General features: G+C 45.6%; 4 protein-coding genes across 4 annotated transcripts; 1 reads left to right on the top strand and 3 right to left on the bottom strand.

The window, feature by feature from the left end:
• Positions 1 to 6,844: 6,844 nt before the first annotated feature.
• Positions 6,845 to 7,830, bottom strand: LOC123450772 (protein RADIALIS-like 3). Its single transcript, XM_045127873.1, has 2 exons — positions 7,476 to 7,830; positions 6,845 to 7,217 (listed from the first exon to the last, which is right to left on the bottom strand). Exon 1 carries the CDS (start codon positions 7,743 to 7,745, stop codon positions 7,479 to 7,481), a length of 267 nt encoding a protein of 88 aa, XP_044983808.1. The 5' UTR covers positions 7,746 to 7,830; the 3' UTR covers positions 6,845 to 7,217; positions 7,476 to 7,478.
• Positions 7,831 to 30,599: 22,769 nt separating this feature from the next.
• LOC123450761 (pre-rRNA 2'-O-ribose RNA methyltransferase) lies at positions 30,600 to 35,365 on the bottom strand. Its single transcript, XM_045127865.1, has 11 exons — positions 34,831 to 35,365; positions 34,659 to 34,706; positions 34,405 to 34,560; positions 34,262 to 34,308; positions 33,362 to 33,524; positions 33,205 to 33,266; positions 32,880 to 33,066; positions 32,701 to 32,790; positions 32,324 to 32,457; positions 32,019 to 32,151; positions 30,600 to 31,902 (listed from the first exon to the last, which is right to left on the bottom strand). Exons 1-11 carry the CDS (start codon positions 35,302 to 35,304, stop codon positions 30,838 to 30,840), a joined length of 2,559 nt encoding a protein of 852 aa, XP_044983800.1. The 5' UTR covers positions 35,305 to 35,365; the 3' UTR covers positions 30,600 to 30,837.
• A 193-nt stretch (positions 35,366 to 35,558) lies between these two features.
• LOC123450750 (GTPase ERA-like, chloroplastic) lies at positions 35,559 to 38,743 on the top strand. Its single transcript, XM_045127857.1, has 9 exons — positions 35,559 to 35,911; positions 36,194 to 36,339; positions 36,467 to 36,607; positions 36,689 to 36,802; positions 36,892 to 37,017; positions 37,645 to 37,743; positions 37,833 to 37,934; positions 38,226 to 38,306; positions 38,400 to 38,743. The coding sequence occupies exons 1-9, from the start codon at positions 35,605 to 35,607 to the stop codon at positions 38,484 to 38,486; spliced, it is 1,203 nt and encodes a 400-aa protein (XP_044983792.1). The 5' UTR covers positions 35,559 to 35,604; the 3' UTR covers positions 38,487 to 38,743.
• A 532-nt stretch (positions 38,744 to 39,275) lies between these two features.
• LOC123402354 (probable WRKY transcription factor 31) lies at positions 39,276 to 41,690 on the bottom strand. Its single transcript, XM_045096273.1, has 4 exons — positions 41,406 to 41,690; positions 41,163 to 41,270; positions 40,149 to 40,754; positions 39,276 to 40,055 (listed from the first exon to the last, which is right to left on the bottom strand). The coding sequence occupies exons 1-4, from the start codon at positions 41,688 to 41,690 to the stop codon at positions 39,276 to 39,278; spliced, it is 1,779 nt and encodes a 592-aa protein (XP_044952208.1).
• Between the last annotated feature and the right edge of the window lie 29,470 nt (positions 41,691 to 71,160).

Genomic DNA, 71,160 nt, shown 5'->3' with positions numbered 1-71,160 from the left:
TGAAATTATTACTGGGCCTTAGGCCCATAAGAGAATTTCAGAAAATCTTCAAGGGCTCATGTAGGTGGTGGCATGACAAGGTGGTGGTGGGAAGTTTAGTCCCATCCCGCTAGTGGAGAAGAAGTTGGACCCCTTTATAAGGGCCTCTCTTCTACATGCTATTGGAGAGTGAGAAGAGAAGGAGCCCTCGCGCACTCCTCCTCCGCCGCCCGCCTCGCCACCTTGCTGCGTCTACGTACACGGTAGACGGGAGAGTAGGCCTCCGAAACCCCGCCTCTCTGGTTCCTGTAGGGGCGATTAGGTTTTTGGGGAGCGATCACGCGACTGCTCGCCTCTGTCCGTCTACTTCCTCTACGTTCGCGTCGTCTCCGTCATCACCATGTCCACCGACGCCGACTGTGCTGCCGACAAGAAGGACGCCGCTGCCGCCGCCACCGGCGCGGGAGCTTCTGCATGGCCTACTGGAGGGTATAACGCGTTTATCCCTCTCCTGATTACTTCCGTCTTAGCAGTACTAGCATCATGTGTAGATTTGTCTACTGTTTGCGTAGTACGTGCTTGTTTAGATCAATATCAGTATGTGCTTAATTCTGTCAATGCCATGCTAGTCATCTATTTATGGATTAAATTATTCGAAAAATTTCCTATTTACTCAGCAATCCAAAAACCTAATATGTGTAGGAATTTTTTGGCAAGTGGCTTTGCTGCCGCACTGAAACCGGATAAGTTTACCGGTACGTACTTTAAGCGTTGGCAGACAAAGATCACTTTATGGCTCACGGCTATGAACGGTTCTGGGTCACCGGTGTTTCCACGGGAACGATTGCTCCTGAACAGGAGAAGGCGTTCAGAGATGCCACCTTTGTGTTTCTCGGAGCAGTGCTTAGCGTGATCGGTGATAAACTGGTCGACACATATTTACATGTGCGTGTCGCCAAGGACTTGTGGGAGGCGCTCGAATCTAAGTTTGGGGCCACCGATGCTGGGAGCGAGATGTATGTTATGGAGCAGTTTCATGATTATAAAATGGTCGAGAACCGTTCTGTATTGGAACAAGCTCATAAGATAATATGCATTGCTAAAGGACTTGAGGTTCTGAAGTGCGATTTACCGGGAAAGTTTGTCGCGGTGTGTATAATCGCTAAGCTCCCTAATTCCTGGAGAAACTTTGCTACTACTCTGAAACATCAGAGGAGTGAATTCTCAGTGGAGGACATCATTGGTCATCTGAGTGTTGAACAGAACTCGAGAGCAAAGGACTCGCATGGAAAAACGGTGGAAGGTTCTTCTGTTGCCAATATGGTACATCAGAGGAATTTCAATTCCCACAAGCCTAAGGGGAAGAAGCCCTTCAAGAAGAACAAGAAGGGAGATGGCTGCTTCAATTGTGATTCTGAGGAACATCGGGCCAACAAGTGCCCAAACAAGAAGAAGGGTAAGAAGCCCTTCAAGAAGAACAAGAAGGGAGATGGCTGCTTCAATTGTGATTCTGAGGAACATCGGGCCAACAAGTGCCCAAACAAGTACAAGAAGCCAGGACAGGACTCCAAGTCTGCCAATATGATTGTGAGCAACAATGAAAGTGGTGCATCTGGGTACGATAATTTGTTTACTGTATTTTCGGTTTGTCAATCTACCGATTGGTGGGTGGACACAGGTGCAAATATTCATGTGTGTGCTGACATCTTATTGTTCTCTTCTTACCAGGTCACCGGTCGAGGTCTGTATTGATGGGGAATGGAGCGAGTGCTTCTGTTCTTGGTGTTGACACGGTCGATCTGAAGTTTACTTTGGGAAGGATCGTGCAGCTGAAGAACGTGCAGCATGTCCCCGCCATCAAGAAGAATCTCATTAGTGGCTCCCTTCTGTGTAGAGAAGGGTTTAAGTTGGTCTTTAAGTCTAATAAAGTAGTTGTTACGAAATATGGACTTTTTGTTGGAAAAGGTTATGAATGCGGAGGTCTGTTCCGCTTTTCCCTTGCAGATTTTTGTAATAAAGTCGTGAACAATATTCATTCGAGTGTTAATGAATCTGAAGTTTGACATTCACGTCTTTCTCACATAAGTTTCGGTGTTATGTCGCGGCTAGCAAAACTGAATTTAATCCCGACTTTCACTTTAGCCAAAGGTTCTAAGTGCCATTCGTGTGTGCAAGCAAAGCAACCTCGCAAGCCTCACAAGGCTGCAGAGGAGAGACACTTGGCACCATTAGAACTCATACATTCTGATCTTTGTGAGATGAATGGTGTGTTGACTAATGGTGGAAAGAAATATTTCATGACATTGATGGATGATTCCACTAGATATTGCTATATATGTGTATCTGTTAAATACTATAGATGAGGCTCTACACTACTTTAAAATCTATAAGGGAGAAGTTGAGAATCAACTTGAAAAGAAAATTAAATGAGTCCGGTCTGATCGTGGTGGAGAGTACTTCTCAAACGAATTTGATTCATTTTGTGCGAAACACGACATTATTCATGAGAGGACGCCTCCCTATTCACCCCAGTCAAACGGGGTTGCTGAGCGGGAAAACCGTACTCTAACTGATTTGGTTAACGTCATGTTAGATACATCGGGTTTATCCAAGGCATGGTGGGGGAGGCTATATTGACCGCGTGTCATGTCCTGAATAAGGTTCCTACAAAAGATAATGAGGTCACTCCCTACGAGGAGTGGTCGAAGAGAAGGACGACGCTCTCATACTTACGTACTTGGGGCTGCTTGACGAAAGTCAATGTACCGATCCCCAAGAAGCGTAAACTTGGACCAAAGACTGTGGACTGCGTTAATTTGGGATACGCTAAGAATAGCGTAGGCTATAGATTTCTAGTAGTGAAATCTGAGATACCTGACGTGAAGGTCGGTACAATAATGGAGTCGAGGGATGCTACATTCTTTGAGGATATATTTCCCATGAGAGATATGCAAAGCACTTCTAGACAGGAATTTGAGATAACTCCCGAGCCTACCATTCCTATGAAATATTATGAACAAACACATGATGATAATCCTGAGGAGGATGACGAGGAAACCCTTGGTAGGGGCAAGAGACAAAGGACTGCAAAGACCTTTGGTGATGATTTCTTCGTATACCTCGTGGATGATAATCCCACTTCCATTTCAGAAGTGTATGCTTCTCCAGATGCTGATTACTGGAAAGTTGCGGTCCGTAGCGAGATGAATTCCATCATGGCTAATGGGACATGGGAAATTACTGATCGTCCATATGGTTGCAAACCATTGGGATGCAAGTGGGTGTTCAAAAAGAAGCTTAGGCCCGATGGTACGATTGAAAAGTACAAGGCTAGGCTTGTGGCCAAGGGCTATGCCCAGAAAGAAGAAGAAGATTTCTTCGATACTTATTCACCTGTGGCTAGACTGACCACCATTCGAGTACTACTCTCATTGGGGTCTCTCATGGTCTTCTCTTTCATCAAATGGACGTTAAGACGGCTTTCCTGAATGGAGAGCTAAATGAGGAAATCTATATGCAACAGCCAGATGGCTTTGTGATAGAAGGTGAGGAAGGAAAGGTGTGTAAGTTGCTGAAATCTTTATATGGTCTGAGACAAGCACCTAAGCAATGGCATGAGAAGTTTAATACAACTCTGACATCTGTTGGCTTCGTTGTTAATGAAGCTGACAAATGTGTATACTATCGCCATGGTGGGGGCGAAGGAGTTATATTGTGCTTGTATGTTGATGACATACTAATATTTGGAACCAACCTCAAAGTAATTGAGGAGGTTAAGTCTTTTCTGTCTCAAAACTTTGAGATAAAGGACCTTGGGGTGGTTGATGTTATCTTGAACATCAAGCTTTTGAGAGATGATGAGGGTGGGATTACACTTCTGCAATCCCACTATGTTGAGAAGATTTTGAGTCGCTTTGGATATTCAGACTGCAAAATTTCTCAAACACCATATGATCCTAATGTGCTTATTCGAAAGTTTAAAGGCACAACTATAGATCAATTGAGATTCTCTCAAATTATCGGTTCGCTTATATACCTAGCTAGCGCAACGAGGCCTGACATCGCGTTTGCTGTGAGCAAACTTAGCCGGTTTGTTGCAAACCCGGGCGATGTTCATTGGCGTGCTGTTGAAAGAATTATCCGCTACTTGAAAGGTATTGTCAAACACAGACTTCACTATATGGGATACCGATCGGTACTTGAAGGGTATAGTGATGCGAATTGGATCTCTGATGAGATGAAGGCCACTACTGGGTATATATTTACTCTTGGGGGTGGTGTTGTTTCCTGGAAGTCTTGCAAGCAAACGATCTTAACGAGATCAACAATGGAAGCAGAATTAACAGCATTAGACACATCTGGTGTCGAAGCAGAATTTATTCGAGATCTCTTGATGGACTTACCTATGGTTGAGAAGCCGGTTCCGGCTATCCTTATGAACTGCGATAATCAAACAGTTATTGTTAAAGTGAAGAGTTCAAAGGATACTATGAAGTCCAACAAACATATAAGAATGAGACTGAAGTCTGTGAGACATTTGAGAAACTCAGGAGTGATAGCGTTGGCTTACATCCAAACGGCTAAGAATCTGGCAGATCCCTTTACTAAAGGGTTGTCACGTGTTGTGATAGATAGTGCATCGAGGGAGATGGGTATGAGACCCACATGAGTTGCCATGGCAGTAACCCAACCTATATGATCGGAGATCCCGTAAAGTAGGACCTGGAAAAACAAGCCAGTGGTGAACTGAGGAAAGTAACTTTACTAACCCACTCCGTTGGAGATGCAATACTCTCGGATACTGTATGGTAGGATGACTAGTGTCTTAATGTGTTCTAAAGCTTATGTGTAAGCAAGATGCTGTCCTACAGAGCGATCTTTGGAGGAACACACCTATATGAGTCTGACTGCTGGTCACAGTCTATGAGATTAGGGTGCTCTCTAGTAAACTCATGAATAGGCCAGGAGTATGACCTATATGCTCCACCCGAGGGGTCAGTCTTCGGTAGCCTAGTACTAGTAAGACTTGTGGTGAAGCTTCTTTACGCCAAACTAACAATTCAAGGCATAGTCCATTGTTCAGTTGTAAAGGGGTGTAGCTACTTGCTCTAGGTGAAGCTCAACCTTAACAGGTCTTCATTGAAATGCTGGTATATTAAAACAGTGATTGGAACGAGGGAACACGGTGTGCCCTTGAGATCTGGTGGGGGATTGTTGAAATTAGTAGTGGGCCTTAGGCCCATAAGAGAATTTCAGAAAATCTCCAAGGGCCCATGTAGGTGGTGGCATGACAAGGTGGTGGTTGGAAATTTAGTCGCACCCCGCTAGTGGAGAAGAAGTTGGACACCTTTATAAGGGTCTCTCTTCTACATTCTATTAGAGAGTGAGAAGAGAAGGAGACCTCGCGCACTCCTCCGCCGCCGCCCGCTTCGTCACAACGCGCCGCGGGAATGAGCCGAAATCATACCTACGCGCTTATTTTTGTCGGTCAGGAAGAGAGAATACGTAACGGACACGGCACGATCCGAGACGTCGGATCGTGGGTTGTTACCGACTCGGACGTGGGTTCGGCTCACGTCTCTCCGCCCAGCCGCCTATATAAGCAGGCTAACGCCTACCCTAGCCGTCACGAGAATCAGATCACATCTGCCTCACGCGCTCGTTCCATTGCTGCTGCTACCGCCGGCGACTCCATCTCGTCCACTACGTACACGGTCGACGGGAGAGCAGGCCTCCGAAATCCCGCCTCTCCGGTTCCTGTACGGGGAAGAAGGGCGATTAGGTTTTTGGGAAGCGATCACGCGACTGCTCACCTCCGTCCATCTACTTCCTCTTCGTCCGCGTCGTCTCCGTCATCACCATGTCCACCGACGCCGACCGTGCTGCCGCCGAGAAGGCCGAGGCCGACAAGAAGGCCGCCGAGGACGCCGCTGCTGCCACCACCGTCGCGGGGGCTTCTGCATGGCCTACTGGAGGGTATAACGTGCTTATCCCTCTCCTGATTACTTCCGTCTTAGCAGTACTAGCATCATGTGTAGATTTGTCTACTGTTTGGGTAGTACGTGTCTGTTTAGATCAATATCAGTATGTGTTTAATTCTGTCAATGTCATGCTAGTCATCTATTTATGGATTAAATTAGTCAAAAAAATTACCTATTTACTCAGCAAGAACTTCACCCGAGAGGGATCCACGGAGCTCCAGAGAAACTGGGTGTTGCCGATGTCTCCCCACCCGGGCGATAGAGGGCGTATACCGAGTGAGAAGAGTACGCGTCGTGGGAGAGCAGAGTGTGACATGTCGTTGATCCTCACGCGCAGCTTGCGCGGCCGTCGAGCTCAGCCCACAGCCAAGTTGCCCAACACGACGGCGAAGCAGAATGCAGCTGATGGAGCATCTTGAGAAGGAGTCAGTCATTTTGCATGCTGAGGTCCTGCGCGCCGCAACAACTAGCTACCTGACTCAGTGACTTGTTGGCTAAGGAAGACAGCTAAAAATTTCAGCAGCAAAGAAATTCATTGGGCCAAAAATTTCAGCAGGCGACATGCCCCGGCTGCTCCACTCATTAAACGACTCCACGAGGTGTAACTTTTTTTTTTTTTTTTTTGAAGAAGAACCTCATCGCGAGCCGCGAGGGCAGGGGGGTTGTACATTTCATTAAGCGGAAGAGAGATGGTTTAGTTTATAAATAAAACCAGAGCCAAAAACCTCACATGTTCAGTTAATTCCGAAAATCAGGTAAAAAATGAAAAACAAAAAGACACTACAGCTTGGGGGGAGGGGGGGGGGGGTACTTGAGCCTCCTGGGCGAGAATAGTATTGAACGCTCCTGGAGCAGCATATATACATGTGGGGGGGGGGGGGGGTACTGAGTCTCCTGGGCGAGTATAGTATTGAGCGCTCCTGGAGCAGTATATATACATGTAGAGGACATCGAGGAAAAGAAGCCTCCCAGGGATAAGTTATTAGGAGATGAATTACAAATCTTGTTCTACAAAATATAGAGATATGCCAATATAATCTAACAGACAACTTGTACTTCATGAATGTAGACGAGAATCTACAACAACATAGCGACAGACTTAACCTTGTACATAACCTAATAATACTACTTTGTACATACAATAGACAATATTCCATTTCCTCCTGTTATTCTAACCAATGCTGGATTGCTTGCTTCCTAAGAGATCTAATTTGTACAACTGTGTTCACTGTCCACCAGAGCTTACACTGCTTCATCCTGAATACACATGAGAAAAACAGTTGCACTGTAAGCTTATCTGAACTCTGAAGTTTGAACAGAAGTACAGGTACTCAAATAGTGTGGATGATTATTCTTTCTTTCTTTTGCTTTGTTCTTTGTAGGCATGAGATTGGGTTAATGTGTGTGAAAATAGTGTACAAATACAGCACTAACTGGTGTGCTTATGCTCAACTGAAAACTTGTCATATTAGGAGTAGACCATCCTATCTGTGCTAGGTTGAGGAATATACATACCTTTTAGGTCCAGAAGCCCTGGGTCTTGTACTTGGGGAAGGGGATGCGGCCATACTCGATGTTGTTGACGTCGTCGATGAGGATCTGGAAGTGGCGGCGCACCTCCTCGGCGGACTTGGTGCCCCCCATGGCGCTGGCCACCTTCTCCCAGAGGTTGGGGGCGCCCTCGCCGTAGTAGGCCAGCGCCTCCTCAAACATCTTGTTCTCCTTCTTGCTCCACCCCGAGTCTGAGCTCGGCGAGGTGCTCCGCGACGATGACCCTGAAGACATCCTTTAGACGAGGTAAAGCTTTCCCTGGTGAGATTCTAATGGTTTGAGAGAGCTCTGGAGGTTTGGTCTGGTGTCTTTCTTTGCTACGGGGCCTGCTATTTATAGGCCGTGGGGGTGTGTCATGTCTCTCTCTGTGGGTTAAAAGGTGGCCAAGCAGAGGAAAACAAGCTTACTTCTCGCAGGAATTCCCAACGCATGGCGTAGTCTATCCAGCATTATACGCATCATCTTGTCTAGATATTATATCTGTAGAACTCAACGTCTGGAGTTGTATATATCCAACATTATTATACGGGAATGCTTATTATACACATCATATAGCCTAGATATTTTATAGCCGTACGTAAATATGAAATCTCGCATTCGTTATATCTGAATTCGAATATATATGTTATTCAGTTCGATGCAAAGTTTTTTTTTTAAAAAGAAGGAAGATCCCCGGCCTTTGCATCGGACGATGCCTGCGGTTGTTGGCGTAAATAAGCCATGCCGTGCAGTGGTGACCGGTGTCGTCGCGCCATGTTTGCTCCATGGAGTGGGCGTGTGGGCGCGTCTAGGTTGAGTCCTATCGTGCTTGGCCGTGTCCGGGTCTGCGTCCATGGTCGTTGGCGAGGGTGCCGGCCAAGTTAGTTAGCTATATGTGTGTTGAGTCGGTTGGATCCTGGAGTGAGTTAGGAAAAGATCAAGTCAGGCCTGCGTTAGCTTGGCTACTTCCTACATGCAACCCGCTATCATCGTCTTCCACCGATCCATCTTCAGAGTTGTACTAACACATCGACCTTGCCAGGCCTAGATGCCGTAGACGACAGACAACGCTATCATCTTGCGCTTGTCCATCATCGCATGCCCACCGTCGAGACCCCGATGCTTCATGCCACCGAGACCTTCCGTTGTCGACGTGCCAGATGTCACGCCACTCGTCGCTCGACCTTCGCTAACACCACCTGTTGTCATTGGTCTCATCCCCTCCGTCCATAGTTCCTTTAACCGAACACCAGAACGGCTCAGGCGGCGCCTCCAAGGAAGGGCACGACACACGCAGATAGAGGAAATAGTTCGTTGCTTGGATGTGAAACTAACTCATTTTTGCGTGTAAGTGCATATATATTTTGGTCCTAGTTAGCTTTGCCTGCCAGATGGAGGTGGCCTGGGGTGGGCGGCACCCCATGTCAGCATGGCCATCGAGGCCATTGGCCAATTACAATTGTGATGTGATGGCATATCCTTTGTTCGGAGCCCCAAAGGAAGTAAACTTCTCGATGGATGAATCCTGAACAGATGACATTCTCCAGGTCTCTAAAGAAAACAATCTTCTAACAGCATCATACTCCGAGGAGGAAGTTAGAAAGACGGTTTTCCTAATGAAGCACAACAAAGCCCCGGGTCCAGATGGTTTTCCCGTAGAGTTCTCTCACAACTTCTCGAAAGTCATCAAACCGGATCTCATCCTCTTGTTTAGCGAGTTACATGCTGGCCACCTAGATTTGTTTCACTTAAACTTTGATGAGATTATTTTATTACCTAACGTTAACGGGGCTAAAAGGATACAACAATATACACCTATTTTCCACCTTAGTGTTAGTTTTAAGACATTCACGAAGGTTGCGACTATTAGGCTTAATTCAGTTATTGAACATGTTCTTCGTCCTTCACAGACTGCTTTTATGCAAGGTAGACACATTTTAGATGGAGTTGTTATCCTTCATGAAACAGTCCATGAATTACATCAGAAAAAGTTGGATGAGGTGGTACTTAAAATAGACTTTAAAAAAGCCCATGTTAAAATCAAATGACCATTTCTTCAACAGACTATCTCAGAATGAAAGAATTTTCTGTAGAGTGACGTGCTATGATCCATAGCTTTGTTTCAGGAGGCAGTGTTGCCACTAAGGTAAATGATGATGTTGGATAGTTTTTTCAAATGAAGAAGGGATTGCGACAAGCTGATTCGATATTGCCCATGCTATTCAATATAGTGGTGGATATGCTTGTAGTCATGATTGAGCGTGCCAAGGCTGATGGAGAAATTGATGGGGTACTAAATAATCTAGTTGATGGTGGTCTCTCTATACTTGAGTATACGCAGATAATACGATTCTCTTCATGGATCACTACCTTGAGAAAGCCAGAAATCTGAAATTAATTTTATCAGCATTCGAGCAGCTCTCAGGTCTTAAGATTAATTTTCATAAAAATGTTTTTTTTTGCTTTGGCGAGGCTGAAGACGAAGCTCACATGTACACCGACCTGTTCGGGTGCGGGTTGGGTCTGTTTCCGATCACATATTTGGGGATATCAATACATTATCGGAGACTCACAAATGCTAATGGAAACACGTCGAGGAGAGGCTATAAAAGAGACTTAGCAGTTGGAAAGGTAAACTATTGTCTCTCGATGGAAGATTGGTCCTCATAAATTCATTACTAAGTAATATGGTGCTATATATGATTTCCTTCTTTCAGTTGTCGAAAGGAGCTTTACATAGATTAGATTACTTCTGATCAAGATTCTTTTGCACTATTATAAAGTAAAGTAGCTTATAGGTGGAATATTATATATCAGTAGTGTCTGTTAGGTACCAGGCGCTACTTTTAAGTACTAGTAGCACGGGCTTAACCAGCGCTATGGTTAGTTGCCATCGCAGTAGCTCGGGTGAACTAGGCAGTGCTACTACTAAGTGGGCCACACTATGCCCCCATGTCAGGAAATACTAACAACGCTTGTCCCATACCCCGCGCTACAACTAATACCACAGTTGTAGCGCGTGATGCGGAAAACGTGCTACCTCTATTCTTCTACGTCTAAGTTGGTGGGCCCATGTTAGCAGCAACAACGCTTGTTATGGGTCGGCGTTGTAGCTAATGTAACTAGCAGTAGCACGGACCCTAGATCGACCCACGTTGCTGCTAAATCCTACCTTATTCACTCTTCCCCGCATTGGACCCCTTCTTCTCCTCACTCTCCCCCTTCTCTCTCTCTGTCCCTCTCCACTCCATCTCTCCCCCACGCGAGTCATCACCCACCCTAGTCGGCCCTCCCTCACGCGGCTGCCCTCCCCATTCGGTCCCGCGCCCGCCGCCCTCCTCCACACGGCCGCCCTTCTTGTCTCGCGCCCGCTGCCTATCGCTAGCTGCCGCTGCCTAGCCCCGAGGTAGCTCCTCCCTCCACTTCACTCCCTCCCTCCTCCCTCTGCTTTTAATACAATAGCCTATTTAGGTATATAGAAATGTATTGGCATCTTTAGGTACAAATTTTTTTAGTATAGAAATTTGTAGTATAGTAGATTTAGGTATAGAAATTTTTGGTGCTTATTTTTTTCAATATAGAAATGTATTGGAAAATTTAATTATTTTTATGTCATTATCACTTTGTCAACAAAGAATGCTATATGTCATTATTGGACTTGTGTATGATTTTGCAGGGAACACCTCCGAGTGGCCTATGTTTTACCGGAATGTTGATTTATTTCCGTTCCAGCAAATTTCAGGCGCTCGATATGTCCTGTTTTTAACAAAGGTCATGTCGATTTTTTTTTTCATGACTTTTGCTATGAAGTAGAAAATATCGAGTGCCCGTGATATGCCGGAACAGGAATTGAACAATATTCTAGAAAAACATAGGCCATTTTTTATGTCATTACTCCATAAACGTAATGTTAATTGACTGACGCATCTAGGGTACACTTTCAGTCTATCGGAGCTCCTTGTGTGACTTTCAGTATGTTGTTGATGGAGGAATCCCTACCATTGGAGTCAGGTTCGCTTCCTCTTCCTCTTCTCGCAATACATACCTTGGTATAATGCATGAGAGAAAGAAAGGAAGCGACCATCATCGTTGGTCGAAAATCAAAGATGAAGAATCTCGACTGTTGTCGTGGGGGTCGCTTCTTACTTCTTCCCTGTGTGCTAGACATTTTGGTAATGCACGCGGGGACGAAGGGAGGAGCAACCACCACCGACGGTAAATATTAGTGTGAGGGAGTGTCCACCACATACACCACCATATCAGTGTGAGGGCTTGCGCACCATATACACCATGATATATGAGAGTTTTTCAAGGAAGCCTCAAAAGACCGAAAGTCAACCAATGTTGATTGTCGTCGATTTTTAATCTTTGAATCATGAACACAGGAAATGTCTCACAACGAGAGGATCTCTGAGTGTTGTTGATGCACCAACGGTAGGGGTATATGCAAATGTTATCATCACCTAGACAGCGGTACGTCCTTCACCGTCAAGCTAAAGGAGGACTTCGAAATTATTACGGTATGTAAAAACGACATGTATTTTTTTTGTAATGAAGCATGACGTGTTTTTTTTGCTTTAATGAACCTGTAATTTTTTTAAAGAATTCGACTAGTGCATTCTTTGCCATGCAAAACTCCATATCTTGGACAAGTTTCATTTCCAAGATAGGGAGAGTACCGAGACTAAGAGAGCTCACCTAAATACGAACCTTTTCACTTTTAATGTTAAGCTAGAAAATGCAGTATATCACACATATTTTTGTTGTTCCGTTTGGAGAGCATTATGCAAGGGGTGAGAGTTTCAGGAGGACATGCAAATAACCTTCAATCTTGGTCATGGCGATGATCGTGATAATAACATCAAAATTTAGGTGCATGTGGATCACTTGATTCCATTTCTACCTTCATGTGAGTTTGTCAACAAATTTGTTAGGTAATTTATATTGTTTATTGAAAAATATTTGGTACTCATACCGACTAAACTTGTTTATTTTTAATTGTCATCTTATTTCCCTTCTCCAAAAAATACACGACAGATAGTAGACCGGACCTACTACAGTTATGGACCTGCTACCTCTTGAGCTTGCGTTGGTTTTTTCCCTTGAAGAGGAAAGGGTGATGCAGCATAGTAGCAGTAAGTATTTCCCTCAGTTTGAGAACCAAGGTATCAATCCAGTAGGAGTATCAAGATGAGGCACCAATGTACCTGCGCAAAAACAGTAAACTTGCACCCAACGCTACAAAGAGGTTGTCAATCCCTTCATGATTGATTGCAAGGTGAGATCTGAAGGCGGAAAGTGCAACAAAGTAAAAGTGTAGGGCTGAAAATATGATGTGAAGTAGACCCAGGGGCATAGTGTTCACTAGAGGCTTCTCTCAAAATAGCAAATATTACGGTGGGTGAACGAATTATTGTCGAGCAATTGATAGAACCGCGCAAAGTCATGACGATATCTAAGGCAATTATCATACATATAGGCATCACGTCTGAGACAAGTAGACCGATACTTTCTGCATCTACTACTATTACTCCACACATCGACCGCTATCCAGCATGCATCTAGTGTATTGAGTTCATGACAAACAGAGTAACGCCTTAAGCAAGATGACATGATGTAGAGGGATAAATTCATGCAATAGATATAAACCCCATCTTTTTACCCTTGATGGCAACAACACGATGCGTGCCTCGCTACCCCTTCTATCACTGGGTGAGGTCACCGCACGGTATGAACCCAAAACCAAGCACTTCTCCCATTGCAAGAATCATAGCTCAAGTTGCCAAACAAAACCCACAACTCGAAGAGAATTACAAGGATATGAAATCATGCATATAAGAGATCAGAAGAAACTCAAATAAGATTCATAGATAATCTGATCATAAATCCACAATTCATCAGATCTCGACAAACACACCGCAAAAGAAGATTACATTGGATAGATCTCCATGAAGATCATGGAGAACTTTGTATTGAAGATCCAAGAGAGAAGAAGCCATCTAGCTACTAGCTATGGACCTGAAGGTCTATGGTGAACTACTCACGCATCATTGGAGAGGCAATTGTGTTGATGAAGAAGCCCTCTGTATCCGAATCCCCCCTCCGGCAGGGCACCAGAACGTGCCCCCTGGTCGCGCCTAGGGGGCTTGTGACCTCCCCTGGTGCCCTCTGCCTTGGTTCTCAAGCTCCCTGCGTATCTTTTGTTCCGGAAAAAATCTTTTCGGAGATTTTATTCCGTTTGGACTCCGTTTAATATTCTCCTCTGAAAAGGGTAAAAAACACAAAAAAAACAGGAACTGACACTTGGCATTGAGTTAATAAGTTAGTCCCAAAAAAGATATAAAAGGCATACAAAACATTCAAAGTTTGACAAGATAATAGCATGGAACCATCAAAAATTATAGATATGTTGAAGACGTATCAGAGCCTGATCTTACTTGGTTGGAGAAAAATCATCAGATCTCATTTATTAATGATGTTGAGCATTTTAAGAACAGTTTCTTAATTGGTGGCAGTTATACCGGATATGTACCACTAGTGCACAAGTTAAACCATTATAACATCACTTCAGACATCTTTGTAAGATTTTTTTACTATTGTGTCACTAGTCCATCTTTTGCATACATTCTTCTTAAGAAAAACTAGTTTGCTAATTATGTTACTATTACTTATGTTATTCAAAGGTACTCCCAACAGAGATTGTGTGTAATGTGATGTTTACCAAAGGTGATTTGTGTATGGTTAGCTTACAGCCAATGGCACATGCCAGTGAGTTACCCAGGTACATACACGGTATCTCGAAGCGAGGAAACCCTGAAAATCAAAGGATGGAGCAACGCAATAAAAGCACCCACGGAACCACTTGGAGACTATAACTTGCGCATCTCACAAGTTGAAGATAGGTTGATCTGTATTCTTCAATGGGGAGATGCATGAGTTCACATTTTTATGTTATTTTACCTAGGAGAGAGCAGTAGGTTCTGGGATGATGAGTTGTTATATCATTGGGTGTTGAGTTATGATAATGAGAGAGCAGTAGAATGATGATGAGTTATTTAACTAGTATGTTAATAATTAGTTATTGTTGATAACTTGTGATATCCTAGATGATGAGTTATGATAATAGGAAGATGACTTATGATAATGATTAGTTGTTATATCATTGGATGTAGAAAACATGGATTAGATTATAGTTGACGAATCCAATTAATCAAGCTGAATTAGTAGGACGATATTGTTGGAAATATGCCCTAGAGGCAATAATAAAATGGTTATTATCATATTTCCTTCTTCATGATAATCGTCTATTGTTCATGCTATAATTGTATTAACAAGAAACAGTAATACATGTGTGAATAAATAGATCATAATGTGTCCCTAGCAAGCCTCTAGTTGGCTAGCTCGTTAGTCAATAGATGATCATGGTTTCCTGGTCATGGGCATTAGATATCATTGATAATGGGATCACATCATTGGGAGAATGATGTGATGGACAAGACCCAATCCTAAGCGTAGCACTAGATCGTATTGTTTGTATGCTAAAGCTTTTCTAATGTTAAGTGTCTTGTCCTTCGACCGTGAGATTGTGCAACTCCCGGATACCGTAGGAGTGCTTTGGGTGTATCAAACTTCACAACGTAACTGGGTGACTATAAAGGTGCACTACGGGTACCTCTGAAAGTGTTTGTTGGGTTGGTACGAATCGAGATCGGGATTTGTCACTCCGTGTGACGGAGAGGTATCTCTGGGCCCACTCGCTAGAACATCATCATGAGCTCAATGTGACTAAAGGAGTTAGTCACACGATGACGTGCTACGGAACGAGTAAAGAGACTTTCCGGTAACGAGATTGAACAAGGTATAGGTATACCGACGATCGAATCTCGGGCAAGTTCTATACCGACAGACAAAGGGAATTGTATACGGGATTGATTGAATCCTTCACATCATGGTTCATCCAATGAGAGCATCGTGGAGAAAGTGGGAGCCACCATGGGTATCCATACCCCGCTGATGGTTATTGGCCGGAGAGGTGTCTCGGTCTTGTCTGCCTGTCTCCCGAACTCGTAGGGTCTACACACTTAAGGTTCGATGACGCTAGGGTTATAGGGAATTGTTATACGAGGTTATCGAAAGTTGTTCGGATTCCCGGATGATATCCCGGACGTCACGAGGAGCTCCGGAATGGTTCGGAGGTAAAGATTGATATATAGGACGGATGGTTTCGGACAACGAAAGTGTTTCGGGCGTCACCGGTAACGTACCGGGACCACCGGGACCACCGGAGGTGGCCCCGGGGGTCCACCGGAAGGGGGCAACGACCTCGGGAGGTTAGATGGGCCAAGTGCGGGAGGGAACCAGCCCCTAGGTGGGCTGGTGCACCCCCCACACTCAGCCCAAGGCGCAGGAGATGGAGAGGGGGGGAAACCCTAGGCGCTGGTGGGCCTAAGGCCCACCTAGGAGTGCGCCACCCCTCCCCCTTGCCCTGGCCGCCGCACCTCCCATCTGGGGGGGCTGCCGCACCACCTAGGGTGGGAACCCTAGGGGTGGCACCCCCTCCCCTCCTCCTATATATAGTGGACACTTTTGGGCTTTTGGAGACACAGTTTTCCCTCTCTCTCGGCGCAGCCCTGCTCTTCTTTCTCCTCCTCTGTGTCGATGCTTGGCGAAGCCGTGCCGGGAGACCTCGTCTCTCCATCGACACCATGCCGTCGTGCTGCTGAAGATCTTCCCCAACCTCTCCCTCCTCCTTGCTGGATCAAGGTGCGGGAGACGTCACCAGACTGCACGTGTGTTGAACGCGGAGGTGCCGTAGTTCGGCACTAGATCGGAATCATACCGCGATCTGAATTGCCGCGAGTACGACTCCATCAATCGCGTTCTAGTAACGCTTCCGCTTAACGATCTTCAAAGGTATGAAGATGCACTCACCCCTCTCTCGTTGCTGGTCTCTCCATAGGAAGATCTGAATATGCGTAGGAATTTTTTTAAATTTATGCTACGTTACCCAACAGTGGTATCAGAGCCAGGTTTTCTATGCGTAGATTCTATGCACGAGTAGACCATAAAAGGTTGTGGGCGATGATTTGTCAATTGCTTGCCACTACTAGTCTTATTCTTTTCCGGCGGTATTGTGGGATGAAGCGGCCCAGACCGACCTTACACGTACGCTTACGTGAGACTGGTTCCACCGACAGACATGCACACCGTGCATAAAGGTGGCTAGCGGGTGTCTGTCTCTCCCACTCTAGTCGGATTGGATTTGATGAAAAGGGTCCTTACGAAGGGTAAATAGCTTTGGCATATCATCGTTGTGGCTGTTTCGTAGGTAAGAAGGCGTTCTTGCTAGAAACCCAAATCAGCCACGTAAAACTTGCAACAACAATTAGAGGACGTCTAACTTGTTTTTGCAGGGCTTGACATGTGATGTGATATGGACAAAGTTGTGATGTTGCATGTATGATGTATGAGATGATCATGTTATTGTAATAGGTTTCACGACTTGCATGTCGATGAGTATGACAACCGGCAGGAGCCATAGGAGTTGTCTTAATTTATTGTATGAGATGCAACGTGAAAGGACGTGGATGTCGCCTAGAGGGGGGGTGAATAGGCGCTTTAAAATAATTAAGGTTTAGGCTTGAACAAATGCGGAATAAAACTAACGTATAATATGTCAAGCACAAAACCTACAAACAACTACGCTCACCTATGTGCACCAACAACTTATGCTAAGAAAGATAAACAACTAAGTGATAGCAAGATATATTGCAATAAACAATATGTCTATCACAAAGTAAAGTGCATAAGTAAAGGGTTCGGGTAAGAGATAACCGAGGCACGGGGAGACGATGATGTATCCCGAAGTTCACACCCTTGCGGATGCTAATCTCCGTTAGAGCGGTGTGGAGGCACAATGCTCCCCAAGATGCCACTAAGGCCACCGTAATCTCCTCACCCCCTCGCACAATTGAAGATGGCGTGATTCCACTAAGGGACCCTTGAGGGCGGTCACCGAACCCGTACAAATGGCAAACCTTGGGGGCGGTCACCGAACCCGTACACGTGGCAACCCTTGGGGCGGTTACCCAACCCGTACAAATTGCTTGGGGCAATCTCCACAACCTAATTGGAGACCTCGACGCTTGACCGGAGCTTCACACCACAGTGATTGAGCTCCGAGACACCACCAAGCTTCTAGGACGCCAAAGCATCCGCAAAGAACAATATCTAGGGTACTAAGTACCAAAGGTAATAAGCTTCTCAAACTTCACTTCCACGTATCACCGTGGAGAACTCAAACCGATGCAACTAATGCAATGGCAAGAACACACGAAGTGGTCAAGTCCCTCACACTCAAATCCCTCCACAACAACGAAAGCTATGGAGAAATATGAGAGGAAGAACAAGGAGCTCACAAAGAACTCCAAGATCAAGATCCAAGGGGTTCCCCTCACATAGAGGAGAAAGTGATTGGTGGAGATGTGGATCTAGATCTCCTCTCTCTTCTCCCTCAAGAACAAGCAAGAATCATTGGAGGGATTGAGAGTAAGCAAGCTCTAAGAATGTCAACAATGGAGGTAGAACAAGAGCTCAACGAATGGATAAGGCCAAGGGGGAAGAAGACCCCCTTTATATAGTGGGGGAAGGAATCACACCGTTACCCCCACTCTCTTCCCGAGCTCCAGCGGTACTACCGCTGGCTGCAGCGGTACTACCGCTGGAACTCCAGCGGTACTACCGCCCGCTAGCGGTACTACCGCTGGCACTCCAGCGGTACTACCGCTGGCCCCAGCGATACTACCGCTGGGCCCCTGGTAGTGCAAAGGCACTACCACCGCCAAGAAAGTCTTCGCAAAAAGGTCCGTCCACGAACAACCGCTAGGCAGGCGGTACTAAGCTCCTGGAGCGGTACTACCGCTGACCAGGGGCGGTACTACCTCCAGCCAGCGGTACTACCGCTAGGGCCAGCGGTACTACCGCCAACTCTAGCGGTACTACCGCTAGGTCCAGCGGTACTACCGCTCGCCACTGAAACAACCATAACTTTCGCATACGAGCTCCGAATCGAGCAAACCCAAGCTTGTTGGATTCAGGACGACAAGAGCTATCCAAACAGATCTTAAGACCATGCAGATATGAAAATGCCAATGATATAGAGATGTGAGTCCTCTATGAATGAAGAACCGGCAAAAACTCCAACATCGAAAACATCATAGTAGATGCATATGGACTCCGTTTTCGATGAACTCGAGCTTGTCACGAAGATGACCATAAGCTCTAAAACTCATAGAGAGAAACACCAAACAAGAACCAAGAAGTATGATGCAAGGATGCAAATGGTTTGAGCTCTCAACGAACGATACGATCAAGCTACTCACTTGAGAGCCCCCCTTGATAGTACATCAATCTATCCTAACCAGAAAACCTATCAAGGGCAAACCTATACCTTGCACCTCGTCCTCTTGAGCTAGATGATGATGATCTTGACTTCCTCAAGATGGACCACCTTTCTTGATTGCGTTGGCTTGATGAAGACTAGTTGATTGCTCCCCCATACTCACTATGGGTGAGCCACTCTTCAGCATATCTTCACAAGTCCATTGCCACCACAATGGACGGCAAGCTTCAAGCATGATATCTTTGTGATGATCCACTTGAACTTGCACATCGCAATCTTGATGACAATCACAACTTGACGTCATACTTCATGGGTTGTATGAGATCTTCTCTTTGACGCAAGCCCATGGAAACACACCTAACCCCCACATAGAACTCTCACGAAGACCATGGGTTAGTACACAAACACGTAATGGACAATTCTTACCATACCATGGGATCACTTGATCCCTCTCGGTACATCTTGTACGCTTTGTGTGTTGATCATCTTGATTTACTCTTTGTCTGAGATCTTGATCAACCTTGTGTCTCTATGACCATTCTTTGGATAATACCTTGAATACCACCTTGGTCATCATATAAACTCCTTGAACCCAACAGATGGACTTCAAGAAGTGCCTATGGAAAAATCCTATAAATATAACTTAAGGCAACCATTAGTCCATAGGAATTGTCATCAATTACCAAAACCACATATGGAGATATATGCTCTAACACAACGCCATGTGCTTACTACTTTTACTTCATTGCTAATGGTTAGCTATAGTAGTAGTGATAGTAGTAGTTGGCGTGACGACTTCACGGAGACACGATGATGGAGATCATGATGATGGAGATCATGGTGTCACGCCGGTGATGATGATGATCATGTGATGCCTGAAGATGGAGATCGAAAGAGCAAAGATGATGATGGTCATATCATGTCACTATATGATTGCATTGTGATGTTTATCATGTTTTTCATCTTATTGCTTAGAATGACGGTAGCATAATAAGATGATCCCTCTTAAAATTTCGAGAACGTATTCCCCTAAGTGTGCACCGTTGCGAAGGATCCTTGTCTCGAAACACCACGTGATGATCGGGTGTGATAGATTCTAACGTTCGCATACAACGGGTGTAAGCCAGATTTACACACGCGAAACACCTAGGTTGACTCGACGAGCTTAGCATGTACATACATGACCTCGAATACAAGAGACCGAAAGGTCGAACATGAGTTGTATGGTTGAATACGATCAGCATGAAGTTGCTCACCATGGTGACTAGTCCGTCTCACGTGATGATCGGACACGGGTTAGTCAACATGGATCATGTATCACTTAGATGACTAGAGGGATGTCGATTTAAGTGGGAGTTCATACTTAATTTGATTAAATGGACTTAATTGTCATGAACTTAGTCTAAAAGTTGTCTTTATAAATATTGTAGATGGCCAACGTCAACCTCAATTTCAACGCATTCCTAGAGAAAAACAAGCTGAAAGATGATGGTTGCAACTATGCGGACTAGGTTCGCAACTTGAAGCTCATCCTTGAAGCAGCTAAAAAGGCTTATGTCCTTGATGCGCCGCTAGGTGACCCCCCCCCCCCGCTCCCGCAGTAGCCTAGGACATTCTGAACGTCTGGCAAACGCGGAGTGATGACTACTCTCTGGTTAGGTGTGGCATGTTATACAGTTTAGAAATGGGGCTCCAAAGGCGTTTTGAGCAACACGGTGCATATGAGATGTTCCAAGAGCTGAAGCTAGCTTTTCAAGCTCATGCCCGTGTCGAGAGATATGAAGTCTCCGACAAGTTCTTTAGTTGTAAGATGGAGGAGAACAGTTCTGTCAGTGAGCACATACTCAAAATGTCTGGGTTACACGGTCGTCTGACTTCACTTGGAGTCGAACTTCCGGATGATGCTATAATTGACAGAATCCTCCAGTCTCTCCCACCAAGCTACAAAGGTTTTGTGCTGAACTACAACATGCAAGGGATGGAGAAGACCATTCCCGAGTTGTACTCGATGCTCAAGTCTGCAGAAGTAGAAATCAAGAAAGAGCATCAAGTGTTGATGGTCAACAAGACCACTAGTTTCAAGAAGGGCAAGGGTAAGAAGAACTTCAAGAAAGACGGCAAAGCCGTTGCCGCGCCCGGTAAGCTAGATGCCGGAAAGAAGAAAAAGAATGGACCCAAGCCTGAGACTGAGTGCTTCTATTGCAAGGGAAAAGGTCACTGGAAGCGGAACTGCCCCAAATACTTAGCGGACAAGAAGGCCGGCAACGTTAAAGGTATATGTGATATACATGTTATTGATGTGTACCTTACCAGCGCTCGTAGTAGCTCTTGGGTATTTGATACCGGTGTTGTTGATCACATTTGCAACTCAAAGTAGGAACTGTGGAATAAGCGGAGACTGGCCAAGGACGAGGTGACGATGCGCGTCGGGAATGGCTCCAAGGTCGATGTGATCGCCGTCGGCACGCTACCTCTACATCTACCGTCGGGTTAGTTTTAAACTTTAATAATTGTTATTTAGTACCAGCTTTGAGCATGAATATTGTATCAGGGTCTTGCTTAATGCGAGATGTCTACTCATTTAAGTCAGAGAATAATGGTTGTTCTATTTATATGAGTGATATGTTTTATGGTCATGCTCCGCTGGTGAATGGTTTATTCTTGATGAATCTCGATCGTGATGTTACACATATTCATAGTGTGAGTACCAAAAGATGTAAAGTTGATAATGATAGTCCCACATACTTGTGGCACTGCCACCTTGGTCATATCGGTGTTAAGCGCATGAAGAAGCTCCATACTGATGGACTATTAGAGTCTCTTAACTTTGAATCATTTGAAACATGCGAACCGTGCCTCATGGGCAAGATGACTTAGACTCCATTCTCACGAATAATGGAGAGAGCAACCGACTTATTGGAAATAATACATATTGATGTGTGTGGTCCAATGAATGTTGAAGCTCGCGGTGGCTATCGTTATGTTCTCACTCTCACCGATGATTTGAGTAGGTATGGGTATATCTACTTGATGAAGCACAAATTTGAGACGTTTGAAAAGTTCAAGGAATTTCAGAGTGAGGTCGAGAATCAACGTGACAGAAAAATTAAGTGCCTACGATCTGATGGTGGAGGAGAATATTTGAGTCACGAGTTTGGCACACACCTAAGGAAGTGTGGAATCGTTTCACAACTGACGCCGCCTGGCACACCGCAACGCAACGGAGTGTATGAACGTCGTAATCGCACTTTATTAGATATGGTACGATCTATGATGTCTCTTACCGACTTACCGCTATCATTTTGGGGATACGCATTAGAAACTGCAGCATTCACTTTAAATGGAGCACCGTCTAAATCCGTTGAGACGACACCGTATGAACTATGGTTTGGCAAGAAACCTAAGTTGTCGTTTCTTAAAATTTGGGGCTGCGATGCTTATGTGAAGAAACTTCAACTAGAAAAACTCGAACCCAAAGCGGAGAAATGTGTATTCATAGGATACCCTAAGGAAACTATTGGGTATACCTTCTATCTTAGATCCGAAGGTAAAACCTTTGTTGCCAAGAACGGATCCTTTCTAGAGAAAGAGTTTCTCTCGAAAGAAGTAAGTGGGAGGAAGGTAGAACTTGATGAGGTAATTACACCCCCTCTCGAACAGGATAGTAGCGCAACGCGGGAAGTTGTTCCTGTGGCGCCTACACCAACTGAAGAGGAAGTTAATGATAATGATCATGAAGCTTCGTATCAAGTTACTACTGAACCCCGAAGGTCCACAAGGGTACGCTCCGCACCAGAGTGGTACGACAATCCTGTGATGGAAATCATGTTGTTGGACAACGGTGAACCTTCGAACTATGAAGAAGCAATGGCGGGCCCGGATTCCAACAAATGGCTTGAAGCTATGAAATCCGAGATAGGATCCATGTATGAAAACAAAGCATGGACTTTGGTGGACTTGCCCGATGACCGGCGAGCCATAGAAAATAAATGGATCTTCAAGAAGAAGACTGATGCAAACGGTAATGTGACCGTTTATAAAGCTCGACTTGTCGCAAAGGGTTTTCGACAAATTCAGGGAATTGACTACGAAGAGACTTTCTCTCCCGTAGCGAAGCTGAAATCAGTCCGAATCATGTTAGCAATTGCCGCCTTTTATGATTATGAAATTTGGCAAATGGACGTCAAAACAGCGTTCCTTAATGGGAACCTTAAGGAAGAGTTGTATATGATGCAACCAGAAGGTTTTGTCGACCCTAAGGGTGCTAACAAAGTGTGCAAGCTCCAATGCTCCATCTATGGGCTGGTGCAAGCATCTCGGAGTTGGAACATTCGCTTTAATGAGGTGATTAAAGCGTTAGGGTTCATACAGGTTTACGGAGAAGCCTGTCTGTACAAGAAAGTGAGTGGGAGCTTTGTAGCTTTCCTCATACTGTATGTGGATGACATATTATTGATGGGGAATAATATAGAGATGTTGAAGAGCATAAAGGCCTATTTGAACAAGAGTTTTTCAATGAAGGACCTTGGAGAAGTTGCATACATATTAGGCATCAAGATCTATAGAGATAGATCGAGACGCCTCATAGGTCTTTCGCAAAGTACATACCTTGACAAGATATTGAAGAAGTTCAATATGGAAAACTAAAAGAAAGGGTTCTTGCCAGTTTTGCAAGGTATGAGATTGAGTATGACTCAGTCGCCGACCACGACAGCAGATAGAGAGAAGATGAGTTATGTCCCCTACACTTCAGCCATAGGCTCTCTTATGTATGTCATGCTGTGTACCAGACCTGATATAAACCTTGCCATAAGTTTGGTAGGAAGGTACCAAAGTGATCCCGGTATGGAACACTGGACAACGGTCAAGAATACCCTTAAGTACCTAAAAAGGACTAAGAAAATGTTTCTCGTTTATGGAGGTGACGAAGAGCTCGTCGTAAAGGGTTACGTCGACGCTAGCTTCGACGCAGATCCGGATGACTCTAAGTCACAGACCGGATACATATATGTTTTGAATGGTGGGGCAGTGAGCTGGTGCAGCAGCAAGCAAGAAGTCGTGGCAGCATCTACATGTGAAGCGGAGTACATAGCTGCTTCAGAAGCGGCTCATGAAGGAATTTGGATGAAGGAGCTCATCACCGACCTTGGAGTGGTTCCAAGCGCGTCGGGTCCAATGACACTCTTCTGTGATAACACTCGGGCCATTGCCATAGCCAAGGAGCCCAGGTTTCACTGGAAGACGAAGCACATCAAACGCCGCTACAACTCCATCCAGGACCATGTCCAGAGTGGAGTAATAGAGATTTGTAAAGTACATACGGATCTGAATGTTGCAGACCTATTGACTAAACCTCTTCCACGAGAAAAACATGATCAACACCATAATGCTATGGGTGTTCGATACATCACAATGTAACTAGATTATTGACTCTAGTGCGAGTGGGAGACTGTTGGAAATATGCCCTAGAGGCAATAATAAAATGGTTATTATCATATTTCCTTGTTCATGATAATCGTCTATTGTTCATGCTATAATTGTATTAACAGGAAACAGTAATACATGTGTGAATAAATAGATCACAATGTGTCCCTAGCAAGCCTCTAGTTTGCTAGCTCGTTAGTCAATAGATGATCATGGTTTCCTGGTCATGGGCATTAGATGTCATTGATAACGGGATCACATCATTGGGAGAATGATGTGATGGACAAGACCCAATCCTAAGCGTAGCACTAGATCGTAGTGTTCGTATGCTAAAGCTTTTCTAATGTCAAGTGTCTTTTCCTTCGACCGTGAGATTGTGCAACTCCCGGATACCGTAGGAGTGCTTTGGGTGTATCAAACGTCACAACGTAACTGGGTGACTATAAAGGTGCACTACGGGTACCTCTGAAAGTGTCTATTGGGTTGGTACGAATCAAGATCGGGATTTGTCACTCCGTGTGACGGAGAGGTGTCTCTGGGCCCACTCGGTAGAACATCATCATGAGCTCAATGTGACTAAAGGAGTTAGTCACATGATGACGTGCTACGGAACGAGTAAAGAGACTTTCCGGTAACGAGATTGAACAAGGTATAGGTATACCAACGATCGAATCTCGGGCAAATTCTATACCGACAGACAAAGGAAATTGTATACGGGATTGATTGAATCATTGACATCGTGGTTCATCCAATGAGAGCATCGTGGAGCAAGTGGGAGCCACCATGGGTATCCAGACCCCGCTGATGGTTATTGGCCGGAGACGTGTCTCGGTCATGTCTGTCTGTCTCCCGAACCCGTAGGGTCTACACACTTAAGGTTCGATGACGCTAGGGTTATAGGGAATTGTTATACGAGGTTATCGAAAGTTCTTCGGAGTCCCGGATGAGATCCGGGACATCATGAGCAGCTCCGGAATGGTCCGGAGGTAAAGATTGATATATAGGACGGATGGTTTCGGACACCGGAAGTGTTTCGGGCGTCACCGGTAACGTACCGGGACCACCGGGACCACCGGAGTTGGCCCCGGGGGTCCACCGGAAGGGGGCAACGACCCCGGGAGGTTAGATGGGCCAAGTGCGGGAGGGAACCAGCCCCTAGGTGGGCTGGTGCGCCCCCCACACTCAGCCCAAGGCGCAGGAGGTAGAGAGGGAGGGAAACCCTAGGCGCTGGTGGGCCCAAGGCCCACCTAGGGGTGCGCCACCCCTCCCCCTTGCCCTGGTCGCCGCACCTCCCATCTGGGGGGGCTGCTGCACCACCTAGGGTGGGAACCCTAGGGGTGGCACCCCCCTCCCCTCCTCCTATATATAGTGGGCACTTTTGGGCATTTGGAGACAGAATCTTCCCTCTCTCTTTCGGCGCAGCCCTGCTCTTCTTTCTCCTCCTCTCTGCCGGTGCTTGGCGAAGCCCTGCCGGGAGACCTCGTCTCTCCATCGACACCACGCCGTCGTGCTGCTGGAGATCTTCCCCAACCTCTCCCTCCTCCTTGCTGGATCAAGATGCGGGAGACGTCACCGGGCTGCACGTGTGTTGAACGCGGAGGTGCCGTAGTTCGGCACTAGATCGGAATCACACCGCGATCTGAATCGCCGCGAGTACGACTCCATCAACCGCGTTCTAGTAACGCTTCCGCTTAGCGATCTTCAAAGGTATGAAGATGCACTCATCCCTCTCTCGTTGTTGGTCTCTCCATAGAAAGATCTGAATATGCGTAGGAATTTTTTTAAATTTATGCTACGTTACCCAACATATATGATGTTAGGACGGCACACAAGTGTGCATATCATTCGGCACTTGTGTGCCATCCCAACGCCATATCGTCCTACTAATCCAACTTGATTAATTGGGTCCATCCAATTTAATCTAATCGGTGTTCCATTCATTACCTCTTCATTGTTGCCGTATAAAAACTTGTATAATGGTGTAAAAAATACAATTACATAGTAGTGGCGCTGGACAGAAACATGAGTTGTTGCTACTTAGGTGTCAAACAAGCGCTACTGCTATTAAAATTAGTAGTAGCGCTGCTTAGAAAATGTGTTACTGCTAAATATTAGTTGTAGCGCCTTACAACTAGCGCTTGTAGCCGCGCTACTAGAAGGCAAAAATCCAGCGCTATTGCTAAGGTTTTCCCAGTAGTGTTGGCAAAGAGATAGTGAGAGAGAAAACATCGATTAGCTAAATGGAGTGTGGTTTAGCGTCCCAAAGACCAAGGCGGGTTGGGCATTCATGACCTTGAGGTTAAGAGTAGGGCCCTACTTGGTAATTTTTTGTTTAAATTACTTACAGAAGATTGGGTATGGCAAACCTCATCACAAGGAAATATGTGGGCTCCAAGGTGGTGTTCCAAGTATACTGAAAGCCTAGGTATTCTGACTTTTGGGCATGTATAATGGCTACGAAGAAATATATTTTTTGTTATGGATCTTTCTCGATTAAGGACGGCTCGGAAATTAGATTCTCGGAGAAGTGGCTAGGAAATTCCAATCTCCGAGAAACAATATCCGTGTCTATACAATATTGTGTGTCACAAGGATGATACTATCGCCACGACAATTGAATCATTTCCACCAAATGTGACACTTAGAAGGGATTTAATTGAACCCAGAATCCAATCGTGGAATATCTTGCTCCAGCGGTTGTCCAGAGTGCATTTGTCACATGGGTCCGGTGTATTCCTTTGGAATCTATATGGGAATGGACAGTTTCCTGAACCCAAGAATTCAAAATGACAAGTTCCTCTTTACCCAGAAAAAAAAGAACCACTTAGAATAGCCAAGCAAATTATATTTGTTGAGAAATGCAAAATGATATGGAGATAATCCTCATTATTTATTTTGACCCATTGTATTATTTCCTTGTGTATTCCTGTAGGAGGTTTTTGTACATGTGTCTTTAATTTCCCTTTTATCATCTCGTCCAAGAGAGAAAGTTTTTCTAATTCTATGAATCTTTCTAGAATCCTTTTTTCTTGAATATCAGTTAAGAGAGTTTCAGATTGCCTGGTATTCCACCAATTCTTAATCCAAAGTTCCAGACATTTGTTAAATGAGGAAGAGACCCCCAAGTCAAAAGTACGATAAATACAAGATATAGTAAAGAAGGCAATGCTTTCTTTTTTTCATTCTCAGTGAAGTCTATGTATAGATCATTAATCCAGGATGAGGTGTCGGCTGATAATAACAAGAAGATCTGAAAGATAAAGATACCGCTTAAGAATAAAAAATTGCATGGTATCTACGTCGCGGAATCATTTTTACTAAAGATAACCTCTTATTAAGAGGAATTGGCATGGAAGTCAGCAATGTGTTTTTTGTCACCATGATGAGAAAATAAAGCAGGTATTCTTCCAAAGCAAATTGGCTCGTTCTATATGGTCAATCGTCTAAATAGCCTTTGGCTTGTATCCTCCTTGTAGTGTTGATAGTGTATTTGGCACTGGCTACATGGGATTGATCACATGTTTAAAACTCTTCGCAAGATGGACGCGCTCGCCGTTATTTGGTCGCTTTGGCTATATATATTTTAGTGATAAGGTTTTAACGATAAAAATACTTCTTTTATACAGGTTATCTACAGATGTATCAGAACTCTTTGTTTATGGTCTTCTCTATAACACGTGAAGAATCGGAACCTTTTATGAAGGTGTATACATGATTAAGGATACGGCGATAGATACCTTTTTCCAACATGGACGGCAGCATGATCTGAGGATCCCCCCCCCCCTCCATTTTAGGCGTTATACGGACTGTGCATATCTCTTCGTATTTCGCCTTTTTTTATTTTCGTTTGTATGAAAGAACATTGTTTGGCCGTATACATCTTAGCTATGAAGAGACCGGACGTAATGCTTCAATCTTTGAAGCAATAAGTAGAGCGTCCCTTTTCAGAAAAAGAAAATTTGTATCCTAGCTAGCTTGCATGCATTTGACAACCGTTCATCCACTCACCCGCGATGATGCATGGGTAATGAATCTGTGGTGCGTGCTCTGCTCTGCTCTCCTCACATCATCAACGGGAGCATCCATCCCTGCTCCGAACGTGGCCGGGGACCGAAGGAATGTGTCTATCTTTCCATCTCCAATGGTGTTGGAAAGGGAATTGACAGAATGCAATCCTGCTCCTCCTGGCTTGCCGCTTGCTCAACGAGCCCTGGGAGGCTGGGGTTTGCATCGGATGCACTGGACAGTGGAGAGGGCGGCGGGCGCAACTTGAGTTGGGTTTGATTCTTTCTGGCATGTGAACCGGTCCACCGGAGATCTCTTGCTCGGAATCATATCTGCGTAAAAGCCACACGAAAGATGGAAGGATTCCCCGTCATATTTCGAACAATCGGAGCAAGAAAGCCTTTCAGGAAGATGCTAGCTAAGTGCATATATACTTGCTGCATGCATATACAGTGTTTTCACAGCCATGGTCTGTAAAAAGGTTTGTTCTGCCTCCTACAGGAGGCATTTCTATTGCAGTTTTTTACCAGTTCAATACCGTCGAGAGAGTTAACTCCCTAATAAGAGTCCCACAATACCATACGTACGTATTCTCTTATAATAAGATAGTCTCATCGCAATACACTTCATATGTGTATGTCAGTAAAGCACGACCTTTTTTTCTCTTGCGAGGGGTAAAACAGAACATTATCTTATATACAATTGTCACAACCTTAATATGGTCGCCCGTGCAATCTCAGCGCTTTCTTCATGACAAAAGTATGCAGAAAATATGGACATAATCGACAAACCTAACCCTTTGGATGAAAAAAAAATACAAACTAGACCGTGTTTGAATTTTTTTTGGCGGAGCTAACCCTTTTGGTAACGCCACAGGCCGCGGCGTTTCTTCTTTATTTGAAAACGCTAGCCTATGTTGCGTTGCTGGCCTGGTCGAAACGATGCGTGGCAGGGCAAAAACGCCAGCCTATGTTGCGTTGCTAGAAACGTCAAGGGGGTATGGCGTTGCTACCCCATTAAGAAACCCCATGGGATGTGGCGTTTCCAGGTGCGGTGGGGGCGGACGCCAACGTGGATGGGAGTGTGGCCCTAAGACTAACGCGTCACACAGTATAGTGTGGGCGTCACACAAAAGGGTCAGCTCCGCGAAATTTTTTCAAACACAATTCAGTTTGTGAATTTTTTCATTCTAGGATCAGATTTGTCTATTTTGACGAAAATATATCATGGATGCGTGTCCACTAAAATAAGCAGAATCTCTCTCTCTCCCTCTCCCACCCTCACTCACTCGCTCCCTCCCTCCCTCCCTCCCTCTTTGTGTGTCTCTTTGTCTACAATTGATACTAAGGTTGTTGTAAACGTGTTTCCATATATCATAATTCATCAAAAAAAAAAAGGGAAGATCCTTGGTTTGACAACGGAGTCTTGTCTCCTTCAAGTGAAAAGGGAGATAGATAAGAGAGGGGGCATCTCATATCGTTGAGAATAAGTCATCTTGTACAGGAAAAGCTGCCTTTTCTATCTGCACGTTTGCTTCTGATTCTTTGGCCAAAAATATCATCCATCCGTTCATCTCATGTTGAGGCTTGATAACTAGCACTACAAACACCATCTTCACAAAAAGAGCATACTTTTGGGCTCTCTCTCTCGGCCATCATTAGTTGGTACAACCTCCGTCCCTAAATATAAGTCTTTTAAAAGATTTCACTAGGAAGTTACATACAGAGCAAAATGAATGATCTATACTTTAAAATATGTCTATATACATCCGTATGTAGTCCAGCAGTGAAATTTAAGACTTATATTTAAGAACGAAGGGAGTACATAGTATCTTTTCTTTGCCAAAATGCCAGTAGCCTTGCATCGGACTGGATTCTGCCCTGCCCTGCCCTGTGGCCGCCGTCACTGCATCATTGTCTGGCTGGATTCCAAATCTTTGGAGTCCAACAGCTCTGGGATCCGGATTCGCCTCTCTCAACAAGTTGCTATGGGAGATGGGAATCAGAGTCCAGCAGATAGTGGAGGACGTCGCTATGCCAGGGATTCAAAGCTACCATCCTTTCTTTTCACCTGAAAAAGAAAACGGCGACCTTTGACGGTTTTTGGCACTACACTAGTCCTCACCAATGCATTCATGCTACTATTTGCTTCATGCATACTGCTGCCACAAATATTTAGCTCCATGTGTCCTAGCTTCCATTTCGGTCTATGCTTACTAGAAGGCCACAAAAGCAAGCAAGTTTTAAGGTAAGTTCAGCATGGTTATGGTACTGTCAGGATTTAACCACAATCACAAATTATTGTCTGCAAATCGTCTCATTACAAGGGTAGCAACTTACAAAACTTTTCTGACAGGCCGAAAACAGCTCTAATAGTAGCAACGTATATATAGCATAACAAAAACAGCTAGCAATCTTAGACTTGCGGGCTAGCCAGACAGGCAAAACTTTCGGCAGCAGAGAGATAGCTATCCAACAGGCGACATGCCCAGCATCCATATGCCTCTTGTCACACTACTCAACGCGGCGCTTTGCCGCCACCGCCGGCGGCCTTCCTCCCACCACCACCAGCCTTCCCGCCTTTCTTCTGCCCACCGCCTTTGCCGCCGCCGGCGCCCTTCTTCCCCTTGCCGGCGCCACCTTTGCCTTTCCCGCCCTTCTTCCCCGACCCGGCGCTCCGCTTGTCCTTCTTCATCCGCGGGTCCACCAGCACCTTGCCCTTGCCGGTCCTGACCTGGACACCCTTCTTGGCCACCACATACTCCTTCTTGGGCCGCTGCGTCGACACTGCCTTGCGGTAGATCTTGTCGATCATCTTGGCCTTGGACTGCTCGTTGATGTCGCTCTGGTCCGCCACAATGTCCGCCTTCTGCCGCGCCTTCTCCAGCTTCTTGGCCGCCACACGCTTCTTGCGCGCCTTGGCTTCCGCCACCTTCTTCGACGGCCGCGCGTCGATCTCCCTGAACTGGGCCTTCATGGCCGCCACCTCCTCCTTCGTGATCGGCTTCATGGGCACCGTGTGCCTCTTCTCGTCCTCGGCGAACCACTTAGGCAGGCCCTCGTCATCAAACATGTACTTGTTGTAGGCGTCGTCCAGTATCTGCTCCCTTTGCTTCTTCCTCAGCATCTTGTGCGCGTAGGCCAGCACTTCGGCCTTGGTGTCGTCGTCCATGTCCTCATCTAGATCGTCCGACTCGTCAGAGGATGAGGATGAGTCATCTGCAGCTCGAACTGGCTCTGCTGCTACCATCTCAATATCATCTTGCTGCAAGCGCTGAGCTTTAGTCGGTTTCTCTTTCTTTCCAGAGTCTAGTTGTGCTTTAGCCAGGACTTCCTTCTTTCCTGAATCCGTCTTCTTCTTCAAATTCTTACGCGGCTTCTCTCTTTCATCTTCACTGTCACTTTTCTCAGCAAGGTCAGCTCCTAATTCTGCAAACAAATCCTGACCAAACCACTGCCTTTTCATCTGCTCTTTTGTGGGCTTCTCTGAATCAAAAGATAATAAAAGGGGGTTGGTCTCCTGATCTTCATCTTCTTCAGAACCTTGGTCCATGTCAACATCGGAACCATCATCTTCACCTCCCTATCAAAAGTTGTATAACATATATAATCATCAAGTTCAGTCAATTTGCTGTTGTAAAGAAGATATTGGGTTTCAAACGCAAGAAAAATTCATGTGGATTAATGTAGGTTATTTACCTCTAACAACTCTGTATCAGCATCAGTATTGATTCTCTTGGCACGTTTGCGTTCTTGTTTTACTTCTCCACCTTTCTTTGTCACAAAACGTTCGTAAGCTTCATCAAGCATCTCCTCAAGTTGAGCATCATACCTGGTTAAAAAGATGCAGTGTTATGTATCTCTGGAATTTAAAGTAAATTCTGGAAGTGATGAACTTATGACCAAATTTGCACTAACTTTAGTACAAAGTTGAGTCATTTTTGAGTCACTGATTTTGGGACGGAGGGAGTATTATTTTTTGGTGTGGGTGTCTGAAAATTTACCTCTGTTGTTCTTCATCAGAATCCATTTCCTCATCAGAGTCTTCATGAGTTTGAGTCTCTTCATTCTCACTGTCTCCAGAGCCATCTTCCGCATTATACTCGGCTGACTCGACAGCTTGAAGATCTTTTCCACCCTATAAAGAAGTATATATCACTGAGTTTGCGAGCACAAACCACTTGAACAAGTAAAAGCTAAAGTAAGGCATCAAAGCTGGGACAGTAACTTGTGAGAAATTACAACAGAACCAAAATCACTTTTCCACATGTGCTTGCCAAATGATAATATGGGCTAGATGACTTGTAAGAAAAACTCTCCTGAGAGCAAGAATGATGAACTCAAGTCAAAGACAGGTAGGACTACAAAAACAGCAGGATACCTTGATAGCCTTAATAGAAAACAAGTCAGAATCAGTATATCCCTCTTCTGTAGCATCAATTTGCATTCCTGTTGCCTTGCGTGTTTTATCCTGGAATGAAGAGACTAGTATATCAGCGCACAATTCAAATCAACGCCGCATGCAGCAAATGATATATTTATACTTCATAATGTAAATACCTTTGCACGACGTCTTGACAGACGCTTCTTCTCTCTTCTTTTTTTTCTATCAATGAAACTCGTGAGTTCTTCCATTTCCTGTAGAAGTTGGTCATCATCGTTGACCTTGGTCTCTGTTGCAGTACCATCAGCCTTTGGGGTAACTTGTGAAGATGACGACAGTGCTTTCCTTATGCGTATGCGCCACCTAAAATAATTGTATGTCAGTTTCATGAGATTCGGAGGATCAACCTCTCCACACAACAAACTAATAGTAATAGACATGCCTGCATAATCATAATGTAGAAATAAGTTTGATGAGAATAGAATAGGAAAAGATACTTACTTCAAGATATGCTTGAAGCTATTTTTATCCAGCACACGTAAATCATCACAAAGATTTTTTATCTGGCACACAAAAAAGTACAATCAGCCAAAGTTATAACCAAGATAGAATACAAGCTAGGCAGCAGGAATACAGAGCAAAGGCATTAATCCACTACCTCATCTGTAGTAATCTCATGATTCTTGATAGGCACAGATGCTGCATCATCAAATGAAATTTCTGTGACAGAACCAAGAAATTCCAGTGGTGTCTGAGCATCAGACCAAATAAAATCAGATGCCAAACCAACTTTCCTTAATACCGTAACTCCTTCATCATACCTGAATGAATCATATACAATAGCAATTTAGAAAAGTGGATCTCGCACCAAAGTGGATTATATAATTCGAAGTCAAAGTATAGTAGAAACTAGAAGGGACCAGTATGTTCCAATAATTTCATTTCTTTACCATTAACCACTTAACAAAATAGCATAAAAGAGGAAATTTATCAGGGTCAAATTTCATATGGCTAGCTGCTTATTTGCCTCTAAAAACAGAACTGGCAAAAAACAGGCATCGTTTAGTCTACAGAAATCACATTGCGGGTGAATGCATGCAACCAAGATATGCAGAGAAATGTTTTCACACATGTGATACACCACTGCAAAATGTGTTGTTACCCTTAGTGTGAGAAAGGGAGAAGACATGCCAGATCCAAATATAAGTTATATATCCTACTCACTGTGCTGTCGCCTTATGGACACTAGCAAATGCACCAATATAGTCGGTCACTGTATGAGTTCCATACTGAAGACGATGTAATACTTCATGGGCTTTAAACAATATATGTGATAAAATTACAGAACTAGCAAAGCATGATGTTCCCTAAATCTTGTACTTGTATCATTACACCAGGCATGCTTATGTACTATAGTACGAGGCACTGAAATACAAATAAACTGTTGTAGCATGACCCATATTCCTGACGCATTTGTTGAGGCACTGAAATACAAAAGCAGTACTGCAAGAAAAATGAATATGCAAACTCATGTGATCACATAAGAAGGCGTACTTACCCTTCACGCTGTCTCTTGTCCTTTTTAGTACCAAGTACATCCCTAGGCTGCAGAAACCAAAAAATGAAACATTAAGGGGATGCCAACACATAAAAGAAAAAGGAGAAATCGATTGACTAACTGTGACAAATGTTTCAACATACCATCTTCTTCTCAGGTTCAACGTTGAACAGGTGCTTTATATCAAGAAGTTCTGGAGCAATCTTTGCAGGCGCTTTGTATTTCAGACAGATGATGTAAATTTCGGCGGATGTGCCACGACTCGCATTAGGTTTAGTCACCTCAACCTTCTCAAACAGCTGAAATGCAAATGGGTTTGTTTCATGCGTCAACACACTACTGTAAAATATTAAGTAACAACACAAGCACTTTAAGAAAACCTGCGTCCAATACACACCTGTTTAAGACAGAACATGATAGCATTGTAATCCTGCGACCTGAAGACCTGTTGACAAGAATAAATACAGCTGATTTTGATATGCGCACTTCACACAGGGGAAAAACAGCATCAAGAAGCACTTGCAGTCCATGGTGCCTATTTTTTCATAACGGATTCGGCGTTTTGATACCTTGGTGATGAAGGCGCCCTTGGGGGCGAGGAACATGGTGGCGAGCCGTACGGCGTCGATGACGAGGGCGGACTGGGTGGTGGCCTCCTGCGCCCAGGCGCCGCCGACGTTGGGCGAGCCGTCGTGGAGGACGACGTCGAAGGAGGCGACGCCCTTGGAGTCCATGAGCTTGCGCACGGCGGAGCGGCACTTGGAGGTGGTGATGTCCTCGGTGAGGGAGTGGGCGCCCCGGATGGGGCGGATGGGGACGAGGTCGACGCCGACGACGAAGGCGCCGACGGGCGCGTGGTTGACGGCCACCTGCACCCACCCGCCGGGCGCCGCGCAGAGGTCGAGCACGGCCCGCGCCGTCGGCAGGAACCGGAACCGCGCGTCCAGCTGCAGCAGCTTGAACGCCGCCCTGCTCCGGTACCCCTGCTCCTTGGCGAGGTGGTAGTACTTGTCCTGCCTCTGCTTCCCCTTCGCCTTGCCCATCGCCGCCGCCGCGCGCCGCCGCCTCCGACGAGCCTGTGGGGGAGGGGGAGGAGGGAGGGGATGGAGAGCTAGGGTTTATGCCGGGTGGGTTCTGCTCGGCCGCCTCGGCCGTTTTGTCGGGAGGACCGAGACGGTTGAGCCTTGACGGCCCGATGGGCCTTAGTGGGTGTGAGCATGGGCCTTGGATTAATTGGGCTGTGGGCCGCAGGGCGAAACTAAAACATTTTGGGTCGTCGTCTCCGGCCACTCTTATCCCATCGCCACTTCTTCACCTCCGCTGCTTGCTCTGCTCTCTGCGCGATGGAGCTAGGCCTCGCGCTCCGGCTCGCCGCGCCGCCGGCGCGTCTCCCCCGCCGGTGTACTGCACCGATGTGCGCGCCAGGAAGGAGCGGCGTCCGCGCTGGGAGTAGGAGGGCTGGGGCTGTGTCGACGAGCGGGAGTGTGAGCTATGCGGCGGTTGAGGACGAGGAGGTGGACGAGGGTGAGGAGGAGGAGATGGCGAGGCCGCGGCTGGAGCTCATAGAGAAGCCGGACCGGAGCCTGGCGCTGCTGGACGAGTACGAGTCGGAGGAGCTGGGGGCGGCGCTCTGCGCCAACCACCGCAGCGGTGAGCCTTCTTCTCCTCTCTGGATTTCAGCACTCCCTGGCCAAGTGGATTATTTCAGTTTGTGATGCGTCAAATGCGATCGGTAGCATTTTTGCTTCAGTAAAATTGAGGAATTTGTCATTGTGCGGCATAAATAAATGACAATTAAGAGGAAAAGTGCCTCCTGCAAAACATTTTTTTTTTACAAGATTTCAGAGGAAACGGCTTGTTTGGTTTATACTAATTTCTGAATGACAATTGCCATGTTATAATACTATGAGTCTGTGCTGTGTGTTTGCACAGGCTATGTTGCTGTGTTGGGGAAACCGAATGTCGGCAAGAGCACCCTGATAAACCAAATTGTGGGTCAGAAGCTTTCGATTGTAACGGATAAGCCGCAAACCACGCGCCACCGCATTCTTGGTATATGTTCGGAACCAGAATACCAGGTACAACCCTTTAGTCTCTAAGGCACCTGTAGAGTTCATTTGAAATGCAGTGTAAATGAATGTACCCACAGAGGATAATACCATGTTGATTTCTTAATGCTAATCTGAGTTATCATCTAGTTTGCAGATAATACTTTATGACACGCCAGGCGTCATTAAGAAGGAAATGCACAAGCTAGACTCGATGATGATGAAGAATGTCCAGAGCGCTATTGGCAATGCAGACTGTGTGATTGTCGTCGCTGATGCTTCCAAAGTGCCTGAAAAGGTAACTGTCAACAGCAAAAATAGAGAAACCAGATGGATGTCTTGAGTCTACCTTACATGACGTCGCCTCTCCGTTTTTTAGATAGATGATATGCTGGAAGAGGGTGTGGGAAACAAAGAAACCAAGGTCCCTGTTGTGTTGGTACTCAACAAGAAAGATATGATAAAACCTGGAGAAATTGCAAAGAAACTCGAGGTAAGAAATTTCTACAGAATAGAAGAGATGATTCCCGTGATTTCCTCTGTATACAGCGGTACTTATTTCTTTGACAACTCTTTTCACAGTGGTACCAAAAATTCACTGATGTTGATGATGTTATACCAATAAGTGCTAAATTTGGTCATGGAGTTGATGATATCAAGGAGTGGATACTGTCAAAGCTTCCTCTGGGTCCTGCTTACTACCCCAAGGTAACACCATGGAAGATGCAAAAGTTTCCAAAGCAGTCTTAGTAATATGCATGGACAGCCATTTTCTTTGTCATGTAGACCTAGCAAATCAAGTAGAAATGTGCAATGAAACTTAGTAACATACATGAGTTATTTATTTATTTTCCTTGGCCTTAATATGCAAGAATCAACACCTTTTAATAATACGGATTAATCAGCGGCTCAAACATTTTGGCTGAGAATGTCTACCTGATTGCTGATGTGCTCATGCCAATTTGAATCCTAGAATTGTTGTTTTCATCAGTCTTTCCTTTAGTGAGATGTACTAATCGATCTATTGTGTAGGCGATGCGGTAGTTTTACATTTTCTACTTGAAGTCATTATGATGCTAAAATCATAGTCTGGAGCCTTTGTTGGCTAGATATTGTTTTTGCAGTTTTTTGGCATATATGTTAAAGGTGGTTCAACACATTTGCTCTATGATCTACAATGTGTCATGTTTGTTCATTAGATGGTGCATTACTGCATTTTGATGTTAAGCTATAGACAGTACTTGTTCCAGGGTGTTCATTTTGGTGTTAAGCTACAGCCAGCAAGTCTTGAGATTACAAGACACTAAATATAACTTAAACATGTACTTGTTCCAGGACATAGCCAGTGAACACCCTGAGAGATTTTTTGTGGGAGAAATAGTGAGGGAAAAGATTTTTCTTCAATATAGGCAGGAAATTCCATACGCATGCCAGGTATATCTTCTGGTGATTTCCTCAGTTTAGTGTATAAGCTTATCCATTTTGCTAGCCTGTTTGTGTGATGTAATTTCTGTTTATGACAGGTTAATGTTACAAGTTACAAAAGCAGGCCTAGTGCCAAGGATTTTATTCAAGTTGAGATACTTGTTGAGAGGGAATCACAAAGAAGCATTATACTTGGGAAGGTAAAGCAGTTTAAAAAATCATTCTTGTGCAGGCTTGAATATTTCAGGATTACAAATTCAGTGAAGTTAAGCATAACAAGAAATTGAAGGTTTTTGCACAAACTACCTTTTGGGAATTTCGTGAATTGTTAAATGTATGTTTTGAATAGATGAAACAGAAGTATGGTTGATCTTATTATTGGAAAAGGTTTTGGGTCATAAATAAGAAGATATATTTGGGGGAATGAAACAGTTCCTAGCTTGGATATTTTAACGAGCAAAACAATCATGCGCTATATTACTCAAACGCAGGATGGGAAAGCCATAAAGACACTGGCTACAGCATCAAGGCTTGACATTGAAGATTTCCTTCAAAAGAAGGTTTATCTTGAGGTCATAACTTCTTCCTTCCTCTGTAGCCATGATCACCCTCTATGGTATTGTTGTAGAGTAGTTTCTAATCACCGCATACTATGTCTTGAACAGATAGATGTGAAGGTGAAGGAAAACTGGCGGCAAGATGAACGGCTTTTGAAACGTTACGGCTATGGCGGGGAGATCCAAGCGCTATAAATACAAGCGTGCCATCATCATCACGTCATGAGAGTAGGAAATAGTCCTGTTTCTTCTTTTCTTTTCCTCTTCCCCTTGTTGAGTTGAGGTATTTAGGTGTTGAATGCAGGTTGAATTAGATCAGTTATTAGTCAGGAACTCTTACCAAATTTTGATGTAAACATCACCATGAAATCATTGCTTCTCCGTCGAAATTGTATTGAGCTCTGTCCCTGTAGATAGCCTGCAGTGGTGCAATGCCAATTCAAACCTCTGTCTGTCTGCTGAAGTTGCTTCACGCTTCGCCTTCTTGGGGTTGTTTGGCTCCATGAATTGTTCATCTGTTCGCTGAAATCTGCGTCAAAATGAAAACGGACGCTTTGCAAAATTCAGGCCAAGTCTGTCGAATCACAGGAGCAGAGTGCTGAGGTTAATTTCATCTTCGAGATAATCATCAGCGAAAACAGTTTATCTTGATTGAATAGCATCTTGGTTTGAAGGTCTGAACTAAAGCCACCTCATATATTCTCATCAATCAATCTACCACAAAATTTTGTTACCCCAAAGTTGCTGCTGCTGCCGCTGCTGCTACGCCTACACAAATGAACTAATAAAAAGGAGCAAATGCCCAAGCAAAAAATTCTCATCTCCTCCGATTCCGGCAGGGCGGCTGCCGGAGGGGAGATCGGCGGTGTGCAAAACTAACCAAAAGAGAATGCCAAGACTAAACCCTGATCAAAATTTGACTGAAGCAAGCAAAAAAGAAGCAAAATTTGAAGCGAGCAAACGAGCTAGATCTTCTGGATCAAGCTAGCCGGTCGTGTCGTCTCTACTGCAGCTGTCTCCGCCGCTGCTCACCAGCGGCTGCACGGTGCCGCTGCTCCCCCCGGCGGCCGTGGCGCCGCCAGCGCTGCCGCTGCCGCTGCTGCTGCCGATGTAGGAGGTGAGCGCGGCCGCGAGCACGGCGGTGAAGTTTGGGTCGGACGCGATGACGGCCGTGGCCGCGTTCACCGTGTCGGCCAGCTGCGCGCCCCCGCCGCCCCCGTTGGTGCCGGCCACGGCCTGCACGGCGGAGAGCTTGGACTGATCGTACAGCTTCTGGCCGAACAGCAGCGGCAGCGACACCGGCCGCGCCGCCTCGGCCAGCGCCGCCTGCAGCTGCGCGGGTTCCGGCGCGCGCGGCGGCGACGCGCCTGGCCCCGGCGCCGTCTGCGTGAGGTCGAGCGTGACGGTCGGGAACGGGGCTGACGCCGAGATGGTGGCCACGCTGGAGGAGCACGGCAGCACGGCGCGCGCCAGGAAGTTGGACCCGCCCGCCATCAGCCCGTCGGCGCTGGGCATGGACCCTGAGAGGAGCATGGACGCCGCGGCCGCCGTGGTGGACGCCATCGCCATGGCCGCCGGCGGCAGCGGGTGGTTGTGGTTCCCCTCGTACGTGGTGATGAGCACCGTCCGGTCCTCGGCGCAGCGCTGCACCTGCTTCCGCACCGGGCAGCCGGCGGCCATGGTGCACCGGTAGTAGGCGCGCGGGCACGGGTTGCCCTTGGCCATCTTCTGCCCGTACTTGCGCCACTGGCACCCGTCGCTGATCTGCAAGACCATCGCAAAAAAAACAGTTAAACCCATTAACCCAGACCATGCCATGCTTCATGGATGACGAGGAGGAGGAGGAGCGGCACGTACCATGGCGGCTTCGGAGCGGGCGCGCACGGAGACCCGTGCCTTGCGCATGGTGGCGGCAGCCGCAGCGGCCTCAGGCGGGGGAGGCTCGGGGCCCTTGGCGGCGGGGAGGAACTTGGGGACCTTGCTAGGCAGCCAGCCCTGCATGGCCTCCGGGCTGCCGCCCCGCTCGTGGTGACCGTGGTGCTCGAACGACGGCAGCGGCATGAGGTCCGCCTTGCCGGCGCCGACGTTGCCATGGCATCCGGCGTAGTCCATGGCGCCGTCGGGGCCGACGGCGAGGAGTGGGTTGCTGCTCGGCGAGGCGTCGCTGCCGCGGGCGGGCCGGGGCTCGTCGGGCGACGAGGAGGAGCCGAGGCTCATGAACTGCCTGGGCACCAGCTGGGTGTGGCTCCCCGCGTCGAGGAGCAGCTGCTGCTCCCTCTTGTCCGGGTCGAACTGGTGGGCGTGGGCGTGGCCATGGCTGCTCCTCTGGTGCTGCTGCTGCTGCTGCATGAGCGCGATCTGCATGTGGAGGGAGCTGCACTTGGTGTTGGCGTTGGCGAGCATCGTCTTGAGCCGCTTGTTCTCCTCGTTCACCCGCGCAAGCTCCGATTTTGCCGCCGCTAGCTGGCCAAAGTCATAGCCACAGAGGATATATAATAAGTCAAACGAGTCAACGTACGTACGTACCCTTTTTTTTTCCTCCCTCTATCTATCTATATTTGAAAAATCTCAAACGGCTTAGACTCAGTCAGCCTGGCTATTTTTCTGTGTGGCTAACGCATTTTTATTGGCCGGAACTAACTCGGATTTGTTGAGGAACCCTCAGTTTCTGATGGGTTACAATGTAGGAGTAGTAATATTGTGATTTAGTGCATATGTTTTTTTAAATGTAGGGTTTTTGGCTCTTTTCGTCTGTTATTTTGGACGATTTTCGGAATTTGAATTCCATGGTTTGTACTCCGGTTGTAGGATCTTATTATGGTTGATGATTTGAAAATGTATCCCGACGGCACCGGGAGATTAATTAATTACCTCGGCCTTGGCCTCCCTGTGGTCGTCGTCGTTGGAGGAGACGCCGTCGTCGACGGTGGACTCCTCGCTGCCGCTGTTCCTCCTCCGGCCCCCGACGTGCAGCCCCATCTGCAGATCCACCGATCGACAAGAACACGATCCGTCGCGCATGGATCGGGAAACAACACACGTTAGGTCAAAATCAAAATGAGGAAAATACGTTTCGATCCACACGATTGATGGATGCATCGGTGGATCACGTACGTCGATGCCGAGGTCGGCCCCTTTGTTGCTGTTGATGACGCCGAGGTCGTCGGCGGCGGCGTGTTCCTTCCTGTCCCGCTTCTCCTTCCTCATCTCCGTCTCGAAGAAGTCCATCTCGCCGACCACGACCCGGCGCTCCTGCTGGTCGCCGACGTCGTACCCCGCCAGCCCGACGGCGGCGGCGGCCTCCGACGGCAGCTCCCTGCCGCAGCCGAGGGCGGCGTTGGCCTTGCGCTTGAGGCCGGCGGCAGCGGCGACGAAGGACGAGGAGGACGACTGGTCCATTGACAGGAAGGAATCGAGGAAAGGATGATGGCGATGGCGATCGATGGAGGAGGGGGAGAGCGGATGGACGGATGGAGGTGGGGCGCAGGTATAAGAAGGTGGCGGAGGGGGACGCGTGGCGGTGGCGGGTCGATCTTAGTCCATCATTCTAGGCAGTGTTGGCGACCATTGACCTGAGCAGTCACCCTTTCGACGAGAAGAGAGAGGAGAGAAGAGAAGACAAGAGAGAGGAGGAAGTCCACATGCTGCACCGCAGAGAGCGGGGGTGGGAGGAGACCAGACCACGCATCGCCATGCGGTGCCCATGCAGCAGCCGGACGGACCCGGAGGAGAGCGAAACGGTCAACCGGCGACTCGCATCGGTCGCCTCCCTCCCCTGGCGATCCGGGAGAACGAACGGGTTGGCTACCCTCTTCCGTTTCGTTTCAGATTGTTTGTTATTCGCGGCGGACCAGCGATCGACCCCGGTCGTCAGTTGACAACTTCTCCCACGAATTCATGCCACATCACATCACTAATATGGGTTCTCATAATTTACACTAAGACATGTACAACTATTTGTTCTCTTGTCTTGCCAATAAGACATGTACAACCACGACCAAGGTATCAGCCTAACCATTATATCAAATCCAGGTCGTACACTAAAATTTAGACTAATATAAGCGGGATCGATTTTCCCGGATTTAAAATGCTCAAGATATAGAAAATGGAAGAGGTTAATAGTTATTTACACTTGTTTGTTAATAAATAGAGTATATCTTACTTTTAGCATGCAACCAGATGACATAGAGAGGTATACGGCAATATTCTAAGCATTTCCATGAAATTTAAAATATAGTAAGACTACATGTGACTCCTATATACCTAAAGGAGTCATCCCACTAACTTGTTTATCTTGACATGCAAGCATGCCAGATCACCAAACAAATATGAATGGATCCACCTCAACATGCAACCATGCATGACAAAATACCCACCACCACATGCAACCATACATGGGGCAAAATCATTATATTATTCTACTTGTATTCAATAAATATTTACAACGGTACATGATCAAATATAATAATCACTATGTGTTTTAAATTTTGGTTTATGTGTTATTAATCGAAATATTCATAGTCCACATAATTAAATCTCATTAAAATATAATACAACCGATTCCTGTAGCAATATGCAAGGTACCATCTAGTTACCTATAATTTTGCAAGACTAGGATATCTTTCAAGGTAGGGGTTATGTTTCGACTCGTAGCACGGTAGGGGTTATATCTCCTTTTACTTTTGTCTGTGTTTCAGAAAAATTAAATGTACACATTTCAAATTACTTTTCTTAAATTTCTAAAAGTATTCATCACACATTTAGAAAATGTTTATGTAGTGTAAAAATATTGTTTGTGTAACATTTGAAAAATGTTGATATAATTCAAAAAAATAAAGTTTTGTGACATTTCAAAGTGTCACATGTTCCATCAAACTTTCACAACATTTTAAAAAACAATGTAAAAAATGCTTCACACCATTCAAAAAACATGTTCAATTTGCATATAAAATGTTTAACATTTATTTAAAAAAAATATTCTGATATGTAGTTGAAAATCTATCGTCTTGTATTTAAGAAATGTTCAACAAGCATTAGAAAAATGTTACCCATGTATAATAAAAATGTGGCCATGTATTTGAATAAAGAAAAAAAACCAATAAAGGCTTTAACTCTAGGACATGGTCTTCACCTTGATTCTCTATGACCTAGGGAAATAAGTTGAAGGGTTTTAGTCCATAGGGTTAAGTCAAGTTATACTAGTAGAAAACAAGGCTTCAGTCCCGGTTTCAGAGGATCTTTAGTTTCGGTTCTACAACCGGGACAAAAGGCTGAAACATTTAGTTCCGGTTGTGTTACGAACTGGGAGTAACAGTGCTCCATGTGGCCGTTGTGGGGCGCGAGGGCAGGAGGACCTTTAGTCCTGGTTGGTAACACCAAGTGGGACTCAAAGTCAGCCACGCGTCAGCAGCTGCCAGACGATCGTTTTTTTTTATAGGAGGGGTTTGGGGGTGTGACAGCCCGATGCCGACGTTCCAGAAGCTTCCCCTTTTCTTTCCGTTTTCGTCTTGTGGGTATTTTCAGTTGCCGCATCATCATCGCATCATGCGCATCATCTGCATTGCATCGGCATCTCCGTTGCCGCCCGTTTTCAAAACTTGCATCCGCTAGTAGTTGCCGGTCCTCGTCGTTGTCCGTTCTGAGTCCGACTGCACCCGCACGTGCCCGCGGCACCGTCGAAACCCTGTTTTTAAAGTGCGTTTAAAACTTTCTCTGATCGAGGTGATACTTGGCACGCGGTCGCGATTAGTTATAGCTAGGCCGCCTGTCGAATTTCGTCGCGATCGGAGACCGTCTGGTACCCGAACGGTCGACCGTAGCGGCACCGTCTTCGGTTATTCGTCGGACGTTTGTCGGTGTTTTTAAATCTGTTGTTGCGCCGCCCGTTCTCCCTCTCGTCTCCGGACATCTACACAACACGGCCACTTAGCATGTCCCGCGTTCGGAATCGTCCGAATCCGACCCCGCGGTTGGATCCGGAGCGCGATTCCGGTTAACCGAGCCCCCCGTTTGTCTATATATAGACCCCTTCTAATTTTCGGACAGCCTCCCCCTAATCCTGCCTCGTTTTTCCGCGCCCGAAACCCTAGCCGCCTTCCACCCCCTCTCTCTCTCCCCTCAGCCTCTCCCCACCAGCGCCGCCGGCCCGCCCGAGCCCGCGCGCGGCCCCGCCGAGGCCCATCCGGCCGCCGCACGGGCTGCAGCCGCTGCTGTGTGCCCCAGCCACCCGTGCCCGACCTGGATCCTCGCCGCCCCAGGCGTCCCTGTGCCCCGCCGCCGGCTGCGGCTCGCCGGAGAGCCGAGCCACAGCGCCTCGTTGCCGTTCGCCGCCTCCCGTCCCCGTGGACACGCCTCCTCCGGCCGTCTCCCGCCGCCGCCGAGCCCCCAGCGGCGTGCCGGAGCCCCGCCCTCTGCCAGATCCGGCCAGAGTAGACCGCCGCCGCCCTTGGAACAGCCGGAGCAGCGCCGCGTCTTCGTGCCGGCCACCGGATCCGAGGCCCCCCGCCGGAGCCGCCTCCTCGCGCCCGTCCCCGGCCCCTTGCGGCGCCGTCTTCGCCGGAGGCAAGCTCGATGTCGCGCCGTCCAGATCGGATCGAGGCAGTGCGCCTCGCCCTCCCGTAGCCGTGTGGGCTTGCGCTTCCCTCTAGGCCTGGCCGAGCCAGCCCAGGTGCGCCCCGGCCCAGCAGCGTCGAGGCCCAGGCCGCCTCCCCTCACTTTGGCCGGCTTCCTCCAGATCTGGGCCGAAGCCCATGGTGAGCCTCACCCCCCCTGCCATCTATTATACGTCACCGGCGAGTGTTGCTATCCTTCGCTCATGTCTTGTTTGGGCCTCGAGGTGAATTCGGCCCGTGTAGGTTTTTTATAATTCCTGTGTTTTAATTCTTTTCCAGAAATAGGCTATATTTCAAATGCCCGTAGTTTATTTTCCGTAAGTCGGATCGAGGTGATTTTTATATGGTTTTGGGGTAGCTTCGCGAGTAGAACACGATTATCCAACTTGCATAATTATTTGAGTTAGTTTGAAGTGCCTAATGCATCTTTGTACGTGCTGTTTTTATAGGTTTCGCCCCGTAATTATTTCTCGTGCGTGTCCGGTTAGTCCGAATGCCTTAGATAAAATGTTCATGCTCTAGGGACCCATTTTCCATGTATTTTAGGGCAGTCACTCGAATTTTTGCGTGTAGGGAATTGCCTCTAGTTTATTTTCCCATATATAGGTTATTTTTCCCGCATTAATGTGTGGCTTTATTTTGTGTTGCAAACCCCACATATTTTATATGTTTCCGGGGTAGAAAAATCCCATGAATTTTTCTGTGCAATTAGTTTTAACTTTTGAGTAAATTAGTTCACGCGATATTTTGCCGTTATGCCCTCTTGTTTAATTCGTAGGATTTATTCCGGGCGTCGTTTGACGGAGTTGTCAACTAGAGAGTTGATCTTGGATGTTTTGGTTAGCCCCTGGTTTTTTTGGTTGCATTAGAAATGCATGTTTAGGTGTTGTTTGCTAGCTCCCAAGTTGCTAGAAATAGTGCTGTTTTAGAGAAGCTGAAATATTTCTAAGTCTGGAATCTATTATATTTTGTTGCTGTCTTGTCTTGCTTGCATCTTGTGATCTGTAGCTCTTTTGAGGTTGGTCCAATGGAGTTAGTTGTACCCCTTGTGTTTCTCTAGCATGCTGTGAAGTCTCGTGCCATTTGGAGACATGTAGCTTAGGTTTTTGCTGCTGTCAATATGCCTTCAGGCTGAAAACTGCACTGTCATGAGGTGTTATTTTCACTAAGTCTGAAATAGTGCGTGAGATGTCATTTTGTGTCTTCTTTTCCTAGTGCTCCTTGCTGCCATGATAGTTGTTGTTAGTTGTTTGTAGTAGTGCGTCTTTCCCTCTTTCATGCCATGCCTTGCTTGAGTTTATTGGAGTTGTGTAGCCGAAGTTGTGAGGCGTAGAAAATGCTATGTGGCTGATTTTGGCAGATTGCAGTCAATTCTTGTTTTGCTCGTAGTTTTTGAACTGTAGCTCCGATTAGATCGTGTCCTACATGAAACTTGCTTAGAATCTCGTGTAGTTTCATTTTCTCGTGCTTTTTTTATGTGTTGAAGTGCTCGTAGCCGCCGTTGCACATATTTTTGCATTCATGCCATCATATCTTGCGGTGCTTGTATCTTTTGATCCGTAGATCCGTTGGAGATGTTCTTTATGTGTAGATTGCTTGCCTTGACGCGTAGAATGACGTGAACCTATTTGTTTTGCTGTTTAACAACTAATTAAAGGTGTTAATTCAAATCTGGACAGAATTGTAAATTAACATGTGAGGTCGTTTCGGAGGTGCTATATGTCATTTCCGACCTCACTTAAAATGCCTAGGTAGGTAGTTTAACTTCCGCTTCACCTCTTTCATGTTTGACAACATTAATATTACCGTGTAGATAACCAGGAGTGAACTAAATAATTAACGTGGAGTTTCGTCAATATGCAACTCATGCATATTGAACTTCACTTAATGTGTAGTTTTGATTGTGTGAAATTGTCATGCGTGACTTGCATGTATTTAGCCGCTCATGCATCATATGTGTTGTGCATCGTGTGGTGAATTCCATGTGTTGATGCTTGTTTCCGGTTTCCCACGTCTCGATAGAGTTCCGCAAGCGTGTCGGATGCGAGGACCCGTTCGACTACGTCGGTTCGTCTGCTTCACGGTGGCATTCTTCTTCCTAGCGGGATCTCCGGCAAGATGATCATTTCCCCAGATACCATTACTATCATTGTCATGCTAGTTTTACCGTTTCTATCGTTATGTCTCGTTGCCTATCACATGTTAAAAATCAGCCTCTCAACAATGCCATGAAACCTTCAACTGTTCGACCTAGCAAACCATTGATTGGCTATGTTACTGCTTGCTTAACCCTGTTGTTAGCGTTGCTAGTTGCAGGTGCATTGCTTCCATGTGAAAGCATGGGTTCCTTGTTATATCACCATATTTAAATGCTATTTAACTTAATGCACCTATATACTTGGTAAAAGGTGGAAGGCTCGGCCTTTCTAGCCTGGTGTTTTGTTTCACCTTTGCCCCCTTTAGTTACCGGCTACCGGTGTTATGTTCCATAATTGAGCGCTCCTAACACGATCGGGGTTGTTATGGGGACCCCCTTGATAATTCGTTTTAGATTAAAGCTGGTCTGGCAAGGCCCAACATTGGTACTACATTTGCATAATCACCTAATAAATTGCATAGGGACTTTCCGAACCCCGAGGATAATTTAATCAACCCCCGGGCCAGTGCTCCTCATGAGTGTTGGCCCAAAACAGAGCACTGTGCGGGGCCACCGCGAGGAAACTCGAGGTTTGGCACTTGTACGCGTCGCTTATCCGTCGTGTCCTGAGAACGAGGTACGCGACTCCTATCGGGATCGTCGACACGTCGGGCGGCCTTGCTGGATTAGTTTTACCTTTGACGAGATATCTTGTGCATCGGGATTCCAGTGATGCTTTGGGTAATCTCAGAGTTGAGGTTTTCCACTAGGGAATCCGACGAGATTGCGAGCTTCGTGATTGAGGATTTCTATGCGGCTTGTGGTAATTTGTGATGGACTAGTTGGAGCACCCCTGCAGGGTTAAATCTTTCGGAAAGCCGTGCCCGCGGTTATGTGGCAACGTGGAAACTTTGTTTAACACTGGTTCTAGATAACTTGAAGTTAATTTAATTAAAATATGCCAACTGTGTGCGTAACCGTGACTGTCTCTTTCGTGAGTTCCTTCTCCGATCGAGGACACGGTGGGGTTATGTCTGACGTAGGTAGGTGTTCAGGATCATCCTTTTGATCATCAGTAGTTCACGTCCGTTATGCGTAGATCTTCCCCCTCTTATTCTTGTACCCGTAAGTCTAGCCACCAAATATATGCTTAGTCGCTGCTGCAACCTCACCACTTAACCATGCCTCACCCATTAAGCTTTGCTAGTCTTGATACCTTTGGAAATGAGATTGCTGAGTCGCCTGTGGCTCACAGATTACTCCAACACCAGTTGCAGGTACACGTAATGGTTACTTGACGCGAGCGCGTGATTGTTCATTTGGAGTTGCTTCTTCTTCTTCTTCTTCATCGATCTAGGATGGGTTCCAGGCCGGCAGCCTGCGATAGCAAGGATGGACGTCGTTCTTATTTTTCTCGTTTGTTTTCGTCCGTAGTCGGACCCTTCTCTTACTCTTGATGATTATGTAATGTACTGATGTGACTCTGATGTAGCTTGTGGCGAGTGTAAGCCAACTCTTTATATATCTCATCTTTTCAGTACATGTACTTGTGACGATATCCATTCTTGCGACACGACGAGATGCGCTTCTATCCCTGATGAGGCCCTTGTGCCAAATTGAGGATAGGGTCGCATCTTGGGCGTGACAAGTTGGTATCAGAGCAAGGACCGACCTAGGAGCCCCCTTGATTGATCGAACTTCGCCGAGTCAAGTCTAGTGAAAAAAACTATTTGAGTCTAGTTATATATCGGGGAGTAGGATTCTTTTTTCTCCTCTTCTATGCTCTGGTGAGGAATCTTGACGTAATATTTTAATTCTACTCCTCTTCTCACTCAAAAAAAGTTTAGGATCACACGGATATTCTTGGGATCTATATGATGCCGATGTGACGGAGTTCTGTCTTGGTGCCTCCTGTCTGACTTGATTTTCTTCCGGGGAGTTGAGCTCCAGGGGATTCTTGAGCACATCGTTATCATTCAGATTTCTTGGTATCTCAGGATGAAGGATGTTCGTAATTGCTTCAATACTAGTAGTGGCGAGATAACCCCGATGTCCCCAGTACTGGTGCAGATTGTTCGGGAGTACTGCCATACTTTGTATCGTTGTGATCACGAGGGTCTGTTGTAGATGAAGGTCCGAGATTCTGGTCGTGTGTTGACGGATGTGATACAAGTGATGGTTTAGTATAGGAGTTGTTGTTGGAATTATGCCCTAGAGGCAATAATAAATGTATAGTTATTATTATAATTCCTGTATCAAGATAATAGTTTATTATCCATGCTATAATTGTATTGAATGAAGACTCATTTACATGTGTGGATACATAGACAAAACACCGTCCCTAGCATGCCTCTAGTTGGCTAGCCAGTTGATCGATGATAGTCAGTGTCTTCTGATTATGAACAAGGTGTTGTTGCTTGATAACTGGATCACGTCATTGGGAGAATCACGTGATGGACTAGACCCAAACTAATAGACGTAGCATGTTGATCGTGTCATTTTGTTGCTACTGTTTTCTGCGTGTCAAGTATTTATTCCTATGACCATGAGATCATATAACTCACTGACACCGGAGGAATGCTTTGTGTGTATCAAACGTCGCAACGTAACTGGGTGACTATAAAGATGCTCTACAGGTATCTCCAAAGGTGTTAGTTGAGTTAGTATGGATCAAGACTGGGATTTGTCACTCCGTATGACGGAGAGGTATCTCGGGGCCCACTCGGTAATACAACATCACACATAAGCCTTGCAAGCAATGTAACTTAGTTTAAGTTGCGGGATCTTGTATTACGGAACGAGTAAAGAGACTTGCCGGTAAACGAGATTGAAATAGGTATGCGGATACCGACGATCGAATCTCGGGCAAGTAACATACCGAAGGACAAAGGGAATGACATACGGGATTATACGAATCCTTGGCACTGAGGTTCAAACGATAAGATCTTCGTAGAATATGTAGGATCCAATATGGGCATCCAGGTCCTGCTATTGGATATTGACCGAGGAGTCTCTCGGGTCATGTCTACATAGTTCTCGAACCCGCAGGGTCTGCACACTTAAGGTTCGACGTTGTTTTATGCGTATTTGAGTTATATGGTTGGTTACCGAATGTTGTTCGGAGTCCCGGATGAGATCACGGACGTCACAAGGGTTTCCGGAATAGTCCGGAAACGAATATTGATATATAGGATGACCTCATTTGATTACCGGAAGGTTTTCGGAGTTACCGGGAATGTACCGGGAATGACGAATGGGTTCCGGGATTTCACCGGGGGGGGGGGCAACCCACCCCGGGGAAGCCCATAGGCATTTGGGGAGCCACACCAGCCCTTGGTGGGCTGGTGGGACAGCCCACAAGTGCCCAATGCGCCAAGGATAAAAATCAAAGGAGAAAAAAAAAGGGGGAAGTGGGAAAGGGGAAGGACTCCCTCCCACCAAACCTAGTCCAACTCGGTTTGGGGGGGGGGAGAGTCCTCCCCCCTGGCTCGGCCGACCCCTTGGGGATCCCTTGGACCCCAAGGCAAGGTCCCCCTCCCTCCTCCTATATATATGGGGCTTTTAGGGCAGATTTGAGACAACTTTCTCACGGCTGCCCGACCACATAACCCCATAGTTTTTCCTCTAGATCGTGTTTCCGCGGAGCTCGGGCGGAGCCCTGCTGAGACAAGATCATCACCAACCTCCGGAGCGCCGTCACGCTGCCGGAGAACTCTTCTACCTCTCCGTCTCTCTTGCTGGATCAAGAAGGCCGAGATCATCGTCGAGCTGTACGTGTGCTGAACGCGGAGGTGACGTCCGTTCGGTACTAGATCGTGAGACTGCTCGCGGGATTGTTCGCGGGGCGGATCGAGGGACGTGAGGACGTTCCACTACATCAACCGCGTTCCCTAACGCTTCTGCTGTGCGATCTACAAGGGTACGTAGATCGTTCGTCCCCTCTCGTAGATGGACATCACCATGATAGGTCTTCGTGCGCGTAGAACACAAAAGGTTTTGTGGGCGGTGATGTGTGTTTTGCTGCCCTCCTTAGTCTTTTCTTGATTCCGCGGTATTGTTGGATTGAAGCGGCTTGGACCGACATTACTCGTACGCTTACGAGAGACTGGTTTCATCGTTACGAGCGCCCCCCTTGCTCAAAGATGACTGGCAAGTGACGGTTTCTCCAACTTTAGTTGAATCGGATTTGACCGAGGAGGTCCTTGGATGAGGTTAAATAGCAACTCATATATCTCCGTTGTGGTGTTTGCGTAAGTAAGATGCGATCCTACTAGATACCCTTGGTCAACACGTAAAACATGCAACAACAAAATTAGAGGACGTCTAACTTGTTTTTGCAGGGTATGATTGTGATGTGATATGGCCAACGATGTGATGTGATATATTGGATGTATGAGATGATCATGTTGTAATAGAAATATCGACTTGCACGTCGATGGTACGGCAACCGGCAGGAGCCATAGGGTTGTCTTTATACTAACATATGTGCTTGCAGATGCGTTTACTATTTTGCTAGGATGTAGCTTTAGTAGTGATAGCATAAGTAGCACGACAACCACGATGGCAACACGTTGATGGATGATCATGGTGTGGCGCCGGTGACAAGAAGATCGTGCCGGTGCTTTGGTGATGGAGATCAAGAAGCACGTGATGATGGCCATATCATGTCACTTATGAATTGCATGTGATGTTAATCCTTTTATGCACCTTTTTTGCTTAGAACGACGGTAGCATTATGAGGTGATCTCTCACTAAAATTTCAAGACGAAATTGTGTTCTCCCCGACTGTGCACCGTTGCTACAGTTCGTCGTTTCGAGACACCACGTGATGATCGGGTGTGATAGACTCAACGTTCACATACAACGGGTGCAAAACAGTTGCGCACGCGGAACACTCGGGTTAATCTTGACGAGCCTAGCATGTGCAGACATGGCCTCGGAACACATGAGACCGAAAGGTCGATCATGAATCATATAGTTGATATGATTAGCATAGGAATGCTTACCACTGAAACTATACTCAACTCACGTGATGATCGGACTTGGGATAGCGTAAGTGGATCATGAACCACTCAAATGACTACAGAGATGTACTTTTTGAGTGGGAGTTTAGCATATAATTTGATTAAGTTGAACTCTAATTATATTGAACATAGTCTAAGTCCACTTTGAATATATTTGTGTTGTAGATCATGGCTCACGCAAGTGTCATCCTGAATTTTAATACGTTCCTAGAGAAAGCTAAGTTGAAAGATGATGGAAGCAACTTTGTAGACTGGGCTCGTAATCTTAAGCTAATCTTACAAGCTGGAAAGAAGGATTATGTCCTTAATGCTGCGCTAGGAGATGAACCACCCGCTACGGCTGATCAGGATGTTAAGAACGCTTGGTTAGCACGTAAGGAGGGCTACTCAATAGTTCAATGTGCAGTCTTGTATGGCTTAGAACCGGGACTTCAACGTCGCTTTGAGCGTCATGGATCATTTGAGATGTTCCAGGAGTTGAAGTTTATCTTTCAGAAGAACGCCCGGATCGAGAGGTATGAGACCTCTGATAAATTCTATGCTTGCAAGATGGAGGAAAACTCGTCTGTCAGTGAACATGTGCTCAAAATGTCTGGGTACTCGAACCGTCTAGCTGAACTGGGGATTGAACTCCCGCAAGAAGCTATCACTGACAGAATCCTTCAATCACTGCCGCCAAGCTATAAAGGCTTTGTGTTGAACTACAACATGCAAGGGATGAACAAGTCTCCCGGCGAGTTGTTTGCGATGCTGAAAGTCGCAGAGTCTGAACTCCGTAAAGAGCATCAAGTGTTGATGGTGAGCAAGACCACTAGTTTCAAGAGAAACGGCAAAGGCAAGAAGGGAAATTCGAAGAAGAGCGGCAAGCCTGTTGCCAATCCGCCGAAGAAACCCAAGGCTGGACCTAAGCCTGAAACAGAGTGCTTCTATTGCAAGGGTATGGGTCACTGGAAGCGCAATTGCCCCAAGTATCTGGCAGATAAGAAGGAGGGCAAAGAAAAATCAGGTATATTTGATATACATGTTATTGATGTGTACTTAACTAGCTCTCGTAGTAGTGCCTGGGTATTTGATACCGGTTCTGTTGCTCATATTTGCAACTCGAAGCAGGAACTGCGGAATAGACGAAGGCTGGCGAAAAACGAAGTGACGATGCGCGTACGAAATGGTTCCAAGGTTGATGCAATCGCCGTCGGCACAGTGTCACTTCAGCTGCCATCAGGATTAGTGATGAACTTAAATCATTGTTACTTAGTGCCTGCGTTGAGCATGAACATTATATCTGGATCTTGTTTATTGCGAGACGGTTACTCTTTTAAGTCTGAGAATAATGGTTGTTCTATTTCTATGAGTAACATCTTTAATGGTCATGCACCGAATGTGAGAGGATTGTTCATATTGAATCTTGATAGCGATACGCATATACATAACATTGAGACCAAAAGAGTTAGAGTAAACAATGATAGCACCATATTTTTGTGGCACTGCCGTTTAGGTCATATTGGTGTAAAGCGCATGAAGAAACTCCATGCTGATGGACTTTTGGAGTCACTTGACTTCGATTCACTTGACACGTGCAAACCATGCCTCATGGGCAAGATGACTAAAACTCCGTTCTCCGGAACAATGGAACGTGCAAGTGACTTGTTGGAAATCATACATACCGATGTGTGTGGTCCAATGAGCGTAGAGGCACGCGGCGGATATCGTTATTTCCTCACCTTCACTGACGATTTAAGTAGATATGGTTATGTCTACTTGATGAAGCACAAGTCTGAAACATTTGAAAAGTTCAAGCAATTTCAGAGTGAAGCGGAAAATCATCGTAACAAGAAGATCAAGTTCCTACGGTCTGATCGTGGGGGTGAATATCTGAGTTTCGAGTTTGGTGCTCACTTAAGACAATGTGGAATTGTTTCGCAATTAACACCGCCTGGAACACCACAGCGTAATGGTGTGTCCGAACGTCGTAATCGTACTTTATTAGAAATGGTGCGATCTATGATGTCTCTTACTGATTTGCCGTTATCATTTTGGGGTTATGCATTAGAAAGAGCTGCATTCACTTTAAATAGGGCACCATCAAAATCCGTTGAGACGACCCCATACGAACTGTGGTGTGGCAAAAGGCCAAAGTTGTCGTTTCTTAAAGTTTGGGGATGTGATGCTTATGTCAAAAAGCTTCAGCCTGAAAAGCTGGAACCCAATGCGGAAAAATGCGTCTTCATAGGTTACCCAAAAGAGACAGTTGGGTACACCTTCTATCTCAAATCCGAGGGCAAAGTGTTTGTTGCTAAAAACGGAACTTTTCTCGAGAAGGAGTTTCTCTTGAGAGAATTGAGTGGGAGGAAGATAGAACTTGACGAGGTTGTCGAACCTCTCATCCCTCTGGATGGTGGCGCAGGGCAAGGGGAAACCTCTGTCGTTGCGACGCCAGTTGAGGAGGAAGTTAATGATGATGATCATGAAACTCCAGTTCAAGTTTCTGTTGAACCACGCAGGTCGACGAGATCACGCACTACTCCAGAGTGGTACGGTAATCCCGTCTTGACAATCATGTTGTTAGACAACAATGAACCTGCAAATTATGAAGAAGCAATGGTGGGCCCAGATTCCAACAAATGGCTAGAAGTCGTGAAATCCGAGATAGGATCCATGTATGAGAACAAAGTGTGGACTTTGGAGATACTGCCTGAGGGCCGCAAGGCTATTCAGAACAAATGGATCTTTAAGAAGAAGACGGACGCTGACGGTAATGTGACCGTTTATAAAGCTCGACTTGTGGCAAAGGGTTTTTCACAAGTTCCAGGAGTTGACTACGATGAGACCTTTTCACCCGTAGCGATGCTTAAGTCCGTCAGAATCATGTTAGCAATAGCTGCATTTTTCGATTATGAAATCTGGCAGATGGATGTCAAAACGGCGTTCCTTAACGGTTTCCTTAAGGAAGAGTTGTATATGATGCAACCCGAAGGTTTTGTCGATCCTAAAAATGCTGACAAAGTATGCAAGCTCCAGCGATCCATTTATGGACTGGTGCAAGCATCTCGGAGTTGGAACAAACGCTTTGATGAGGTGATCAAAGCATTTGGGTTTATACAAGTGGTTGGAGAATCTTGTATTTACAAGAAAGTGAGTGGGAGCTCTGTGGCGTTTCTAATATTGTATGTGGATGACATATTACTGATTGGAAACAACATAGAGCTTTTGGAGAGCATAAAAGGTTACTTGAATAAAAGTTTCTCTATGAAGGACCTAGGAGAAGCTGCTTACATTCTAGGCATTAAGATCTATAGGGATAGATCAAAACGCCTGATAGGACTTTCACAAAGCACATACCTTGATAAAGTTTTGAAGAGGTTCAAAATGGAACAGTCCAAGAAAGGGTTCTTGCCAGTGTTACAAGGTACGAGATTGGGTAAGACTCAGTGCCCAGCAACTGATGAAGATAGAGAGCATATGCGCTCCGTCCCCTATGCTTCAGCCATAGGTTCTATCATGTATGCGATGCTGTGCACTAGACCGGATGTTAGCCTGGCCATAAGTATGGCAGGTAGGTTCCAGAGTAATCCAGGAGTGGATCACTGGACAGCGGTCAAGAATATCCTGAAGTACCTGAAAAGGACTAAGGAGATGTATCTCGTGTATGGAGGTGACGAAGAGCTCGCCGTAAAAGGTTACGTCGATGCAAGCTTTGACACAGATCCGGACGACTCTAAGTCGCAAACCGGATACATATTTATTCTTAATGGGGGTGCAGTAAGCTGGTGCAGTTCCAAGCAAAGCGTCGTAGCAGATTCTACATGTGAAGCAGAGTACATGGCTGCCTCGGAGGCGGCTAAGGAGGGTGTCTGGATGAAGCAGTTCATGACGGATCTTGGAGTGGTGCCAAGTGCACTGGATCCAATAACCTTGTTCTGTGACAACACTGGTGCCATTGCCTTAGCAAAGGAACCAAGGTTTCACAAGAAGACCAGACATATCAAACGACGCTTCAACCTCATCCGCGACTACGTCGAGGAGGAGGACGTAAATATATGCAAGGTGCACACGGATCTGAATGTAGCAGACCCGCTGACTAAACCTCTTCCACGGCCAAAACATGATCGACACCAAAACTGTATGGGTGTTAGATTTATTACAATGTAATTCACATGGTGATGTGAGGGCTAGATTATTGACTCTAGTGCAAGTGGGAGACTGTTGGAATTATGCCCTAGAGGCAATAATAAATGTATAGTTATTATTATAATTCCTGTATCAAGATAATAGTTTATTATCCATGCTATAATTGTATTGAATGAAGACTCATTTACATGTGTGGATACATAGACAAAACACCGTCCCTAGCATGCCTCTAGTTGGCTAGCCAGTTGATCGATGATAGTCAGTGTCTTCTGATTATGAACAAGGTGTTGTTGCTTGATAACTGGATCACGTCATTGGGAGAATCACGTGATGGACTAGACCCAAACTAATAGACGTAGCATATTGATCGTGTCATTTTGTTGCTACTGTTTTCTGCGTGTCAAGTATTTATTCCTATGACCATGAGATCATATAACTCACTGTCACCGGAGGAATGCTTTGTGTGTATCAAACGTCGCAACGTAACTGGGTGACTATAAAGATGCTCTACAGGTATCTCCGAAGGTGTTAGTTGAGTTAGTATGGATCAAGACTGGGATTTGTCACTCCGTATGACGGAGAGGTATCTCGGGGCCCACTCGGTAATACAACATCACACATAAGCCTTGCAAGCAATGTAACTTAGTGTAAGTTGCGGGATCTTGTATTACGGAACGAGTAAAGAGACTTGCCGGTAAACGAGATTGAAATAGGTATGCGGATACCGACGATCGAATCTCGGGCAAGTAACATACCGAAGGACAAAGGGAATGACATACGGGATTATACGAATCCTTGGCACTGAGGTTCAAACGATAAGATCTTCGTAGAATATGTAGGATCCAATATGGGCATCCAGGTCCCGCTATTGGATATTGACCGAGGAGTCTCTCGGGTCATGTCTACATAGTTCTCGAACCCGCAGGGTCTGCACACTTAAGGTTCGACGTTGTTTTATGCGTATTTGAGTTATATGGTTGGTTACCGAATGTTGTTTGGAGTCCCGGATGAGATCACGGACGTCACGAGGGTTTCCGGAATAGTCCGGAAACGAAGATTGATATATAGGATGACCTCATTTGATTACCGGAAGGTTTTCGGAGTTACCGGGAATGTACCGGGAATGACGAATGGGTTCCGGGATTTCACCGGGGGGGGGGGGGGGGGCAACCCACCCCGGGGAAGCCCATAGGCCTTTGGGGAGCCACACCAGCCCTTGGTGGGCTGGTGGGACAGCCCACAAGTGCCCAATGCGCCAAGGATAAAAATCAAAGGAGAAAAGAAAAAAAAGGGGGGAAGTGGGAAAGGGGAAGGACTCCCTCCCACCAAACCTAGTCCAACTCGGTTTGGGGGGGGAGAGTCCTCCCCCCTGGCTCGGCCGACCCCTTGGGGATCCCTTGGACCCCAAGGCAAGGTCCCGCTCCCTCCTCCTATATATATGGGGCTTTTAGGGCAGATTTGAGACAACTTTCTCACGGCTGCCCGACTACATAACCCCATAGTTTTTCCTCTAGATCGTGTTTCCGCGGAGCTCGGGGGGAGCCCTGCTGAGACAAGATCATCACCAACCTCCGGAGCGCCGTCATGCTGCCGGAGAACTCTTCTACCTCTCCGTCTCTCTTGCTGGATCAAGAAGGCCGAGATCATCGTCGAGCTGTACGTGTGCTGAACGCGGAGGTGCCGTCCGTTCGGTACTAGATCGTGAGACTGCTCGCGGGATTGTTCGCGGGGCGGATCGAGGGACGTGAGGACGTTCCACTACATCAACCGCGTTCCCTAACGCTTCTGCTGTGCGATCTACAAGGGTACGTAGATCGTTCATCCCCTCTCGTAGATGGACATCACCATGATAGGTCTTCGTGCGCGTAGGAAAATTTTTGTTTCCCATGCGACGTTCCCCAACAGTTGTGTGATATTACTCCTTGTATCCGTGTACCAGATTGCATGACCAGGTATTTCGGGAATTCATAGGTGGGAATTCAAGTAGTTGCTTATAGGACAATCTTCCAACAAATGCATGATGTTAGGTTGGGGTTCGACATCTAGTGGATTCGTTTGTTCACGGTCGACTTACAGAGGTACACGTTGTGTCTTAAAGAGTCCTTGTAGCTTGGTACGACTCGGGGACGCTTCGTTTGTCGGGTGCACTACCTTGCATTTGATGGCTACTGTAAAATCGTGCCCGTGCGATCCTGTCCACGAAAATATCGAACGGAAATCTTTCTCATGAGTTTGTTCTGGCTTGTTTCATAAGCCTCACTCTTTGGTTTGTTGAAAAATGGTAATTCAGTTGCTTCGATGTCAAGTGGTGATTTCAGATCCTTCTAAGTGGTGTTCTCATATTTTTATATGAGAATGCAAATTCTTTTGTTCGTTCAATTGTCTCATCAATTTTGTCAACCGGAGTCGCCATATCAATTCTTTTTCAACCGGTGTGTTTATCTTCAAGTGGATTCGATCCTCTCCAATTTTCGCAAGATCGTTCTCTCATTTTATTCCGGAGTTCATCTCATCTAGCCCAAGTTGTCTTTGTTTTCCCCACCCTCCCGCCCTTTTCTTCAGCAATTGGATTTCATCCAACTGCATTTCTTCTCAGTGTTGCTTCCGCTAGCTTTTCTTCCTTTCGTAACCGGTGATTCATTGTGAAGATTCTCAGGAGTCGAGTTCATCATTTCTTCAATTTGTTCTTTTCCGGTGAATTTAATTCAGATATCCGTGTTCATCATATCCTTTTTATCCCTGTAATTCTTTCCTATGTTGGAAATTGTTATGAGCCTATCTTGCTATTCATTCCTCTTTCTCCTATCCGGAGTGCTGAAGTTATCTCAGAAATTCTTGTTTTTCAATTCTTTCATTATTTCGAGGTTCTCAACCTCATCTAGTTCTCTTCATACCGGTGCAATATCTCTCGTTCTTGCAATCTTTTCTAACGGTGGTTTCTTTGAGTGGGCCCATAACCCACATGTTCTTTCCCACGATCTTAGCTGGCTCTTGTAATCTTTTCCAGAGACCTCTAAATCTTTTCAACCATGACGTAAGTATGATTTTCTTCAGTCATATTCTTTCTTCAAGATCTCTTCGAATTAATTCTCATATTTGGCTCAAACCTTTCTTTCTTCTTTATTCCGGAGTGTCTCAGCTATTCTTGGTGTTGTTCCTCGTCATTATTCTCAGCTTGCAAATTCGAAGGAGTGTTTCTCTCAAATCTTGGTCCATTCTCTTGTAGATTCCTCATTTCACCTTGGTGCCATCATCTTAATTGTTCCAATCATGAGTGATTAATTTCGTGCTATCCGGTGCATTTCTGAGTTGTTTTTATTCTCGATCCTCCGAAGGCCATCATTTCAGAAGATTCTTCGTTCTCAGCTTTCAGCTTTCATCCTCAATTCTTCTCAATTGTTGTATCTTCGTTGTCTCTCGTTTATCCGGTGCCTTGTTCTAGTTTTCTCTCAGGTGGCTCATGATCTCTTCTTTCTCATGTATCTCCAGTCATTCAGGGTTGGCTCATTCATTTCAATTCTCACCAGTGCCTCTTTCAAGATTTCTTCTAGTTTGTGCTCATATCTCTCCTTAATCATTTCTAGAAGAATAAGTTGTATGCTAGATCTGTTGCTTGTCATCAATTTAACTTGATGAAGGATAAGCATAACATAATTCTTATTCTTGTTCTTCCTTCCTCCAAGAGATTTCAATTGTTCTTCCGGAGCAGCGCATGATATCAATCCTTTTCTCAAGTATCCGTTCTTTTGCATTTTCAAGTGCATTTGTTCTTCCTTGATCCTTTGAGGTGGTATTATAGCCTTCTTGTTAGTGTAGGAGCCTCGAAGAGTTTTCCTCTCAAGAATGAGATAATTAAAACCACCAATTCTATGATCATGAGATATTTCAACCCATGATTTCTTCATTGAGTTATCTTGGTTTGGATTTCACCTAAAGCTTTTCCTAGGGATTGTGCTATCTTGGTGCTTGCCATTAATCCGAGTTCTCAACGTATCCTCTTGGTGTAAGAAGTTTTGATTCTTGTTGCTCCCAATCTATCCTTGTTTCTTTTAGTGGGTGGTTGTCACCTCATAGATGTTGAGATGATTTTCACAAGCCCACTACTATCTTGTTCTTTTCGTTGTTGGTTTTCCAACTACTATGCCAATTCTCTGTCCAGAGGCTCTTCAATTCTGTTGTGATGATAGTTGTCATTCTTTTCTTCATTCTCTTCTTCCGTATGAGCTAGTTCCTATTCTATTGTTCCGGAGGCTTTGTGATATTGCTCTTTTGGGTCAATCTTGTTGTTCTATCAAGATCTTGGTGTTTCCTTGTTCTATTTAGTTGTTTGTTATGTATATTGTCTAATTCTCTCTTCTTATCGAATTTTTTGTCCCATTTTCCTATCGAAGTGCTGCCGAATTTCCCGTGAATTGTTGCTTCTTTCTCATATCATTCCTCATCGCTTTGCAATGTTCAAGGTTCATTGTTTTCACTCGTTTGTCAAGAAGCGACTAAATTTTTACCTCTTGCCTTCTCGTCCTCTCCCCCTTTCATTCTTGGATCTCGGGGCGAGATCCTCTTGTAGTGTAGGAGAGTTGTGACAGCCCGATGCCGACGTTCCAGAAGCTTCCCCTTTTCTTTCCGTTTTCGTCGTGTGGGTATTTTCAGTTGCCGCATCATCATCGCATCATGCACATCATATGCATTGCATCGGCATCTCCGTTGCCGCCCGTTTTCAAAACTTGCATCCGCTAGTAGTTGCCGGTCCTCGTCGTTGTCTGTTCTGAGTCCGACCACACCTGCACGGGCCCGCGGCACCGTCGAAACCCTGTTTTTAAAGTGCGTTTAAAACTTTCTCTGATCGAGGTGATACTTGGCACGCGGTCGCGATTAGTTATAGCTAGGCCGCCTGTCGAATTTCGTCGCGATCGGAGACCGTCTGGTACCTGATACGGTCGACCGTAGCGGCACCGTCTTCGATTATTCGTCGGACGTCTGTCGGTGTTTTTAAATCTGTTGCTGCGCCGCCCGTTCTCCCTCTCGTCTCCGAACATCTACACAACACGGCCACTTAGCATGTCCCGCGTTCGGAATCGTCCGAATCCGTCCCCGCGGTTGGATCCGGAGCGCGATTCCGGTTAACCGAGCCCCCCCCCCCCCCCGTTTGTCTATATATAGACCCCTTCTAATTTTCGGACAGCCTCCCCCTAATCCTGCCTCGTTTTCCGCGCCCGAAACCCTAGCCGCCTTCCACCCCCTCTCTCTCTCCCCTCAGCCTCTCCCCACCAGCGCCGCCGGCCCGCCCGAGCCCGCGCGCGGCCCGCCGTGGCCCATCCGGCCGCCGCCCGGGCTGCAGCCGCAGCCATGTGCCCGAGCCTCCCATGCCCGGCCTGGATCCTCGCCGCCCCATGCCTCCCTGTGCCCCGCCGCCAGCTGCGGCTCGCCGAGAGCCGAGCCACGGCGCCTCGTTGTCGTCCTCCGCCTCCCGTCCCCGTGGACCCGCCTCCTCCGCCCGTCTCCCGCCACCGCCGGGCCCCCAGCGCCGCGCCGGAGCCCCGCCCTCTGCCAGATCCGGCCGGAGTAGACCGCCGCCGCCCTTGGAACATCCGGAGCAGCGTCGCGTCTTCGTGCCGGCCACCGGATCCGAAGCCCCCCGCCGGAGCCGCCTCCTCGCGCCCGTCCCCGGCCCCTTGCGGCGCCGTCTTCGCCGGAGGCGAGCTCGCTCCCGCGCCATCCAGATCGGATTAAGGCAGTGCGCCTCGCCCTCCTGTGGCCGTGTGGGCCTGCGCCTCCCTCCAGGCTTGGCCGAGCCGGCCCAGGTGCGCCCCGGCCCAGCAGCGTCGAGGCCCAGGACGCCTCCCCTCGCTCTGGTCGGCTTCCTCCAGATCTGGGCCGAAGCCCATGGTGAGCCTCACCCCCCCTGCCATCTATTATACGTCACCGGCGAGTGTTGCTATCCTTCGCTCATGTCTTGTTTGGGCCCCGAGGTGAATTCGGCCCGTGTAGGTTTTTTATAATTCATGTGTTTTAATTCTTTTCCAGAAATAGGCTATATTTCAAATGCCCGTAGTTTATTTTCCGTAAGTCGGATCGAGGTGATTTTTATATGGTTTTGGGGTAGCTTCGCGAGTAGAACACGATTATCCAACTTGCATAATTATTTGAGTTAGTTTGAAGTGCCTAATGCATCTTTGTACGTGCTGTTTTTATAGGTTTCGCCCCGTAATTATTTCTCGTGCGTGTCCGGTTAGTCCGAATGCCTTAGATAAAATGTTCATGCTCTAGGGACCCATTTTCCATGTATTTTAGGGCAGTCACTCGAATTTTTACGTGTAGGGAATTGCCTCTAGTTTATTTTCCCATATATAGGTTATTTTTCCCGCATTAATGTGTGGCTTTATTTTGTGTTGCAAACCCCACATATTTTATATGTTTCCGGGGTAGAAAAATCCCATGAATTTTTCTGTGCAATTAGTTTTAACTTTTGAGTAAATTAGTTCGCGCGATATTTTGCCGTTATGCCCTCTTGTTTAATTCGTAGGATTTATTCCGGGCGTCGTTTGACGGAGTTGTCAACTAGAGAGTTGATCTTGGATGTTTTGGTTAGCCCCTGGTATTTTTGGTTGCATTAGAAATGCATGTTTAGGTGTTGTTTGCTAGCTCCCAAGTTGCTAGAAATAGTGCTGTTTTAGAGGAGCTGAAATATTTCTAAGTCTGGAATCTATTATATTTTGTTGCTGTCTTGTCTTGCTTGCATCTTGTGATCTGTAGCTCTTTTGAGGTTGGTCCAATGTAGTTAGTTGTACCCCTTGTGTTTCTCTAGCATGCTGTGAAGTCTCGTGCCATTTGGAGACATGTAGCTTAGGTTTTTGCTGCTGTCAATATGCCTTCAGGCTGAAAACTGCACTGTCATGAGGTGTTATTTTCACTAAGTCTGAAATAGTGCGTGAGATCTCATTTTGTGTCTTCTTTTCCTAGTGCTCCTTGCTGCCATGATAGTTGTTGTTAGTTGTTTGTAGTAGTGCGTCTTTCCCTCTTTCATGCCATGCCTTGCTTGAGTTTATCGGAGTTGTGTAGCCGAAGTTGTGAGGCGTAGAAAATGCTATGTGGCTGATTTTGGCAGATTGTAGTCAATTCTTGTTTTTCTCGTAGTTTTTGAACCGTAGCTCCGATTAGATCGTGTCCTACATGAAACTTGCTTAGAATCTCGTGTAGTTTCATTTTCTCGTGCTGTTTGTATGTGTTGAAGTGCTCGTAGCCGCCGTTGCACACATTTTTGCATTCATGCCATCATATCTTGCGGTGCTTGTATCTTTTGATCCGTAGCTCCGTTGGAGATGTTCTTTATGTGTAGATTGCTTGCCTTGACGCGTAGAATCACGTAAACCTATTTGTTTTGATGTTTAACAACTAATTAAAGGTGTTAATTCAGATCTGGACAGAATTGTAAATTAACATGTGAGGTCGTTTCGGAGGTGCTATATGTCATTTCCGACCTCACTTAAAATGCCTAGGTAGGTAGTTTAACTTCCGCTTTACCTCTTGCATTTTTTACAACATTAATATTGCCGTGTAGATAACCAGGAGTAAACTAAATAATTAACGTGGAGTTTCGTCAATATGCAACTCGTGCATATTGAACTTCACTTAATGTGTAGTTTTGATTGTGTGAAATTGTCATGTGTGACTTGCATGTATTTAGCCGCTCATGCATCATATGTGTTGTGCATCGTGTGGTGAATTCCATGTGTTGATGCTTGTTTCCGGTTTCCCCCGTCTCGATAGAGTTCCGCAAGCGTGTCGGATGTGAGGACCCGTTCGACTACGTCGGTTCGTCTGCTTCACGGTGGCATTCTTCTTCCTAGAGGGATCTCAGGCAAGATGATCATTTCCCCAGATACCATTACTATCATTGCCATGCTAGTTTTACCGTTTCTATCGTTATGTCTCGTTGCCTATCACATGTTAAATATCAGCCTCTCAACAATGCCATGAAACCTTCAACCTGTTCGACCTAGCAAACCATTGATTGGCTATGTTACTGCTTGCTTAACCCTGTTGTTAGCGTTGCTAGTTGCAGGTGCATTGCTTCCATGTGAAAGCATGGGTTCCTTGTTATATCACCATATTTAAATGCTATTTAACTTAATGCACCTATATACTTGGTAAAAGGTGGAAGGCTCGGCCTTTCTAGCCTGGTGTTTTGTTCCACCTTTGCCCCCTTTAGTTACCGGCTACCGGTGTTATGTTCCATAACTGAGCGCTCCTAACACGATCGGGGTTGTTATGGGGACCCCCTTGATAATTCGTTTTAGATTAAAGCTGGTCTGGCAAGGCCCAACATTGGTACTACATTTGCATAATCACCTAATAAATTGCATAGGGACTTTCCGGACCCCGAGGATAATTTAATCAACCCCCGGGCTAGTGCTCCTCATGAGTGTTGGCCCAAAACAGAGCACTGTGCGGGGCCACCGCGAGGAAACTCGAGGTTTGGCACTTGTACGCGTCGCTTATCCGTCGTGTCCTGAGAACGAGGTACGCGACTACTATCGGGATCGTCGACACGTCGGGCGGCCTTGCTGGATTAGTTTTACCTTTGACGAGATATCTTGTGCATCGGGATTCCGGTGATGCTTTGGGTAATCTCAGAGTTGAGGTTTTCCACTACGGAATCCGACGAGATCGCGAGCTTCGTGATTGAGGATTTCTATGCGGCTTGTGGTAATTTGTGATGGACTAGTTGGAGCACCCCTGCAGGGTTAAATCTTTCGGAAAGCCGTGCCCGCGGTTATGTGGCAACGTGGAAACTTTGTTTAACACTGGTTCTAGATAACTTGAAGTTAATTTAATTAAAATATGCCAACTGTGTGCGTAACCGTGACTGTCTCTTTCGTGAGTTCATTCTCTGATCGAGGACATGGTGGGGTTGTGTCTGACGTAGGTAGGTGTTCAGGATCATCCTTTTGATCATCGGTAGTTCACGTCCGTTATGCGTAGATCTTCCCCCTCTTATTCTTGTACCCGTAAGTCTAGCCACCAAATATATGCTTAGTCGCTGTTGCAACCTCACCACTTAACCATGCCTCACCCATTAAGCTTTGCTAGTCTTGATACCTTTGGAAATGAGATTGCTGAGTCGCCTGTGGCTCACAGATTACTCCAACACCAGTTGCAGGTACACGTAATGGTTACTTGACGCGAGCGCGTGATTGTTCATTTGGAGTTGCTTCTTCTTCTTCTTCTTCATCGATCTAGGATGGGTTCCAGGCCGGCAGCCTGGGATAGCAAGGATGGACGTCGTTCTTATTTTTCTCGTTTGTTTTCGTCCGTAGTCGGACCCTGCTCTTACTCTTGATGATTATGTAATGTACTGATGTGACTCTGATGTAGCTTGTGGCGAGTGTAAGCCAACTCTTTATATATCTCATCTTTTCAGTACATGTACTTGTGACGATATCCATTCTTGCGACACGACGAGATGCGCTTCTATCCCTGACGAGGCCCTCGTGCCAAATTGAGGATAGGGTCGCATCTTGGGCGTGACAGGGGGTTTCATATTGTCTTTCACCATTTTCTTTTTGTGTTTACACTTCAATTCTATTGCTTTTAGGGTTTTATTTCTATTTTATGTTGTTCATTCAACTCGACGCTAGCTACTACATATATTAGTAGAAGTGACCTCTCTTTCTCTGTACTTGCTCGAACAACAAGTTTTCATATATATATTCAACGCTACTACATATAGTATAAAATCATGCATATATATAATATATAACATCTCTTGCGATCCCTAACTAGCTAATATCTATCTACCAACATCGATAAGGAAATCCCGATGATATTCCTCGTCTGTAGGTATGACATGTTCAACAAAGAATTGTGCCAATTCCTCTTGAATTGCTCGTATGCGATCAGTTTGTAGGAGCTCTTCCCGCTTCCGCATGATCAAATTTAAAGAAATGGTCTATATATATATATATATATATATATATATATATATATATATATATAACTCAACAAAAATGATGTTAATAAAATAAAAATGTGACTATTGTTTACGTACTTCAAGTTCTTTAAAAGATATGCCCTTCTGAGAGGTCGTCTAGTGAATCTACTCGCAAACGTAGTATCCACATAAATTATTCTCAGCTTCCCGCCTCAAGCATTACTTTACGAGAATATAGTGCAATCAAAATATTAATCAAGCATGATAATGGTACTGAAACTAGAATGAATGAGAGATGCACAAACTAGCTAGTAGTACTTACTTTTGAGTGTGAAAATCGCAGCTCCTTATTCCATTCACCCCTAGCAGCGTGGGTGAACTTTTCCAAATCCTGCATGGCAAATAAAATGATTACTTGATATCGGGAAATGAAAGAAAGTTACCGATATGGTGCGATAATGATTGAACTTACTTCTGGAGCATTTCAATCATCGACACCCACTCTGTAGGGTCTTTACATCTCGAGGCCAAGACAATTACTAGTCCCTCCTCAAGCCTAATGATTAGTAGAATAAAGTGAAATCTACACACGCATAACTCATCAATTACACTTAACATCGAGTAAGCGAAACAGAATGTGCAGAAGATAACTAGTAATACTCACTCGAAGTAGTGAGGAAATAGTATTTCCCTTCTATCATTGTTGTCGAAGTAACGTATTTAGAAACAATTTTTTTGTATCCACGGCATGTGATGTACCATGTATGCATTCATGGTATTTGGGTTAATGAAGTCAATGTCGTATATTTGTCCTCTTTTGCAATTGAGGATCTTCAATCTGCCTAACATAGTGAGGATAATTATACATGCAACGAATGAGTTGAGCTAGAGACTTAATTACAGAAATTACACTTACAGACAATAGGAACTGACGAGTGTTTTGTCGATGGTGTCTTGATTGTATAACTAAAAGAATTCTTCAAATTCAATGTACAACGACTCGACTCCATTGAAGTAGTGCTCATCTTTAGTTCCCACATAGATACACTAGTAGAAAAAAGGGCTTTGGTCCAGGTCCTGGAATCCTATTAGTCCTAGTTCACATACGAACCGGGACCTATGGTGACATTGGTCCCGGTTCGTGAGGTCAGGGCGTCGGCCGGGCATCGTGGGACATTGGTCCCGGTTCGTCTCACCCCTTTTGTCTCGATTCCAGTCAAGAACCGGGACTAATAGGCAGGCAACCGTTCGTATCCCCTTTAGTCCCGGTTGGCGGATCAAACCGGGACTAAGGTGTGGTGGCGGGCGTTTGTACAACCGTTCGTATCCTCCTTTAGTCCCGGTTGGTGGATCAAACTGGGGTGGCGGCCCTTCGAATCACCCCTTTAGTGTCCGTTTGTCGTCCAACCCGGGACTAAAGGTCCAAACGGTTCGCCCTCCCGCGTTGTTTCCAGCGATGAAAACTGCAACTGAAGCAGAGTCTATCGCCATTCTTTGTTCTTCTCCTCTCCTCTGTTCTTCTTCTTCCTCTCTTCTTCCCCTCTCTTCTTCCATTCTTCTTCCACCATGACATATGAAACCGGAGAGGTGCACGCACATGGCACGACCAAACTCATGGTCGGGTACACGGACGAGAGCAGGGCGGTGCCAAATTTTCTGTCACGGTTCCAGGAGTGGGTTGACACCGCGCCGGAGCATGAGGCGTTCTTGGGGCTTGATGTGGAGTTCACGGCCAACCATCAAGGTGTTGCCGGCATCCAGCTGTGTTTCAAACAGCATGTCTTGATCTTCCAATGGGTGAGGTAAGTTTTGAGTCTTTCCTTGATCCAAGGTAATGAAAATTGCATGTATTGATCTTCTCTAGGTTCCATTTGAGAGCAACATGGAGTTTCTATATATGTTCCACTGGATAGTTAATTGAGGGTTTCTTAATCAATTCATAGGATATGAAAATTGCATAGGATAGCAATATGTGTTACAACATTGGATATATTGATCTCCCTAGGTTTCATTGGATAGCATATATTGATCTCCCTAGGTTCCATTGGATATATTACAATGTAGGCTTTCTTTGATCCAAGGTTATGAAAATTGCATATATTGATCTCCCTAGGTTCCATTGGATAGCAATATGCAGTTTCTATATATGTTCCATTGGATATATAGTTAATTGAGGGTTTCTTGATCAATTCATAGGATATGAAAATTGCATAGGATAGCAATATGTTACAATATTGGAATCCTATAAAGATTAATTTCTCTTTAGTTGTAGTGAAACAATTTTTCATTGGTAAGTTTTTGAGGCTTTCCTTGATCCAAAGGTTATGAAAATTGCATATACTGATCTCTCTAGGTTCCATTGGATAGCAATATGCAGTTTCTTTATATGTTCCATTGTATAGTTAATTGAGGGTTTCTTGATCAATTCATAGGATATGAAAATTGCATCGGATAGCAATATGTTACAATATTGGAATCCTATAAAGATCAATTCATAGGATATGAAAATTGCATAGAATAGCAATATGTTCCATTTGAATCATTATGATAAATTTCTCTTTAGTTGTATTGAAACATTTTTCCTTGTTGCAGCAGTATGTAACATTTGTTCCATTTTAATTTGTTGATGCTGCAATAGTGACAAGCATTGTCCAGAACTCATGGACTTCCTTCGCAGCGGCATAAGTTTCGCTAGCGTTGACATAACGAACGACAGGCCGAATATGAGGCGCGGCTTTGGTATTGAGATACCAGCTGAGTGCCACATTAATCTCCAAGGCCTATTCCAGCTTCAATATCCGAGGACTTCGATGGCTGATATGGCAGTCGCCTTGATGGACGAGGAGTACCATGATATGAAGAGGGCTTTCCCAAAGTCTCAGCACAAGAAGTGGGGGAATACCCCACTTGACCCTATCAACGTTGAGTATGCAGCAAAAGATGCATACACTGCATACGAGTTGTACCGCAAGATTAGTATCGTGAACTATGGCCAGCCTCACCTCGCAGAACCAGCTTTGGGACATTCTGATTCTGATTCAGATTCAGACGAGTAGTATTCAGAACGGCGAACACTTGTATATATATGTATGCTAGCTATTATTATGTACTGCTTGCATGTATTACTACGTAGTGCCTGGATCAATTTATATATATCTAGTTTCTGTTTGTGCCATTATATAGTTTCCAAATTTGAATGGTTATTTAGCCCTTTCTTTATTCATCACCACTTTAGGTATTGTTGTGAACTAATTTTTTATTTATATTGGTGTAATATTTACTGTATTCAAACTTCTCCATGGTTCATACCCCTCGATACAACCCATAGATACATCGATATAAGCAAACAACGCAAAGAAAACAGAATCTGTCAAAAACAGAATAGTCGGAAGTAATTTGTATAATTCGAATACTTATGTAACTCCAAAAATTATGAAAAATTAAGACAATTTGGGTAAATTGTATATGAATCTTGTGTAAAAAATGGAGATCAAAAGCACGTTCCAGTGAATTTAAAAAATTCCTGGACTAAGGTCGAAAGATTCTGTTTTTTCAGCAAAATTAAATCGCAAACACCGTAGACCATCCCAAAGGTCTTACTTGGCGCAAACACAAAATGCTATGTGGGTGAAATTGATGATGTGGCTTTGAATGGTGGATTTTGAACACAAAAAAGGTTTGGAGTTCAAATAATTCCAAAAAATGAAATCCCTTTTGTAACAGATGAGTTTTCGTATAAAACCCTGATACTTCGAAAGAGATTGTCCGATTTGTACACGAAGTGCGTCCAGTTTTTGCCGCAACCCTCTCAACTTTTTAGCACATGCTATGTGGGTGAAATGATGATACCATGCCAACTTTCAACCTGTTTAGAGTTCATTTGTAGTGTTATTCAATTTCTGGGTCATTTAGCTCAAAAAAATCAATAAATACATGAAAAATACCAAATGAAGTCAGAAATAGTTGAAAATTGATGATGTGACTTTGAATGGTGCATTTTGAATACACAAAAGGTCTAGAGTTCAAATAATGCAGAAAATGAAATCCCTTTTGTAACGAGATGAGTTTTCGTATGAAACTGTGATACTTCGAAAGAGATTGTCCAATTTATACACGAAGTACGTCCAGTTTTTGCCGCAACCCTCTCTACTTTTTAGCACATGCTATGTGGGTGAAATGATGATACCATGCCAACTTTCAACCTATTCAAATTTCATTTGTAGTGCTTTTTCAATTTCTGGGTCATTTAGCTCAAATAAATCAATAAATGCATGAAAAATACAAATGAAGTCAGAAATAGTTGAAAATTGATGATGTTGCTTTGTATGGTGCATTTTGAACACACAAAAGGTCCGGAGTTCAAATAATTCCAAAAAATGAAATCCGTTTTGTAACAGATGAGTTCACGATACTTTGAAAGAGATTGTCCGATTTGTACACGAAGTGCGTCCAGTTTTTGCCACAACCCTCTCAAATTTTTAGCACATGAGATGACCAAGGAGGAAAACAAGGAGATATGTCGTGCCGAATTGAGGGCCCATTTTGCAAAGAAAACTCCACCTTCAAAGGAGAATCTAGATCCGGTGAAAGTGGAGCGCACTATAAATCAACTGTAGCGTCCACCATCGCCTCCGTCGGATTCCAACTATGACTGCATTCTTAAAAAGACATATGCACAAGCGGTGCGGTTGGGAACTACTTCTAGTGATGCATGGTTAGCAGAACGAAGAAGTGGGAAAACAATTCCCGAGCTCGATATCATCGTTTCTAATCATTCGGAGATGGTGCCTAGTGCCAATCCTGATGATTACTTAGGGGATGATGTAACAAAAGAACAATATAAATACGTGCACGGGAAGCCTCTCGTCAAACCTGGTCATCCTGCTCTAGCAACGATGATGCACAGATTGCATGAGTGGTACATGAAAACCTGCAAGGAGTCTAGGAAAAACGCTATGTATGTGGCAGTGAAACCAGAGCACGAATTCATTGGACTTCCATGATTACTATTCAATTTGAGGAGTTATTTCAGTTATAC

This window comes from Hordeum vulgare, chromosome 1H, assembly GCF_904849725.1.
Source record: "Hordeum vulgare subsp. vulgare chromosome 1H, MorexV3_pseudomolecules_assembly, whole genome shotgun sequence".
Taxonomy (NCBI): Eukaryota; Viridiplantae; Streptophyta; class Magnoliopsida; order Poales; family Poaceae; genus Hordeum; species Hordeum vulgare.
The sequence above is the reverse complement of the archived record's forward strand: the minus strand, read 5'-3'. Positions and strand labels throughout refer to the sequence as shown.

Bases quoted from the DNA above. Each gene is read 5' to 3' on its own strand.
- LOC123450772 (XM_045127873.1), bottom strand. From the start codon at position 7,745: ATGTCTTCAGGGTCATCGTCGCGGAGCACCTCGCCGAGCTCAGACTCG.
- LOC123450761 (XM_045127865.1), bottom strand. From the start codon at position 35,304: ATGGGCAAGGCGAAGGGGAAGCAGAGGCAGGACAAGTACTACCACCTC. The intron at 34,309-34,404 runs GTATGTTGAAAC...TGGTTTCTGCAG, and splicing joins TTGAACCTGAGAAGAAGATG to CCTAGGGATGTACTTGGTAC. The intron at 33,267-33,361 runs GTAGTGGATTAA...TTTGTGTGCCAG, and splicing joins ATGAGATTACTACAGATGAG to ATAAAAAATCTTTGTGATGA.
- LOC123450750 (XM_045127857.1), top strand. From the start codon at position 35,605: ATGGAGCTAGGCCTCGCGCTCCGGCTCGCCGCGCCGCCGGCGCGTCTC. The intron at 36,340-36,466 runs GTACAACCCTTT...TCTAGTTTGCAG, and splicing joins GTTCGGAACCAGAATACCAG to ATAATACTTTATGACACGCC. The intron at 37,018-37,644 runs GTAACACCATGG...TACTTGTTCCAG, and splicing joins GTCCTGCTTACTACCCCAAG to GACATAGCCAGTGAACACCC.
- LOC123402354 (XM_045096273.1), bottom strand. From the start codon at position 41,690: ATGGACCAGTCGTCCTCCTCGTCCTTCGTCGCCGCTGCCGCCGGCCTC. The intron at 40,755-41,162 runs GTAATTAATTAA...GACTTTGGCCAG, and splicing joins ACAGGGAGGCCAAGGCCGAG to CTAGCGGCGGCAAAATCGGA. The intron at 40,056-40,148 runs GTACGTGCCGCT...ATGGTCTTGCAG, and splicing joins CCCGCTCCGAAGCCGCCATG to ATCAGCGACGGGTGCCAGTG.